This window comes from Amblyomma maculatum, chromosome 1 (assembly GCF_055883805.1).
Source record: "Amblyomma maculatum isolate TAMU_Amacu chromosome 1, ASM5588380v1, whole genome shotgun sequence".
Lineage (NCBI taxonomy): Eukaryota > Metazoa > Arthropoda > Arachnida > Ixodida > Ixodidae > Amblyomma > Amblyomma maculatum.
This window is the reverse complement of record NC_139344.1, coordinates 239,485,671-239,557,759: the sequence shown is the minus strand read 5'-3', so window position 1 is coordinate 239,557,759 and position 72,089 is coordinate 239,485,671. Positions and strand designations below refer to the sequence as shown.

The following is a 72,089-nucleotide window of genomic DNA, read 5'->3' as shown; positions in this document are numbered from 1 at the left end:
TTTCCTTTCTTTTTGATTATTATTTTAATAACCACCACTACCACCACCTTTTTTTTTTCTTTTTTTTTTTGCAATGAAGCAGATTCTTACTGAAGTCCAGCAAGGTCCGGTGGTGGGGCACAGAAATCCGGTCACCTACATCCGGCGGTTAATCTGGGTGCGGTCCGCATCTGAGCAGGAGCAGGTGTTCCTGACGGAGGGCATGTCGAGAGGGTAAGGTCCAATGCAGGTGTGCAGTGCCCCCCTCTCAGACAGGAGCGGGACGGAAAGGACAGCAGTCGTTGAAAACAGCACGGTACTATCAAGGAGATTATACTAATCCTCCTCGGTACAGTGCAGGTCATGACCAGGCTACTCTGCGGGGGCGAGGGTTCCACGAAAGCGCAACCTTAGAAGCAAGATATCTTCCCGGCGCGCAAGGCCGCCAGGTTGGTCAGTGATACACAGTGGGAGAAATGCTCACCTGACGCGCAGAAGCTTTTCTTTTCTTTTTTACAAGCAGTCTTGTCTCCGGAAGACCCGGGGTAAGTTGAAAGAGACGAGGAGGGTTCGCTTTGGGATTTGCTCTATCCCTAAGGCCTGTGTGGGCTGAACCACTGAACTTTATGGCAGGTTTGTTTTATATGTACCGTGACGAAGAATTTCTCGTTTGTTTTAGATGTGTCCCTACTTCGGAGCTTCGAACACACCGCAGGCTGCGGATGGCGCCTGAGGAATCTGTGATGATGCGAGTGTGGCTGCTAGAGGACAGAAGGAGCTGACAGAGGATCCATATGCCGTTCCGAAAGGCAGCTCCACCTGTGTCGACGGCCAGACGCAAAAGCTAATTACGAGCAGGTTGCTATTTCTCTCAATGCTTCTAGACAAGAGATAGCCGCGGTCACGCGACCTTCTCACACTAGCGTCGAATGCATACGACACATTTTGCCTAAGAAAATTTTCACTCGCAGGTGATGCTTTACCCGGAGCGCGCCAGCGAGATTGCCCAACCGCCATGGTAGTCGTGGCAAACAGGAATTGAGAGGCATTCGTCTTTCATATATTGCGGAAGAGCTATGGCTTCAGGGGTATCATGGCACTTGACGCACAGAGTTTGGTGTCACTGGTGAACCAGCTCGCCAAGCGTATCTAATTTCGCCTAGGCCTGGAGGTTATGAAGGGGTTGATTCTTGGGAGGCCCGTAACAACCTGCATGCATTGCTGCTTGGTTGACAAATTTCAAGCGTTCTCACTCTGGGCGTGTCATGAGATGGAACTCGGCCTGTCGTGCCTAGCAGACAGGATAGAACTGGCAGAGCAATCAAAGCTAATCAATAAGCATAAAGCATTTGACATAAGGTAGTACAATATGGAGAGAACTGAGCATGCTCTAAAGAACGGCAGTAGCCTAGAAACGATCAATACGAAGCTAGGCCCGCAGAAATAAGGTAGCTTTATGCTGTAAGAGACAAGACGGGCGACATAATTACCAATATGACTATGAATACGAATAAGATAATCAAAGTAGGCGAGCAGTTCTACATAAATCTATACCACATAGTCGAAGTAATTTTTCATGAGCGAGTTAATAGACTTGGGTTATTAACCATGAGCAGGTTAACAGATGAAGCAATTTTCCCAACGCCGGCTTCTTAGTCACGACCTAACAGTGGACGTATTTCTCGTTCCAAACAGAGCTCTGCTACGAAAATGCAGGACTTTATGCTTTGCGTAACTTTGCAACCACTGCAGAGGAAGATATTTATATCCCCATTAATCATATACCTGATGTCCCAGCTAACTTGAATCAAGGGTTAAAAAATTAAATATTTGAGATGGCCCAGGGAAATTATGCGTAATTTTTTTGTTTCGGAAATAATTCATTTTTTAATTAGGTTAATTTTTCTCATTTACCTAATATGGACTTTAGCCAATAAATGTTAGTTGCAAAGTTGGAGAGCATCTTCAGAAACCCCCATTCCCATTCATTGATGTAAAAAAATCTGCACGTGCATCTTTTTTCCGAACTCCAAAGAAAGCCCGAGAATTACAAAAACAACAATGTGACTAGCGCTTTAAACTTGAGAGAACAAAATCAGCAGCGGATATGGCTTCCAGCGGCAGGCCGATATGTCTGCGGTAGTTTCTTCGCCCGCGTGAACCAGTTGGTGCATGCGACAATAAATTTGCAGCGAGCGCGGTGAGCTGGCTGGGCGGTCTGCAGCCATCGCAAACTTATCAGCCTAACGTTGGAACCGGGCCATCGCGACGCAGCCACAGGTGATTTTGATTCACTCAATACATGGTTGAGAGCAGGTATAATCGAGGCGCGCGAATGCGCTAGTCACGTGATTTTTTTTTTTTTTTTTTGTAATTCGCGGGCCTTTTTTGGAGCTCGGGAAAGATACACGTGAGGCTTTCTTCATCGTAAATAGCATGAGGATTTCTGAAGGTGCTCTCCAACTTTGCAAATAACATTTATTGTTATTTTAAGCAAATAATAATAATAATAATAATAATAATAATAATAATAATAATAATAATAATAATAATAATAATAATAATAATAATAATAATAATAATAATAATTATTATTATTATTATTATTATTATTATTATTATTATTATTATTATTATTATTATTATTATTATTATTATTATTATTATTATTATTTTAAGCTAATTAGACAAACAACCTCATTGATTAATTAATTATTTTCGAAACAAAAAATTGTTTGTGAAGCAGGCCCTGTGACAAGTATTAATTGGTATGCAGCACATGCGTTCACATGGCACACTTGTTGCCCACATGGACTCGTATGCCGCATATATGAGTCCGTATGAATCACTGTTGTAGCACATACGAATTTACACGAGCAAAATATCAATTGACATATGATCTTTTTTGAAAGCAGTTATAGTTTCCTTTTCTAAATCAGCTTCCTGCTCTCAGCGGCTGAACAGACCACGTGTGTTGCGTTCTTCAGGAAGAGATCATCGCGTTAGGGAATTTTAGCCCAGCTGAGAAGTAGTAGCGTAGTAGTATACGGTTTACCAGACGCTCGCTTCGCACGAGCAGTACCGGGGCAGGAGGGGGGTGGGGAGCATGGTCAGGAGTGGTCGTTAAACAGCTATGCAGTCGCGCCTCGTTAATACGGCCCCAGAACTCGGATTATGGACAGTTTTTATAGGGACCGAAATTTTGCCATGTATTTACGCCTCGTTATTATAGAAACTCGCTGTCCGGACAACGGGCAAGACTAGAACCCACAGAGCTCGTTCGAGCACGTGTATTTCGAGTGCAGGACATCCGAAGAAATGCCGTGAAAAATTTTAAATGCCTCAGTGATGGCCCTTTCCTTTATTGGGTTGATGCATTGCAGTTTTTTACAGCGAGAGGCAGCCCATTTGATGCGCCTGGCTATTTTTGGTATAATGAGTGACAGTGAAGAAAACTGTCTGCAGACTGTCCCTCGTAGGAAGCCACTGTCAGACGCTGTTAGCCGTATGAGTGCTGATGCATATAACGGTCCGTGGGCATGTGAGCTGTCGTAGCAAGAGCTAGGCCATTTAGCCATGACACACCATCAAGCCACGGCTAAATGATCTCTATAGGGGCGTCAAGCTGCACCACACAGTTTCAAGCATGGATCTGTTATTACGGACAATTCGCTTTACGGACAGTTTTTCTCGGGAACCAAGCCCTGCCAATTAACGGGGCACGACTATTCATCTGCACTAATACGTCTCCGCCATGCTGACACCTCCATTATTTTAATTTAAATTCGTATTCCTCCACGAACATGTCTAACTAAATATGTGCCATAAGGCGTTGTTGCATGTTTTGCTTAGTAATGGTGATAAGAACAGCTTCACCTACGGCTGTGAATTATTTTTCTGTACCTTGGGAGAAACACCAACTTGAGAAAGATATAATTAACGCTGACAAGGCGACATTTTACAGAGCATGAATACCAACTCACACAGGAAGACGAATATGAGGCATGAGGAGGAGAAGTAGGGAAAGGGGGGGGGGGGGGGGCAGCGCTAGTATACGTCCATTAAGCGCAGCTAACTCGTCTGAATACACTCTGGCATGTCATCACGTGCAAGGTCCGTAGGGTACGTGGCGGCGCACGGTCGCGCTCTCAGTTACGCGATCTTTACATTAGAGGGGAGCGTGTAAATGCTCGATCACGGTGCACAAACCGTGGCACATGTCGCGCTAAGAGCGGTCGTGCATTCTTTTTTCTCGGGCGCCGCTATTGCACATAATCGCTGCCGCTCGAAATTGCGTTCCGGCTTCTTCCTGCTTCTTAATGCGATGTCGCACGCCAAAGGCTATTTTGGGAACCTCTTTTCGAGCCTGCAAAGCGAACGGCTCAACGGCGCATTCTGCGGGCGTATGATCTCATGATTAGCCTCCCCCCACTCCCCCGCACCAAGTGGTGTTGGAAAAGTAAAGCACGCTGAAAATGTTTGGAGAGGAACTAAAGATAGCAAAAGAAAAGTCGAGAGGTCGAGGAAACTCTCTGAACGTTCTTAAAGGGCATTGGAACAAACGGGATAACAGTGGTCGGGCGATGGTGCATGATTAGAGAAGGAAATAAGTAACGACTATGAAATAAGAGAAATGTCTAAAACCAAAAACAAAAAAGAAGTGGCTAAATGCGCGGTCGCACTAGGCGCTCGCGACATCACGTTGCGTGGCGGTGACACCTGCATTGCGGTGTCATTAGGAGCACTCTGTCGGACGGGTTCGGTGAAAGAGCAGCAAACGAGAGGCTGCTTTAAGGTTCCGCGTCGTTCGCTGTCGCGCGCTCGCGTCAGCTCTTCCGTTTTGAGCTGCCTTCCGCTGTCTATACCGCATTCTTTCTCTTTACTCGGATTCACGCGGAAATGCCCTTGACGCTCAAACATTTTTTATTTTATTTTTTTTTTTTGCTCTAAGAGAATAATGAAGGTTGAGGGAGAGAGAGAGGTTTGTGTTGCGTGCTTAGGTAGTTGCTTACGTGATGGTCTGTTGCTACAACACGTGTTGAGGTGACATTAAGCTTCAGCGGGGTAGCAACAATATCGATCGCTTGCCGGGAAAGAAAATAAAAGAAACAGAAAAGAAGAGCGGTCTCGGAGTCCTCGCTTACACTTGCCTATTCGTTTCCTTGCTTTGCCGGAGAACTGCAGTTTTGCATCCTGAAACTTTAGGGACCTTAAGCAACACTGCTAATGCACCATGGAACCGAGCTATCGTCACATTAGCCATTACAACAATACTATAGAAAGCAGCTAGCGGCCAAAATAGACTTAACACTGGCAGATGAGTCTACATCTGCATGCTATTCAAGGGTTGCTGTAATGCTGGTCTCAGCACATGCCTGCGGGAAAATGCAGAAAAACAGTTTCTTCTTCTACACTTTTTTTTTTTTTTTTTTTTTTTTTTTGTCAGAGAGAAGCGCAAATGCTTACCTGACAGTTGTCTTCAGCTTTTGAAAAGGGGCCGGTTGCCGTCATCGTGCAGATAGTATTACGGAAGAACCATGCATCAATTCGCCCTTGTTAACAAGCCACGCTTCATCAAGACAGTCATGCGTTCCCAGGCCTGGGACCAGAAACCTTATAGAATGAGTAGAACATAATGAAAAAAACTGCTGGCTGCCATAACGTATGGAGGTTTTCACCCCTATGGCCCAGCATTCAGAAAAGCCTGGAATCCGTCTATTAACAAAAGTAGGAATAGCTATCAGTGTATCCGCGTTGTGTGGCGAAGCCGCTGGAGCTACTGGTCTCATTTGTGGCCTATAGGTCATCTTCGCCACCATCCGTCGTATTCTTCCTTGCCTTCGCTCTTCCAAATGCTCGGCCGCCGCCTTGGCCGAGCAAGCATACAGATAGGAAGGCTCGTCGCCAACGGCAGCTATATGCAGCCGCACACAAGGTTGGGACTTTAGTTGGGAAGGAGCTAGCATGCTGCCTAGCGTGAAAAAGAGACGCGCTTTAACGCTATGGCTCCTAAAACGCTAAGAAATAGCCAACGAGGGGGTTTTTATCTGGGACAGCAGTGGCTGAGAGCGACGGCTCTGGAAGTCTGGGAAGCTGTTAGAAGGACGTCGTCTTTTAATATATCCTAACTGCACAAATTGCAGAAAAAGGTGGTATGTGTAATCGGTAATGCCGCTTTTGATATGCATACGTCGCCGTTTTTCAATTGACTCGGTTTAGCACCAGCCACTGACCTTTTACAAACCAACATAGACGCCGATATGAAGCGAACCGCAATCGCAACAATCCATTCTTTGATGACGTTGCGCATCTAACACGCAGTATCAAACTATATTTCGTGCACTTCGGTTAACTTTAAAACATACCACACCAAACAAACTAGTGGTATCAGATGCTTTGATTTGGAATTTCCGAATTATTAAACTGTTTGCGTTTGTCTTTGGATTAACCGAAGCTTTAATATGCATCATTATGTTACATTTCAAGTTTCTTTATTCTTGCATTACAGCTGTTTTTGATGAGTCATGTGCGCTATAATATTTGAAAATGCATTGTGTACACTAATTGCTTGAAGCGTATTTCCAAATACATTGTTGTCCCAGTGTATCGTATGCATTTCTGCAGGAGAATTTAGAATTTTTAACGCACTTTTTGATCATATTTTTGTCCTTCTACCGTTTAGGTTGTTGTATAAGTATTTGCTACTGCTTTTTCCTGCATATTTCGCAACTTCTTTTTTTTTTTTTTTTTTCAATCGCCACCAGATATGTCTCATCTTGCGTTACAACATATTCCCTGTCACAACTACGTGGCGAGGGTGCGCATAGCCCCAGTCCAGCCTTTAATCTTGCTTTTTGGCTACGTCTCCTTTCAACACTGTTCTGCTGCTGAAAAAAAAAAAAAAGTTGAACACAGTACGCAAATAGGAGCAAGCGAAGGCGATGGCACACCCAGGAGACAAATGTTCTGACCAACACTCCGATTCGGCCATCACGCCATATGGAACGTTATAGCATGTGCGACGCCTTTACTTCAGTGCATTATGAGCCTACACTTGTTCTCATTGACGACGTAGAGTTGAAAAAAAAAATAAAAGTTATTTCTCGTATACTGCAAGATGTGGCCGCCACGACCAGGATCAAACCTGCGTACTCCTTGTTCAGCAGCCTCATGCTTCGGTCGATTGCAAGACCACCTGACTCTGCCGATCGTAACAGATCCATATAGTTTGATGCGATGTCAAAACAGTTGAGAACGATCTTCTGCTTGAGAAGAAAATCATCATCATCATCATCATCAGCCTGACTATATCCACTGCAGGGCGAAGGCCTCTCCCATATTTCTCCACTTAACCCGGTGAGAAAAAAATATGCTGGCGCTGACGCCAGATGGATAAAAGGGCGCATGCGGAACGAGGACACAGAGAAGAATACAAGACAAGCTCCGTGTCTTCTCTGTGTCCTCGTTCCGTCTGCGCCCTTTTATCCATCATGAACAGCTTTCAACTAGCCCAACTTTCCATTCTGCTGATGCCAGAGCCGCATATCCCCATATACGGCTCCGGTTAATATATGGGGTCCAAAAGCCCGGACAGACTACATAATGGTCGGCAGCTCTATAAAAATGACGTTTAACTTGCCCAATCACCCAGTTTCTTAGAGATTTTCAGTTATATTATAATTTACTTGCATTTTTTATTGCTTTTAACGTTTTGCGTGAAGCTGGTGCACGCACGCCAAGGGTGGCGTGCGCAAAATTATGTCCAAAAACAACAGACAGCTAGCTGTGTGCGAGTCTAGAGATGGAGCTCATGAGGCATTTCTGATATATACACAAACCCCGCGAAATAAAGAAAACAGTTCGCGTGCACCTTCAAAGCTCTGGAGCTCGTGCAGCACTTGAGAGGGTAACACAAGAATTGCTAGGCAGCTGGTTACTGCAATGCTACAGGGGAAGCGGAAAAGGCCTCGACGGTATTGTCAACCCGCCGAAGTGGCTCAAGACGCGCGGCTGTTGAACCGGAGCACCTGGGCACGAACCCGACTGCGGCGGCCGCGTTTCGATGGAAGCGAAACGCAAAGGCGCCCGTGTGCTGTGCGATGTCAGTGCTCGTTAAAGATCCCCAGGTCACCAAATATTACCCGTAGCACTCCACCAAAAGCACCCCTTTCTCTCTTTCCGCTTTCACTCCCACCTTCCTCCCTTCCTTTACGATGCGGTTCAGGGGTCCACAGAGCAAGTTCGACAGATACTGCGCCTTACCTTTCGGATAAATCAATTTACATTTACGTTTCTTTATTGTCGACAAGAAAAATCAGCGTGATCACAGCCCTGTGTTTTGTCGTATTTTAAAATCTTGGCTTACGCTGATGATGTCGCCATTTTTTGATCGGACAGAGACAGTATTCAGTATGCCACAACTGTTCTACAACAATTTTGTGAGTGCACCGGGGCCGAGATAAACTGGGAAAAGAGTCATTGCTTTTGGCATGGTGACTGGGGAGCCACGTCGGACAATTTCTGTCGGCTCAATTGGTCATCTGTTCCAAAACGGTATCTTGGTGTGCCGCTTGATTCCTATCACGACCCAGAGCTATACTGGGCTGACCAAGCGTTGGTTGCAAAAGAAAAGGCTGACGCGTGGCAAGGAAGGCAATTGTCGATGTTTTCACGAGCCACAATCTGCAATCTCTTTCTTGTATCTAAGATCTGGTATGTAATGAATGCGTTGGGTGCCATGAGGATCAATGTACAAAAAATTCATCATGTTTTGGCTGTGTTCATTTGGGCTTCAACATGGGAGAGAACAAGTCGACCCAATCTTCCTTCCGGCCAAGAAGGGAGCACTAGGGCTTGTGCATTTATTTCTGCGCCAGGTTGTATCGCGCTTTATTTATCTACGCGACCAAAACGATCAATTTCTCCGGACAGTGACTCAATTCAGGCTCAGCAGACTCCTTCCAGGGTTCGTGGTGTCATCATGTCAAAATATGGGCGGTGCCGTGACTGGTTATCTGCGTGAAGTTATGCTTGCCTATAGGTTGTTTAACGTGTGTTTCTCTCATGAGTATCTGTGCAACGTCACCAAGAAGAAACTCTATAGAGACCTCACTTACATCATGCTTCCCCAACATTGTACCGTTTACCATACCGTGGAGGCCCCGGACAAGACGTCCTTAAAAGAGTTAAAGAATGCCGGTAATATCTTCAGTCAAAACATTTTTATTTAAATTGCACATTAACACGCTACTCGTTAAGACATGGCTTCATAACAAAGGCATTTTCATATCCTGGACTACCAATTGTTTTTAATTCAAAAAACCTGAAACAATTGAGCATGCTTTTTTTTTATTATTATTGCTGGCACCCAATATTTCACTGGGATGCTCTGCAACGCACGCTAAAGAAACAGTTACCACTCGATCCATATGGTATAAGGTTCTTGCCGATAGATGCCTCACAGGGTATACCATACGATTTGATTATGCTTTTGGGCCTGCACGTAATATGGAAAACAAGGATGCAATTTGAGCATGCTGACCTTGTTGTGCGTCCTGTTCGCGAGCATTTTGTTGAAAGTGTCGCTTCACTAAGAGAGTGTTACCGAGCTCTCCCTGATCCAGCAGAATGGATTACCTTGCTTGATGTCTTGGGGTCGCTGAAACAATTTTAATCCGTGCTTGCCGAAGCCTGGCTTGGGCGTTTTATGCACTGTATCCCTGCCTTTTCTTTCAAATGTCGAGGTCGGCAATAAAGAAAAAAACAAATAGTTTGGGCAAAAGCGCACGAAGCGGAATGCGCAGAAGTGACTGTGCTCGATGCGCTGCTTTCGAATGCTGCAGTGGCACATTTGGGGCTCATTTCTTTTTTTTTTTTCTTTTTTTTTTTTATTACGCAAGCTTGCCATAATGCATACCATCGCGCCTTTCCGATGGAGGCTAGTCGGTGCAGGAACGTTAGGCCATATCAACTAGTCGTGCATTTATGGTCGAGAAAACTCTTACCCAACTAAATCAATTCAAATTCTGGGTTTTCGTAAACTACATTTGTCGCTCTTGTACTTCCGATCCAGTGCGTTTAAAGCACAGAGTATTTAGTTTTTATGAAAATAATTTCTCTGATACTTCAACTAGCGCTATACGCAATAAGTTGCGGCCCTTGTTTTGTCTTCTCTACATGGCGATCGGTGTTTCGAGAGAGCCCTCTCTGTAAGACAAGTATGTCCTATACGCTGAGCAGAATCAGAACCGTGACGACTCCAAACCAGCCAAAGGCGTTGCTTATCTGGATACCACGCCATGTTTAATAAAAGCAGATTGGAAGCATGCATCTAGAATGAAAATTTCGATGCCCAGATACTTTCTCAGTGGTATACCGTAAGAACTACGGTGTTATTTTTTTTCCGCGGATATAAACGTTATATGTTTTATTTTCCTCGCGAGGGGATACATGCCCAGCAAGGGGATGACTAGTCATGACAGTGCGTCTTACTCGAAGATTTCGAAACCACCAGCAGATTTGAGGAAGACGCCGTTATTTGCGAGGGCGTCACAAGCCATGCTACCCAGCGGCATCGTTGAGTACGTTCACTGGCCTCGGTGGATAATCGGCCCCAAGGCACAATATTGCGCTCTGTTTGGCGCACCTCCGTCAGATGGAGACCTAAAAGGAGGAGACAGCAGCGAGCAATTATTGTTGCGCGTGGAGAACGATTTTAGAAACGTGCGGACAGGGAAGGGAAGCGAAGATACGAATTATGTTTTTAGTTGCCCCAGAGTCCCCATTCACCGAATTGCTGGCGACTGTTTGTCTTCCACGCACTTCCATGTACCGTACGAAGCGAGATAGCTGCGTCGTATTGGCAGGCCCTCTTCTAACTAAAGTGTGCAGTCCACCTCATGCTATCTAGGACTTCCTACTAGCAACGGACAGTCCCAGAAAACACTTTCCGAACTTGTTCACCTTTTGTGTTTTGTAAAAAAAAAAAGAAAAAAGAAAAAAAAATGACAAAGCTTTCCCTGTGCTTTCTTGCTATCGCTCCCCTCTGTACTTCCCCTCCCTATCCTCTATCTATCCCCTTCTCTTTCCCTCCGGGCGCAGCTCGGGTGCTTCAGATTTTAGATAGCAGTTCCCCGGAAGGCAAGCTTGTTTTCCTTCCTTTTTGATAATTATTGCCAATAAACCACCACCACCACCACCCCACTTTCGCGCCATAGGTGTGCTGTTTGTGTCCGTACAGGTGCAGACAAAAGTAAACGGAGCATGTTGTTGCCTTATAATATTTTTCACACGTTTTCTAATTCAAACCGGCAGCTGCGGTATATATGCAGATTGGTAGTGGACGCTAGTGAGCTTTGTTGTGTACAAACAACGTTTCTTCATGTTCGGCAGGGGAGACAGCATTGTAATTAGAAGGCAGAATTGCGTGCTCCGTTCACTAACATCCGCACCTGAACGTTGCATTTACCCGCATACAATGTAGGTCTTTGTAGAAAAAAAAAAAAAAAAGAATTATGAACTGGGTTGGTTGTAGTTTGCATATATTTTGCAGTAAACATGAAAAAAAGAGTTAAATATTTCAAACCTCATTAAAAAGTCCTCACAAGTGAAGACGAAGCAAATCTGCGTCTAAATTTTCTTTTCCTGCAAACGTTTATATAATATGGTGGCAGAAATGAACGGATCTATTTACCTGCATCTCCTGCGATGATCGCCTTAAACTTCTGCATTATAGAAAAACCGGTTTTACTTTATTAACCAAGGCCAGGAAACTGTCCCAGCCTGCACAGACTACACAAACAGAGGTTACTTCTGGAATAATTCAGGTACCTGAGTGGTAGGTGCACGGCCTTGACGGCAGGAAATGATCTCTACGGTTCGCACTTCCTGCGTATTGACAAAACTCTTGCAACTGGAACAATGGGCCTGCTACCTCTTACATCTCAGAAGACTTGCTCCGCAGCATGTATGACGTTACATCACGAGAGACCATGAGTGCAAGGTCAAAACAAGAGTCAGTCGAAGGTTGTAGCTTGGTGCGTCAAGTGCTCAGCATCTTACCCATTCCAGCGCCTCAAGTGAAAAACTGCCCGTTATCTCCGCACCATCCATCAAGATCACATGACACGGCGTTTTTCTCGTGCAATGCACCCAGAAGCCACGCGTAGAAAGAAGGTAAGGGTTTCTTTATCCTTGGGTTAAGAATGTTGTCGGGCCGTTGCCACCGGCTAACTGCGCTCGCTGCTCCGGACAGTAGAACTGTGCTCTGTACTGCGCGTTTGAAGACCTGCCCCCAGCGACCACATTCTGTCTCCGTGCGCGAAACAAGCATGCTCAGGTGCGCAGCAGAGGTCGTGACCCCCTGGAATGCAAGAGTGGTGAGTCTCCCCTTCGCATTATCGAGGGGGAACCCACCGGTCACTCTTCTTGTCACCGTTTTGCGACGCCAGTCAGTCGTTTGTCTGCGCTTTCGACGAAGCGGCCACTAGCGAGTGGGAGCTAACGAGCAGTGACTGACGAGACGCCCGGTTACTTTTAGGTTTCGTTAATTCCTTTCTTTTTTTTTTTTTTCGGCTGACCGTGGCGGCGCTCGCACGGTGCGTTCCATCCCCTACTCCCCCGCCCCTTTACAGCTGCGGCGGGGCTTCTCCGGTGGGACCGGGGGCCCGCGACAAAGTCTCGTCTTCCTGCTGTCGGCCGGGGGAGAAAGCGCGGCCGTCCAAAAGTGCTGCGCCGCCGGCCGCGGATTCCGGCGGTGTTCTCTCAGACTGGCTTTCTTCGGCAGCCGGGAAAAAGTGGCCTCTTTAAGGAGCCGGCCCGCCAAGCAGGGGAAGGGGGGGGGGGGGGGGGGGGGGCGTGACGTAGCCGGAAAGGGGCCTTCCTCCTTCGCGCCGGCTCGCTTTCGGCGGGCGGCCCATTCGCGCTGCGCTGGCGGCCAACGTCGCGTACGCCGACGGTAGCGCGCGGCGCCGGGCTCGCCCTCAAGGATAGCCACGACGTCAGAGATCAGCACTCGCGCGCCGTCGGGTCTGCCGGCCCACGGGACGACATGCGTCAGCCACGCGGCCTGCGCTGAGCACAGGTGAGAAGTCGAGGCCGCGCCGATGGCCTCAACTCTTTGCTGCGCCACCCATCATCGATGATCGGCACCGGGGCTCCCTCGCGGCGCGTTTCTCCCGTTTCCGTTTCTCTTGCCTCTAACATTTAGTTGACTGGTTTCGCCTGACTACTAAAGTCCTGCCTGCCTGCTAGCCTTCGAGCGATTAGACCGCTATAAAATGGAGCTGCCTCCTAAATAGCACTTCCTCATTCACGCAACTATGCCAGCCGCACCGATGCTGACCCCACGCTAACGCGGTTCTGGACCACAGGTACGCCGCGTGGCGCCAAGTCTTTCGTTTTCGACTGACCCGTTCGGTTTAGCAGGTACTTTTCTGTAGTTATCCCCACTTGCTTGGGATGGAGGCCAGTGCGAATGAGACGTGCATTCTGTGCTTTGCCGTGCCGCACTTTGCGCGCGGCTTCGAATGAGGACATGCCCAGTGAGATATCGCGCCTTCACTTCCGGAGAAAGCGGAGCTCACGAAGAGAGAAAGTGCTGCGCGTGGACGGGGCCGCCACCGCCGCGCTGCCGCCGGCGCACTCAACCGCTCGCTGTCAAAAATGAATGTTATTGACTATAGCATCCCCTGCATGCTGTATAGCGACACGTGTGTTTGTGAAGCGGTCTGGCAGGGATGTGACCCTTGTATGACAGTAGTTCCCCGCTGTAAACCGGTACTAATAACTGCAATCGCGCTGGTGATCGCGCGTGTGTAACGTGCGCAGAAGGATTTTCGTCCAGTTCCTAATGGTGGCTCTCTCGTTCTCAGTGCAAACGAGGCTTTGAGCACGTTTGTGCTGTGTGCGAGAACGCGCCTGCTCGAAACTGCATGTGCACTAGAAATACATAAGGCTCTTCCAGTGCTTTTATAGAGGTTCTGGCACTCACCTGGTGATATTGGCGTCATGAATGTTCATTGTGGCCCAGTTTTCGCAATGGCATCAAATCAGCACTGCACATTACTTAAAAAAAAAAAACAAAAAAAAAACAATGTGTCACGAAAAGCAGTTGCTTCGACCGATAGTGCAGTGGTCTCGTTCACCTTTAGCAAGGATACCTTTTTTCAGGCAGAGCGAAGCGCTTTTGACGCGAAATGGAGGGGAGGGGGAGGCCTTGCGCAGCAGAAAGCAACGAACTGAAAGCAAAGTGACCCGCGCAGAGAAACGGCAACCGCAGTGAAATGTTATTCATTTGCTTTTGAACATCGGTGTGCATTGTTTTTGTAGTTTTTTTTTTCTCGCGACTTTTGAGTATCTCTTCCGATCCCGCGACCAGCGAGGAAGAAAATGAAAGGGCGAATGTTGTCTTCAGAGACGAGCGCTTATATCGACGGCCTCGGAGTCTCCCCGAATAGCGACTGCGAAAACGCCTCCCGTGGAGAGCTTCTGAAACGATTGACACGCGCACCTAGCTCACCTTCACGCTGGCTGCACCCTCGCGAGGCGCCGCACGTGGCTTCCAAGAAAAGATGTCCAGAAACGGTCGGACCGGTCCAGCGTAACCATTGCGCGTCTTACGACATTCACTGACGGGCGTGCGTGTCTGCTCGCCGCCTTCTGTCATTCACTTCCGTTTTGTTTCGTTTTCCGATCCCTCTCTCCCTGTTTACTTTTTTTTACGGCTGTCTCTAGACGGCTGGATAGCTGCTCCCGGCGCATGAAAGCCTTACGTAGTCACGAGTGAACGAGTTACGTGAGTTCCGGGTTCGCTTGAGAGTACAAAACAGAACGCAAGTACCTGCAGTCCAAAAATAATAGCAGTAATAATGGCAAAAGGCCGCGAGCTTTCTCTCTGACGGACGAGCGACCAGTGTCCGCGGCGGTTCGTTCGGGCGGATATTTATGGCATGGTAATGCCGCGAACAGCCCGAACAGACGCCCTCTCGGCGGCGTTGCCGCCTTCTTCGGAAATGTCGGTCAAGCCACAGCCGATTGCTTGTCGCCAACCACTTTTCCGGCTTTCCCTGCGGGGCCGCCTTCCAAATGACCTGTAGTTGTTCTGTCGGCGAAAGTTCGTTCGCCCCGACGCGTTTGTAACACGGGATGATGATACTGGGGGAGTTCCGCCGATCAGGCAGTGGCAGAAGCGTCAGACGGTTATGCTTCTCGGGCGATTCCAAGAGGACACAGTGTTGATCGAGACCATTTAAAACTCATCTGTGTGTGACAATGTGTGCGTCAAAGTGTGCGACACCGATTTTATTTTTTTTTCATTCATTTTTTCTCTTCCCTCCCACTCTTTGTCGCCCTCATCCTTCAGCCCTCATGCTAGGCTCACCACCAGGCAGGCATCTCCTGTTACCAATAAAATATATATCTCTCTCTAAGAGATACGAAGTTTCGGCTTGAAGGGCCTCCTTTCATCGTGAGCAGTACGAAACTGCAAAATCGTTTTATGAGAATATCTTTTGGTTTCGTTTCAACCTTAAAATGAAAGTAAATCTACCTTCACTTGATTGTTTGCTGGAGCGTGCCTTTCCTGTGAGTGAAAGATGACGATAAGGCTGAAGCATATACGACTTATAACTCGTCGGCTAAGAATTCTACCGATGCTTTTTCATGCGGTGAAAGAATGGAACCCTCGTAAAAATACCTCTCCATTTTGGCGGCATTGTAAGCTATGTTATTTTAACCGAGAGACGTGTCGATAAATGAACGACACAGGTCTTGAAGTTCTGACGTCACGCGCGACTAAGCAGGCAACGCGTGGCGGCATTAACGCTGCACCATCTTTTCTTTTTTTTATATATCGTTCTCTTACTTCTGTCATACTATCCTTAAAACAACATTCCAAAAAAGAAAGTCCGTTTAATCCATAATGTGTCATGCTTAATGGTGATGTGAGCGACAGCCGACCTGCTCGTCAGAAAATTGTCCCCGCTTGTAGTCCCCATTTTTATATTTACGCTATTTTTACCCTTGACCAGGCTTCGCTTGTTGGTGCGCTGTGAGTGTTCCTTATCTTCAAAAGACAGTCGTATCTAAGTATGACTTCACGCGGCAGACCATGCTCGATTTTACGTCTACAGGCTCAGGTGTTTGCATTGATGTAAAAAGCGGCCTCTAGCATTTGCATGTTTGTTCTACAAAAGGTAAATATGGTTTAACTGAGGTAAGCGACACGTAGCACAGACTCAAAGTTGTTTGAAAACGTCCTCGCATGTTCGATTCGTTGACATTCGAGTGCGTCTTAAAGGTCGCCTGGTTGATTGCTGCCAATGGCCATTGCATGAGTGCTAGCCATTCAAAAACCTATCTTGTGCACCACGACATACTGTCCGCGAAGTTTGCTATTATCAATTGCTTCTTCATGATCAAAACTGCCCGCAAGCGTCTTTGTCACTTTGTGACGCAAGATGGGGCGTTATTTCTTTCGGATGATCGAAGCCATGTGGGACTGCTTCTGTTTTCTGCCAAATGGCCGTAGTTACTTTCGGAATCTTATATCGAACGTTTCTTTTCAGATTTATATTGAATGCGGCCAAGAACGGTGATGATATTGTTCTCCGCCGATCATGCTTGTTGCTGCCGACGACGCTAAACTGTTCATTTCTCAGTGGACGCGAGTCAGCCCATTCAGTTCTTCTGTGTCACGCCAGTCTACTCGCCTGATGCTATGGCGTTATCATCATCACGTAACAATACGAAGTTGTTAATTTGTATCCTGCATTTTTCCACAGCACTGGAGTAATGACACAGCTGCAAGCGCGCGGCGTGTTCATTTGCCGAAATATAATTGAGATGGACAATTCACTCCCTCGGTTGGAGAGCAACCGGAGTGTTACTGCATGGTGACGGTTCTCCTAACACGCGAAGTGGCCTGCGTGCTCTTGGAGGCTGAGGTAGTTATTTTTTGCTCCTCACAGTATAGCTGCAGCGAGCTTGGACTTTACCGCAAAAGTGGGCTGAACACCTGTGCATTATCTCCATTTGCAGCGTCTCAACATTTTTTTTTTTCTTGCGGGGCCCATAACAGAAGCAGCATACGTTTTGGGCGAGTAAGCACTTCATCATTTTTTGGAATTTCAGTGAATGCAACAGACAGGACACGAAAAGTAGCACGCACACAGCCGCCGTGTATGCCCGCTGTGACGCTTTTTACCTCGCCTGTGTTGCACCATTAGCGCAGCAAGTGACCGTGTGGTAAAGTGGTAGCCGTGGTTGTTGCATGATCTCTCTAGCTCTGCTCGACTGTTTGCTTCAGGGTACCATTTTTCTACACGTTTTTCAACTGCACTTGATGCAAAAAATGCATTCATTTTTTGTTTCGTTTTCAAATGACAGCGCGTTGATGGTTTCATTGTTGTTCGATCTTTTAGCTGCTTCTTTTCTTTTTTTCTTTTTTTATGCTGGCTCTGTCGCGCATGTCTGTCCCGAGCTTTCTGTGGTAAGCTACATATATAAGTTGCCAAAAATGAGGGTATTGCACTGTCATCTTGGTGTGTTAGAACTCGGTAAGAAAGTGAAAGTGGAGACAGCAAATTTCAGTGTCATGTTTCTTCTTTGCAACGACGCGCAACAAAATCATATGCGAGTGCATAGATCACCATGCTGGATTCAGCTATGACCGCTGAATAACTTATAATAGAATTTCTTCTCTCACATGCTTCGGTTGCGATTTCAAAGCTGAGTGATGGCTATGTCGTCAAATGTCATTTAAGGTTACGTTGCCCCCTCCCTCCTCCATTTATTTTCGATAGCGAATGCCTCACGTATAGCTTTTTTTTTTTCTTTTTTAAGGCTTTAAACAAAGCCCGCGAAATATATATATAAAAAAAAAAAAAGACCATGTGGCTGGCGCGTTCGCGCGCCCCGATTGTGCTGCTCTCAACCGAGGTTTCAGTGAACGAAATCAGCTGTGGCCGTGGCTCCACGGCTCCGTTGCAGCGGCAGGCCGATATGTCTGCGATGGTTTCTTCGTCCGCTTCAGGCAGTCGGCGCCATAGACTTAATACAGCCGAGACTAGAGAGAAAGTGAGAGCGGCATTCCCATGTAAACCCTCTCCACTTCTTTGCTAATGGTGCTGGCAGCTATGATGGTACTTCGCGCATACGCGTACAGCTGCATACAGCAGACTTTCAGCAAACGCAGATACGAAACTATCGCAAGTACGCTTTTGTCGTCCTTTATATCACTTGAATGTTACAACTGTAAGAAAATAAAATGTGAAAGCATTTTTTTTTTTTATGATCTTTAATGCTTTATAGGTCTACTGTATGGAGTTTTTTTTTTTGTGTGTGTGTGTGCGAGTAAAGTAAAAATAAATAATAGGAGTACCATCATGGCGCTACATGAGTACAGCAGAACCTCCTCGTCGTGCTTTACCCCCCCCCCCCCCCCCCCCCCCTGGTCGGAGCACGTGCCAGTGCAAGTTGCAGTGAGCTCACCGCGTTCGCTGCAACCATCGCCAAGATATCAGCCTACCGCTGGAACTGGGCTGTCGAGTCACGGCCGCAGCTAATTTTTTTCACTCAATCCACGATTGAGGGAACCACAATCGTAGCGGACGAATGCGTCAGTCGCGCATTCGTTTGTATTGTATTGTATTTCGCGGGCTTTTTTTTAAAGCTTGGGAAAATGATGCACGTGAGGCTTTCTATATCGGAAGTGAATCGAAGAGGGGTTCCAGAAGGTGCTCTCCATCTTTGCAAACCACATTTATTGTCTAAAGGCAATAGTTAATAAGTCAGAAAAAATATGTTAATTACTAATTAGTCAATTGCAAAATTAAAAAAAAAAACTGTGGTGCGCCAGATTGCTGGCAGCTGCATACAAGTGGTTTCTCTGGCCTGCCTCAAATGTTTTATTTTTTATCCCTTGGCTAAAGTTAGTTTGGACAGGCTGCATATTTACTGACGTGTTACGCATTATTTCAAAGAAGAAAAAAACGCGCAACCATAAGTTTGGTTCCTGTATTCCTTTATATAATTTGGGTACTTGACCCATTTCAATACTGCAAAACTACCTGTGTCAGCTTTCTGTCCCGAGGGTACAAGAGAAGCGTCGTACTAGATACTTCCGCCCCAGGCTTTATGCAGTGCATTTACCTTCCCAGTGGTGGCTTAGCAAAACTGCGCTTTACCACGCTACCAGGACGCAGCCAAGCAAAGCAAAAGGGTGCAGGAAGAGCGCGCGGAAATATTCTAGCTCCAGAAGCCTCCAGTGCCCCGCCGCGGTGGCTCAGTGGTTAGTGCACTCTACAATACTCAACAGGAAGGAGCGGGCTCGACCCCAACCGTGGCGGCCGCGTTTCGATGGAGGCACGTTAAGAAACGCCAGGTGGCCCAAATTGTCCGGAGCCCTCCACTAAGGCGTCGCTCATAGCTTCAGTTGCTGTAGCACGTTAAACCCCATAAACCATTAACCATACAAGCCTCCAGTGCTGCTCCTGAAAGCGATTTTCGCTTTAGAGAGAAGCTGACTTTCAGAGTTCTGCAAAGGGCTCATAATGTATAACTAAAGCTACGTCAAACTCAGCGGAAACAAGCTGTAATTGTAAATTGTGAGGAAATAAATTGTGAGGAAATCAACGGTTGCACAAGATTTACAGCACGGCATAGCCTTGGCTATTTTTCTTCCTTTGCTTTATTTATATTCCTGCTTGCGATTGCTGCCGCAACCCATGCCTCGCCTGCGTCGATGGACTATTAACAGATCGCTTTCGACCATTTAGTTGTAGTTTAAATAGTTCGGAGTTTAAAGCAGCTTGTACTTCAAGGCACGAAAGGTCTCCATAATGCTTTCGTTCGGTTGTCCCCGCTTGTCGTCCATGATTCAGGTATCAGGATTCTTGGGCGAAGACGTGCTAAATCTTGTTCATTTAGCGGTTCACTGGGTGATGCATGAAAGCTCCCACCTTGAAGCATCTGTTCTTCAGGCAGGCCAACTAGTCGAGTAGACCAGTTGTGCTCCTTTTTGATGTATCACGAAACACTTGTAATTGTCATTCATCATATCAAACATTTCAAATGCTTTGAATTACAAATTGCCCATGTTAATTAATACTGTAACTGACAATACATTTCTGTTATAACCTGGATATCAATCGAATTTGTCTTCGCAAATGAGGCAGCTCTGTTTTGTCGTTAAATGCGGTCTACAAAAAGGCTGTTGACGTGCCGACATAGCTTAACTGTGGATTGCGGTATACGCTAAATGTGTTCTCTTTTCGCTAATTTCATATATTTTTACATGACCTAGCATGAAGAGAAGTGCTGATTGCACCGGGTACCTTTCAGATTTCTCTGCGCTGGAGAGATTGAAAATGAGAGAGCGAGCTAGGTATCTGCGGAAGTTTCCATTTACATTGCAAGGCCGCGACATATACGTACGACGCATGATGTACTCTTTTCGTCGTGTGGCTTGATGTCTATCTCGGGTCGCCAGACGTGAATACCTCATCGGAGCACAAGGCCACAATATGCTCACGGTCAGGGATGGAAACTCGACGGCGCAATCCGTACACCTTGATTGCATCTAGAAGGTGGAGGCAGACTGGTGATAGCAATCGTCTGGCCGGACAGGATGTATACGTATGACGTCATACCGCACAGCACTAACCTGAGTTTATTTTAATTGCTGTTTTGCGAGCGACAAATATCGTCATCCCAAAACACAAGGTCAAAGTGTTTAAAAGTGACGACTGCTGGGTTCCCAGTTAAATTGTTGGTTGTGTATGGTAAATGAAGTGTTACATACCTCAGATGCGGCGTGCAGTGTTGTACCAAGAGGTACAGAACAGGAGGTATACTGGACGCATCACGCCGAAGCTTCATCCTTCGTCATTGACTTTCTGCTGGCTGGTATGCCACCATCTGTGCAAAAAATACCAGCCCTTTGAAAAAAAAAAAAAAAAACATCTTTATTTTGTTTCCAGATTAAGTTTATATGCATGGACTGCACTGATAAAAAAATAAATAGGGGACACTTGGATAAGAGAGGTAACACAGAGGAGGGATAGCAGGGAGGTTAAGCAGAAGACTCGGGGGTTAATTAAGTTCCACCTTAAGGATATGACGCGGCAGCCGCCTGCGGTCCTCCATAACTACACACATACTCATCAGCACACAGTCGTAAAATGCCACTTTCCGTGAAAGATCACACAACATACCTAAATACACCCACTTCAAAGGCCTTACCAATGCGCCTTACATACCCTAGTCGGATGCGTGTCTCCCTCGCTAATCGCTATCCTATGCTATCTCTTTCGAATACACGCCTCGAAAGTTTCTGGAATTTTTCTTAAAGGGGATTCAATTACCTTATCATGTAAATCCTTTGAGCCATGCAATGACTTTTAATTCGCGTTTCATGACATGTCTGAATCGTTTCCATTTCACATGTAACGTGACGTCACGCTTAACGTGAGCGTCTGAGGTAGTGAAAATTACCGCATGAGGTTATGCTGTTGCGACATCACCCCTCGTTCAATTAAGATTTCACGCCCCTGGCGAACGATGCCAACGCTAGCTTTTCTGCGACACGAGATAATTAACGCTATCATGTTAGAAGTATGATGTGCATAAGAAATCCAGAACGCCACTAGGAAGAACCCCAGAAACGCACCGTTTGTTTGATGTTTTAGTTATTATCGCTTACTGCTAGAGAAGTGTGCAGCGCTTTGCACCGTTCGACAAACGAGCTCAGACAGCTCTTATTTCTAGCCTGTATACTTTCGCGAAAGAGAAATTGCACTTTAGTGAGGCCCCTGTGCGTGAAGGTGAAGTTGTAACGATATCTCGAGCGCATTGCAAGCACGATTGCTCGACGCTTGTCATTAGGCACGCTTACCTTTCCCGAGTACCGAAGGAGGATTGACCTCAGAAATGAACTAAAAGTAAAGGTAACCAAAAAAATCTACATGGCGCTGTGGTCTAATGCAGTAACAAGCGAAGCTGACCCGTTTGCCTCTCTCTGGGTTCAAAACCTACTGGCGCGGTTTTATGGGTTTTTTTTTTTTTTTAAGGTTTTTTTAAGCGGTTGCTCGAAGTCGGCTACTGAGTAAGTCAGGTGAAATCCAAGGATGCGGATTGTAATGTTTCTACACTCAAATGCCGTAACTTCAGAAGAGTGGTGCGAAATTCTAGGCATTGAATGGGTGATTAAATTTGTTTGTGCGGACGACAGGTGACCTTGGGAATGGCGTTGGCTCTTTGTTTTTCATTTCATTTATTAATACTGTCAGCCACCATAAGGGGCTGTAACAGGAGTGGAAAATACAAAACGAAAAATGAGCAATATAGAACACGATGAAAATCAATAGTCAATCAAAAATTGTCTCTGAATGCACACACAAACAAAACAAAAATGAATTACACAGAAATCGGAACAACAGCCATCCTACACAACAGCAATAGAACCTCATCACCCTGTGGTAGTGCCATAGATGAAATTTTCTAAATGGCGTACAAATTCAGATAATGATGATGATCGAACAGCAGAATCTGGAAGAGAGTTCCAGTCCTTACAAGTTCGATGGAAATAACTAAACTTGAAGCAATTATTTTTTATAGCCGGCAATGGAATGAACCTACTATGACGATGCCTTGATGTCTCATTAGTTTTGATCTCAAAGTAGTCTGATTTATTAATTTTTAGATAATTATTGATAATGAGGTAAAGAGTTTTTAGTCTTTCATACCTGGTTCTGCTTTCTAACATTGGTAGTTGGGCTTGTTGGCAGAGGTCTGTTGAAGAATGGTTACGGCGGTATTTATTATATATAAACCTTGCAGCGAGCCGCTGAATCCTATCTAGCTTGTGAATGTTAGTTGCTGTGTGAGGATCCCATACTACTTTGGCATATTCAATAATTGGTCTGACTAGGGTTTTGTAAGCCAGGCACTTTACATCCGGGGTAGCACTGTGCATTGTGCGCCGCAGGTACCATAGTGTTTTAAAAGCTTTGGAGATGACATTTTCAATGTGGAGAGAGAGAGAAATCCCACGACGCTAATTCATTGACAGAAAAGCGTACAAATCATGAACAGAACTCGATTAGAGTGCGTGGTAGAGCCCGCAGTAGTCCATCAAAGCTGATACACGGCGGATCTCTATCGGAGAGTCTTGAACGCTCACTTGGACTCAGAGGGTTTCTATCCGTTGTTCTGAACAGAGAGCACGTTTGTCAGATGCACACGCGGGAACCACAGTTAGCTACGAAGCGCTTCATTCCATTTCTAGCTTCTTTTCTCGTTTCATCCCTCAGCCAGTCTCTCTATCCGGGAGTCCGTGGTCCGAATGCCGAACTGCTCCCCTTGCAGTCGTAATGCACCAGCGCCCTGGGCACAGGCGACTCCTGGCCGTCGTGAGAACAGAGTGTACTTTTGTGCTCGGCTGCTGTTGCGTTAACGGTGACAAAGAGCCGGAGCGCGATCGAAACGACGACCGGCCGAGTAGCGGCGGCGCTGGAAAAGCGAACTTTCGCTTTCTTGTCACGGTTTCTCGACGGGCGACGTGGCCGTTCGCCCCGCTATGCCCAGCGGAGGAAGTGCTCGCTACCTGGGCCGCGGATGGCCGGATCTATTAGGCTCGAGGCAGTGGCCTCCCTCGCTGCACACGGGCACCTAAGGAGCACACGGCACGGCGCGCTCGCCAGAGGCGAAGCCCATCGCAACGTGCTACCCGCGTCCGCCGTGTGCTGAGGCCGTTCGAACTCGTGTGCAGCAGTGCGGGTTACCATCGATGTGTGATGCGTTGCATGTGGTCAGGGAGCCGTCGAAAGCCGCCACTTTTGCCTTTTCATTTCCTTCTTCTAGCACGACCAATAATTTCTGATCTCTATAGCCGGCGTCGTTTGAAAGTTTGCAGTCGCCTATAAAAAATATTGCTTGGAAAAAAAAAAGTTAAATAAAGACAAGAAGTTTCCCTTGCCCAGCTTGAAGCGCCAGACTGCTTGAATGAGCACTGCAGGACAGAACATTTGCTCTCCAGATCAGCAGGAAGTGAGGCACCCAGGACACTCCGTCTTGATGACGAATACGTGTTGGGTTTACAGTGCAACTAGGCTCTTTCAGAAGCCGCCCTTACAGGGCAGAACGACCTTGGCGCTGAGAGGTTTTCTCACCCGCAGCACTAAGTGCGGTTCCCTCTTTGCAGTTTACGTAATACCTGGTTTCGTCCGCACCAATTAGGCTGCTGTACGACGAAGTGTTTTCTTTTCTTTTTTTTTTTCACTTGAGTAGCGAAGGTAAATAGCCACGTCATTACACGACGCACACGTTTCGCAAACAACGCTGAGGAAAAGTGAAGCCTTCTCTTCTTTTATTCAAAATGCAGGAGCAGGAAGGAAAGAAAATGTCCATTTTTGCATCAGCAGGCACACTCGCTGTCCGTCATTATTCGCAAGAAAGGCGTGATGAAATTCCTGCGCGCATCCACCCTGCACTCATTACGCAGAGCGATTCTCCCCCCTCGAGCAAAAAAAGAAAAAATTAAAACAAAAATGCCACCTAGAATGCCTAACACGCGCTTGCATTGTTAAGCTGTGTGTTCGCGCCTGCTCTTCAGGCGCATATGCCTGTTCCTTCCTCTCCTAGCAACTAGAATTCTGACGAGCGAGCAGTTTTACGCCGCACGTGCCCTTGCGTCAGTGCTTTCTTTTCTCTTTTCGTCACCTGGAGTCTCAAGAATGTGAGAGGCAGAACTAAAAACGCGCGGGTTCTCCTGTACGCGGATCATCCTCGGCGTCCGACCTTGTGCCACAAAGGGCTAATCATCGCGCTGGTCTTAATGACGCCGCGGGGTGCGACCCACAGACAAGGGTACATGCCTCGCCGCCAGGGGAAGACCTCACCCGTGCCGGCGGCCACGCATGGAGCCCAACCCTCACCGGTGGCGCATGAACGCGCTCTTACGCACGCCTCCCTCGACGCACGCGTAGGCCTACTCGAGGAAAAAACGTCAAGGTTGTCGCCGCTCTTCCATTTTTCTGACTCCGGATGAGCCGCAGGCGGAAGACCGCGCGACACATCCATCCCGGCATGAAGGGGTAGAAAGAAGAAAATAGTAGGCAAAAGAGGCAAGATTCTTTCGCCAGATTGTCGCGTTCCCTAAAACATGTTGTCGCGCTTGGAGCTCAGCGAGTCGTGACGCTGTGCAGGTACCTGCTCTGCATAACGAGCTCGTTGTTAAGCTCACGCAACATGCAAATGAGCGGCGTCGGGTAGACAATGACGTGAATCACTGCCGCTGCCGTAAACCCCGAGCGCAAAACTGACACGCACGTAACCGGTGGCGTCGTACGAGTTCGCTAGGTCTCCGCTTTCGCTTCCTCTTCCTCCAATTGTGTACCTCGACATGCCAAACCAGCGGCGGCCACTGTATGATCTTTATAAAGAAGCATCCGTTGTCTGCCGCTTAGGCACGTTTCTATAGTGCTCTTTCACCGCGCGGTGTATGGTTACATGATCAAATACTTATGCTCTGCGGGCTAACAGGGTGTGTGAAATTAACAAGATCCCCCCCCCTCCAGAGTCTGAAAAAAGAAGAAAAAGAGAAATGATACAAATAGCCAAGGTATACCTTAATTTTCACCATACAGCCCGCGGTCTGTAGATGTTTAAGAGTTGAAATTTTTTGCTTCAGGGACTATCTGTATAGGTGCGGACTATACTGCAATTTTCTTTTTAGTTATATTTGCGCTGCGTGCACACATACATTTTTTAGGCACAGGTTGCACAACTACCAGAGCCTGCGGGCTATACATGTCTCGGTTGCGGGCGCACTCAAATATGATAGTTTTTTTTTTTTTTATTCGGGAAAAATTAAGGCCTGTGGACTTATACCGGGTGCGGACTGTGTGCCGAAAATCGCGGCGGCTTTCAAGGACAAATAATTTGATGATGGCGATAAGCGGGAGAACAAATTACCTATCCCAGGAATCCCACCTTGCTAGGATCTGCTTTGCTTTGATTAAAGAGACTCTGGAATGACTGCTTTAAGAAGTAAAATACTGTGTTGCACTTCATTAACGACAACCGCTTCCAATAAAGGTGTTGATACTCACCTTACCACCATGTGTGGAAACTTGTACGAGCTGGTGGTTTTCATGGCCGCATAAACACAGCGCGGAACACAAAAGCGAAGAAGGCAAAACCGCCACCACAAAACTTAGACTTATTAAATGTAAAGAGTGCGCACTTAGACGCCTTCAAGGCCACTTTGTAATACAAGTAGCGTAAAAGTGTAAGCGGCTTATGTTTTAATAAAAACTTTGCTTGGGCCGCGCTCGTTGCCATAGCAACTGCGCCAGCTGTTTTTGAGCCACCGGAGCAGAGAGTGGGACGACGGCATACACAAAAGGGACCCATGTAGCAGGACCCCCACTTCTACCGCCTCTGGCGCGATCATTGCGTATACGGTACTTCTAACGAACCTGTGGGGCCAGATTTCTCCTCTTTTGTACACAATCGCTCTTTCTGCAGCATTGCGGATGGTGTGATCTCATTTCGCTTCCCATTGAGGGCTATGGAACGAAAAATGGTAGGGGTAACATTAAGAGATAGAAAGCGTGCAGAGTGGGTCAGAGAAATAACTCAAGTTACCGACATTCTAGTGGAAATTAAGAAGAAGAAATGGACATGGGCAGGACACGTAGTGCGAAGAAAGGATAACCGATGGTTGCTGAGGGTAACAAACTGGATTCCAAGAGAAGAAAAGTGCAGCAGGGGGCGGCAGAAAGTTAGGTGGGCGGATGAGATTAAGAATTCGCAGGGGTCAAGTGGATGCAGCTAGCACAGAACCGGGTTAAGTGGAGAAATATGGGAGAGGCCTTCGCCCTGCAGTGGGTATAGTCAGGCTGATGATGATGATGATCATCATCATCATCCAATTGCTAGTCAGGTTAGAGGCTAGTTTGCGAAGGGAATTCGAACCGACGACATTTGTATACCTCCATTTATACGTCGTTAATTGTATGTACAGGTCATAGGCGTTCACCGAGGAGTAAGACGAACAATGCCACTTTCCTTTCTTCAAAATCAATCCTTTTTATTTCGAGGAAGGCACACTTAGCCGAAAATCTGCGCCTGTCGCTCAATGCTAAACCAGGAAACAAAACCATTAGGGCAATCTTTATATTTTTATTTTTGGTTTAAAGAGGGGGGGGGGGATGGCACTGACGCCCGTCCTGAACTAAAGGATTCGGTGAGCAAAATTCGTGCCATTTGTGCAGGTTCACGAGAAAACGGTGTAGAGGGAGATTTCAGTTCCGCAAACCCTTATTCACCGCCTTCACTGATTTCTTTCGTTACGGTCCCTTCTCCGCATTAATAACTAACTATTTGAGCCGTTGTTCCTTGTCCCATAACTCGCTCACTTTCTTTCACCTCGAGTGTCAGAGCGGTGGCCTGCAGTCATTTGAACGCATGCGGGGTGCGGTGTCCAGTGCTGCCTCCCGGGTGCCTACCAGTGATGAAGTGGGTATACAAGCTTTCCCCTGGGCTGGCGCTCGGCCATTGCGCCATAAAAATACATCATCATCATCATCATCATTGCTTTCGTTGTTACGCAACTGCATTGTGGCTTTTAGTATACGCTAATGCGTTGTAGAAGTTGGGCAAAAAATAAGCGTCGAATTCAAGAATATCCCCTTAGATATGATAGGGTTCGGGTTAGCCGACTGTCTCGCATAAATAGGCAGGCCATTAATAAACCGCTACATATGCGTTGTTGGGCACACGGTGTGGTTGTGCATGAACAACTCGGGAGTATGACGTTCTTTAGCGCAGCTTGCAGCATCTATACTCAACGCGAGGCCGGCGATTGCTACGATATGACAACGGCAATAATCACAAGATATCCATGACACGAGTATTTTTCTCAGACTTTTATTTGACAACCTTATTATTCCACGTAGCACGCAAATGGGTGTGCATGGACTATCTTGCTGCGGCTTATAAAAAAATAAATGATAAGCTTCGCCTGAAGTAAGAGATATACTCTCTTGGTGTGCTTAGCTCGGATCAAGCCGCGGTCAAGAATGAAATGCGGATTTCAAGTGATTACCAGACCATACAGCGGGCCGACAACCACTACATGCTTGCAACAGCATTTGGTTTTGTTTCTTTTTTTCTTTTACGCGCAGTATGAGTGCGCTCGCATGGTGACCGAAGGGTTTGAAAGCTCTGTATACTCTCTCTTTCTCTCTCCATGAAGTATTCGGAACCGCGTCTGTGCGCATCTAATTTCTTTACCTGTTTGTTTCCACTGCAAGGTATACCGACACCCGTAGTCACAAGAAGTCGGACCGTGCACCCAAGTAGATTCTGGAGCTAGTCCCCGCTGCCAGGGTTAGCGCAGACTTGGGGCTATCAGATAAACGGCCGCATCGCCAGTACGGTACAGTGTGTTTAGTTTCGGTCTCCCAGCGAGTGCTCGTGCCGTGAATCGCTCGCCTCGCTCATTTCTCGATTATGGAGGCGAATTTGTGGCACGCTATGTGACACGAAAAAACGAGGCGTTCGTTTACGCGGGGCCTTCGCGCACGCGCGAGATAGCCGCCGCTGTGGCACTGCATGCCGACGAAGGTCGCACAGCCGAAGAACCCGGCTACTCTCTCTTTGTTTATCGTTTCCAGTGAAAGGGGCCCTCGTTCGTGCCGGTGAATCGCGAACAGCATCTGCCGGGAAGGCAGGTCGAGCGAGGAGAATGAGTCGCAGTGCAAACATAAGCCCTGGTAACAGCGCCGTCACCATTACGCCTAGGGGCGCCTGAAAGATCTTATCTGAGATCTGGAAGATAACCTCGGGCGTAAAAGAGCGATAGTCTCGCTTCTCGTTTGACGATAAAGGACGCGTTACATGCGCACAGCAGTAACGCGGAGCATACGCTGGCACGAGTGGCTACGCTTTCTTTGGCTGCGTTTGCCTCCGTCTCCATGTTGTGAGCGAAAAGCGGCGCAGAATATCCGCTACGCCCTCTTGGGGCTTCGTCTGCGTGGATTTGTCCGTTGGCGTGCACGTTTGTGTGCCAGTATTTCGCTCCTCTCGTCATGTTCGGTTATTAAGCTAATAAGGCGGCTCTAGATTGTCCTTGCTGCTGTGTCTTGTGCTATAGGCGCCCCCACCAAAACCAAATATATAGCTTCCGGAGGCTGATATTTGTCTCCCGGTTGCACAAATTTATTGACCAAATATTGTCCGGTTTCATTCACAAAATATTAATATGAGCCCAAGCTCATGCGATATCGTGCGAAAATCGCGCATTTTTGTTTTCTTTAGTAGCAGGAAAAAAGTGGGCACGTTTTGCGACATAATAAATTCGAGTAGGCGCATTTTGTGGCGTGTTTTAAAAGTAACGCGGCATGGTGAATAAAATATAGCCTTAGCTTGGTTCAAGATCATACTACAGGGAACAAAAATGGGGGAAGTGGCATCTACCGCTCCTTGTTTCTCTTCGACAAAAAAAGATAGCAGCACTGTCATTTTGTAATCGAGAGTATGCAGGTGTACGCATTAAAAGATTTATTAGCGGCGTAGCACAGAAGATGCAGAAGCGTACGCGCCCACGAGTCCAGACATGCCTGGAAGCTTACTGAGTGAAACTGAACCTCGTTTACATGCACACGTACACAACTAGAGATTAGCTTCATCGTCGTGTAGTGATAGGATGGGCAAATTAAAGCACCTGACTGGTGATACAGATAGTCGCCACGGGACATGTGGTTTTGTCCAGCGCCCGTATCCTGTAATGACGGCAACTCACGGGGTAGCAGTAGCGTCGCATGTAGGTAGTTACCAGAGGGTGACCTACGAACGTATGGAATGAAAAATTCTGGGTAAAATTGCTTAGATTTCTCACCGACTGCCGATAGCAACGGCGGCAAACGAAACGTCTGCCCTGCCGTCTACTACCTTCTCTATTCTGCCCCGCCGTGGGGGTGCAGTGATTACGGCGCTCGACTACTGTGTCCAAGGATGTGGGATCGAATCTCAGCTGCGGCGGTCGCTTTTCGATGGAGGCGACAAGCAAGACGCCCGTGTGCTGTGCGATATCGGTGCACGTTTAAGAATCCCAGGGGGTCAAATTTTCCGGAGCCATCCACTACGGCGTCTCTCAGCCTGAGTCACTTTGGTACGTTAAACCCCGTGAACCAAATCAAAGTTTCTCTATTTTGCTTTCAAGCTCATTTGGGTAACATAGGTAAGCTATCATCCCTCCTACGCGGTCATGCACCCAGTGTACGCTGCGCCTAACCACGTACCGTCTTTGCCGAAAGTAGCCAGGCTGCGTGTTCCGCTTCTCAGTACGGTAGCAGAGAATTCGTACCACTTCTGAAGTTGTAAATCTATGCAAAGTAAAGGCGAGCTGCTGTCCTCACTTCTTAACAAGTCGTGGTCTCCTGGGAATCCCTGTTGGTTTTAGAATACAAGCGAGAACGAAACATGAAGCCTGGTTACTTTTGGCAAAAATCTGTGCAGCTTTTAGACGCAGATTCTCTTTACTGTTGTCCAGGTGAGGCATGCAGCGCGCATGCACAAGTGTTTCCGCGAATCTGAGGTGCGCGGTCAGACGCTTATTTATTTATTTATTTATTTATTTATTTATTTATTTATTTATTTATTTATTTATTTATTTATTTATTTATTTATTTATTTATTTATCGTGCGCGCGCATCTCTGTTAAGCCTGTCGTGATGCACGTGCTGCGTTCTAGTGTTTCTTCAATTTGGTCGTTTCCCAGGCATCTTTGTTCGTCTTGGCATTGGCCCCATCAGTAATGTCGGATCTCCTATCTGTAGCCACTCATACGGCAAAGTTAAGTTCAGGGACTGCATGAACTGCCTGCTTTGCTATTCAGCGAAATAGAAAGGGCGGTGATAATTAAATGCCGCCATTTTGGGCTTGCTGAAATTACTGAGTGCTTTCTTCGCTGACGTTTACCTGCCCGAAGAGAGCAACCTTTCATTGGCGGTTCTTGAATGGTAGCGCGCTTAAAAAAAAAAAAAAAAAAAGAAAAAAAAAGAAAAAAAAAAGAAAACGTTTTGCTCTTTCTAGAGTCTGTGTGACATCAGTGACGGGGGCGGCTATATCAAGCGGGCGTCTGCAACTGATGCTGTTGGCACGCAAAAAAGAAAACGCCCGCCTCTCAGGTAATATGTGTGCACGTAAATTGCCTCCAGTCAGAGCAATGAAAGTAATCCGGCACTGCGGTCAGAGCGAGCATTTCGCAGCAATGGGGGGTGAACGGCCCTATGCCGCTGACGTCTGATTCCCAAGGCCGCGGTGGGGCCCCTCGGTTGAGTGACCGTGAGTGTGTTTGCCTTCGATCTGCGGCTGCCGCGAGCCGCGGCCTTCCGCCTATTCCGGTCAGGGCTGCCGCGGGCCGGGAACCTCGCCGGCGCGGCTCGGCACCTTTCTCTTCAGCGCGCCCGTCGCCCGTCAGCAGCACGTGTGTCCCCCTTCCGAGCGCACGACCCGAGACACGGCTTCTCGGCCGCCGGCGCGGTGTCCACCACTGAATGGCGCATAAATGGGCCTCGCGTGGTCCGCCTTTGTTGTACCGAAACGTTGCCGTCGGCCGCCTTCATACCCGCTTCGCGAAATGACTCGGCACCGAGCAGGCGCACGAACGACTTGCGCTTATGCTGACTTCCGGTTTGCGCTGTTTCACTCTCAGATCATATAGGATGAGACGCCAGCGCGAAATGTGCGTCGATATAGTTTTGCGAGAAAGGGACTAATAAATGTATATAAACATGCCAGCATTGTATGATTGTATAGCTGTAAACTTCAAGAAGTGGACAACAGTGCTTTCGATAATTGAACGAAAGCTGTGTTCTGTAACGATGCAATCCCGGCGTCGGCGGCCGCTTTTCGATGGAGGCGAAAAGCAAGGCGCCCGTGTGCTGTGCGATGTCAGTGGACGTTAAAGAACCCCAGGTGGTCGAAATTTCCGGAGTCCTCCACCACGACGTCTCTCATAGCCTGAGTCGCTTTGGGACGTTAAATCCCACAAACCAACCAACCATAGTTAAAGCGTTTTCAATTTCAAGGCTCGAAAGATGAAAATTTTTAACTCCCTTACTGCTTAGTAGTAATGCAAAAACAAAATGACACATTGTTCCGTTTTTAGAATGTTAGTATAAGCAATTACTGTTATTCTCTCGCTGCAGTAAGCAAGTCGCTCTGAAACCAGAAGACCTATACTTCTTTCTAGAAAAATTGAGCGGAATTAGAAAGGCGGGATATATTTTTATTGATGCCTTCTCTAAGGTGCAATTCGTGATATGCTAGCGGCTTCACCGTTGTAATATGTGATTGGGCTATCGTGACTGGCCATGGCTCTAGTGTCAGGCAACGGTTCCAAGCAAGACAAGATTCGTTGGCGCTGCCCCTTTGAATTAGAGTCGTTGCGCTTCAGCACATCAGACGCCGCCTGCGCATTGCACCACCTGCGTATTGCACCACCGGCGCAGCAACTTCCGCTCATGAACGCCTCGCATTCCCTTGACGTGAATCGCACATACGGGCGTGTGCTAGCTCTGCTGGGAGTCACTGCCGGTCTCAGGCTTGCGGTGAGCAGTGACTGCAGGGCCCCTGCAGTGGGCAACTGCTTATGTGCAGTGCTTCAAAGCATCCGACTGAAAATAAGGCAGCATGCGATAAGCGTCTTGGTACTGCCTGATCGGTACGCGGCTGCATTGTTTCGAGGAGCAAGGTCTAAAGGTCGGTTCCTCTTTTTCGGACTGCCTTAACAATGCTTAGAATATGCTGGGGCCGAATTACACTATACGAAACAACACAAAAGTTGTCACAAATCTGCCACAAACCGATCGCTTAGCCCCGCTCCTATTGGTCGATTCTGTCCAGCGGAGCTGTCAGCCTATAGGAGCAGGGGCTGATTGGCAGGTTTGTGACAGCTTTTTGTGATGGGATCAGTGTAATTCGGCCCCTGGTGCACGTTAAAGGTCCACAGATTGGTAGAAATTATCCTGCAGCCTTCCACTGCGTCGTCCCTCCCAGTCCACGTGCTGCTTCTAAACATCAAACTATCATAACATACCTTTTAGGCAGCTGCATCGGCTAATTAATAAAATTAGAGCGAGAAAAAACTGATTACATCCTTATGCTTAGGCCGGACTAGAAGCTAGAGCGGAACGATGCGAAGTGCATCCAGCAGCTGTTCACTGCCGTCCATGTCTTCTGACTGCCACCGTCCTTCATCGTGCTCAGTGAAAACTATTTTATTCCTTCCAGTTATTCTTGAGAATGAAAATCCTGGACGAACCATTGTGCCATCATTTCGTTTTCATAGATGCGGTGCATATCTTAGACTATGTATCAAATTCACCCCAAAACATCGGGCAACTAGATCCTTAACGAGAAACTAAAGCTATACGCTTGAGCAGAAAATTGGCAATATGGAACTGGAACAGAAATTCTGCGCGTCACATCAGCGCAGCCTTATAACTAAAGTTTTGAGAACTACTTGAACGGTGTGATTATGAACTCGGTTTTAATTGAGAAATGGAAACTTTTAAACAAATTGGCCCTCCTATTTGCAACGTCCTTTCTTATGGTGTAGTAAGCAATCGAGTCGCGATTCCTGACTGATCGATGGATGCTGGTCCATCGAGCGCCTGTGATTGTTCGACGGACTTATCGCGGGAGCTACCGCGAGTCCACACAGCCCCTCGGCTCTTTGAGGGTTACGCAATCTTGGCAACAAAAGTACCTTCTACGCACTGCGAAAGCCCCCTCTTTCCTTATTATTTTGTACTTGCTGAGTTGACATTGAGCTTTGCCCTTGGCGCCTTTCAGGCGTCACTATGGCACGTTATGACAGGCAAAGGCGAGGACGCGTCGCGTTTCGAGTTGTTCCTGAGCGCTTGCCACTGGCAAAGGAAGCGCTCTGTTTGTGCCACCGCCATTCGCAGCTCGCGTCAAAACATGCACTCCCACGGATGCCTCTCCCGACACTAAACAAAGGAACAAGACGGCGCTAGGCTACAAATCACATACATACGCAAACATGTCTTCATGTTTGTCGCGCTAGCGCCATAAGAACTCCCGACGCGCCAAGGTTGAGCTTGCTCGGTACTCAAAGCCACGAGCAAAGTTACTTTTGCCACGAGTACCAAAAAAAAAAAAAGAGAAAAAAGGAAACATCCCATACGCTGGCACCAACGTTGCTGCCACTAAGATGCCTGCAGACAGTTAGTGACGTCAATGCAGGGCAGATTTATGAACGTAAATTGCCTCGAGAGCAAGCCCAGCGGCTATTGACACTGCCATGGCTGTGTCAGATCCAGTCATACCAGTACGGCCGGAGAGCGAAGGGAGTTTTCTTAGAAGCTGCTTTCCGAAAAGATCTCTATTTGGACGACCAGTTTAGACAGTTTGGTTCGCGGATAGGGTATGATGTGAGAATATCAAGGCAGAAAGCTAGCTCAACTAACTTAGCATATCCAGTGAATGTACAAGCTCAAAGAATAGATTGACTCGGAGCGCCCGAATTACATTACTAAGTAGACTGCAATGTATAATGTACTGTGGACGCGTAAAGAAGAGTTCATGGAGCCATATTTTGTGTGTTGTGGCAGTAAAAAATGAAATGTTGTTTATGTTTTCGCCGCCGTTAAAGGGGAAATTGTATACTAAAGTTTTACTTAGGAATGACTGCACTGGTGCCTGAAGAAATTAGGAAAATCAAAGAAAGTACGGAGTACTTCGAAAACAGGCATACGTAATGCGCTGTGCCACCTCATTTTTGCTAGTTTGGAGCGTCCCTTAATCCGGCGGTGCTGTAAAACTAAAGTGGTGACCTCGCTTCAACCGGCCTGACACATACTGGTTACTTGCGCACACGACAAGAAAGTGAGGGCGAAAAATGTTTTGGCACTGCTGCTTTTGCCCTGCCTTCACTCGCTTGTGCGCCCCCTTCACACACACAAGCACGCACGCACGCACGCACGCACACACACACACACACACACACACACACACACACACACACACACACACACACACACACACACACACACACACACACACACACACACACACACACACACACACACGCACGCACACGCACACGCACACGCACACGCACACGCACACGCACACGCACACGCACACGCACACACACACACATGCATACACACACTCTCTCTCTTATGAACATTGGGGGGCCACTGGGATGAGAGACCTTGCCACGCAACACGATGTGCAGCTCCGATGTGGGCTAAATGGTATCCAACCCGTGTACGGCGGCACCTCTTCCACCTAACTCCCTCTCGTTCCTTCGAAGGACATGGTCTGAGTGCCCATGGGCTATGAAAAAAGCGAATGACCAGCTCACCTTGAGGCTAAGTCGTAAGCACTGGTCGAGCTACCATTTCAACTGAACGGTAACATCTAGGAGACGTCAAATATTAATGTAAGCAGCAAGTGCAGGTGCGCAGAACTTTAAGCTAGAAACATTCTTTCAGGACAAGTAGCCTTATGCTCATTCGCACCCGTTCCCCGCCATTTCCTCTTAACTTCCAGAGAAAAAAAAAAGAGACAAAAAAATTGCCATGAGCTGTAGCAGCGCATTGGTATTTGTATAATGCAAGTCAAAGTAGCGCCTAGAAAGCGACTTTTTTGTTGTTGTTGCTGCTTTGTGGGCTTTGCTTCTTCGTGTTTCGGCATCCTTGCCTGTAAAAATAAAGCGAGGTGACAGAGAGGGTTGAGTGGTGTTTCGAGTTGCTGACTCTGCATTGCATAAATACAAATATACGCCAGAGACGAATCTATCAGCCACGGAAGGACCCCGTTTGTGCCAGCGTAATACTTCCCGGTGCCAGCTGTGAACTCTTGCGTGTATTTCGCTTCCACTCGCCTCGAGAAAAAGGGGAAAAGCAAGAGAGATGACGCACTTGCACTGCCCAAAGTTCACCGACAGGAAAGCAGAGATGCAGGAATGACGCTCTTGTTTCTTTCTTCTTGAATATATTTTCTCAACCTCTTTACCCTCACCGCATCTTTTCTCGGATGTTGGTGCCGTCACAGATACGCCCGCTCTGGGCGAAGCCATGCCTGGGCACGGCGAGGGGCCAGTTGTTCCCCTGCCGCTTCGATGAAGGAGGGGTTTGTGGAACCCACGGAGGCACGCTCTTGGTTGCCTCCGTCGGAGCACCGTTCAAGGACGGGTTACCAGATCGAGTCGTGCCCAAGGCGATTCGAGGCAGTCTATAGGCGGCCGCCCTCTCTGCAGACTAAATAATGAACCGATTGCCCAAACACACACAGGCGTGCAAGAAATACGGAGTGGAATTATCGACGACCTCGTCCCGGTTGCCACCGGCTGCACACCTCTTTTGTTTTCTGTTTCTCGTCTTGCTCGCCTCCCTTCTTTCTTACTGGCGGTGGTGCTGTGCCCTACGATGACGTATGTCAGTAGGAGGACGACGCCTCAAGGGAGCGGGTTCATGACAGAGACCGCGGCGCAGCAGCGGGCCGCGTTCTCCGCTCCTGCCGCCACCGCCTTCGTTCGTGGCTTCGCAGTCGCCGCCGACCAGGCAGCCTCCGTTTTCTCCATGCTCGTTTCAGGAGGAGAGGTTTCCCAACGTCGCGCAGCAGCAGCTGCTGCTCAGGTGAGCGATGACAGTTTTCTGGGACGCGACATGACTGACACGGTCGGTGTGCGAGGCTAGGCGCTCACGGTTGGAAGCGTATAAGCAAGGAAAAAACTGTAGTTGGTTTCCCGAGTAATTATTTTACTCTATAATTCATTTATAGCCATCATTTGGGACGTTAAGCCTGATAAGCAGCGAGTAATGTCAGTGCTGAGATATGCCAAAACAGCAAAAGTTCGGGGGCTGGAAGATGCCTCACGTGATACGGCACCTTCGGACACCGAGACCATGGTGTTAGAACACACCATAACGAAGATGTCGCAATACACAGTGTCACACTGGCTGCTCGAGTTCCCAGCTTTGCGCTCAGCCGCAAGTACGGTTCAGTGTGTATGTAGGCTGCTGACATGAAGTCGTATCCATTGGATTTTGCAGACAGTGATTTGATCTCGGCGAGGTCCACCTTGAAGTCTTTTTGGCTGTATGCAACCCGTGAAGCGATGGGAGTTTGTGGCGATGGCTCCCATCGCTACAAACGAGCCCTGCGCCGGCATCGTTGTAAACTGGTTTCTAAATCGCTGTTATATGCGCGCCCTTATGTAATCAGGATAACGTAAATGCATTTCTATGCGCCAACTGTTCTATGACAGATGGTTTCTGTTTGTGACTTAAGCGCTTTTACGTTGCATATTAGCATATAGAAATGCAGCTCTTCTCGACGAGGTTCCTCTCTTGGACAAATGTAAACTTACTTTTGCAAAGCAGATGCAGTTTCCGCTTATCAAGTGTTGCCAATGGGTCATGCAGGCAGTCCTGTGTTCTCCAGTCTCGTCCGTTCGTTTATTCTGCTGTCGTCGAGTCGGGGCATGTGTACCAGATTGCTTACCGACTGCTCGGAAGGCGAGGGCTCTCGAGTAGATGCTTGCGACGGCAGGCGGGTCAGCGAACCCGTTTGACGCCGGTAGTTCCTTATTACGGGCAGCCTTCCTGCCAGTGAAGACTGTCGGGTCGTATCCTCATCCGAGATCAGCGCCTCTATTTTCCTTTCTAATAAGCCTGGTCCCACCCTGCAGCTCGGCTGCTATTTTCGACTCCATTAATTCTAGCGCTGACGCTCAATTCTTGAGTGTTATCCTTTCGCCAGCCGGCATTGCCAGCTCGTACGCGGAGCAATGCACGTACACACGCTGGGCTCGGGTACAGGTGCATAGTTACGAAGACTAAGCATACTTGAATTTACACTTTCGGCGATAAGGGAAGGGTGTGCCGCGAATAGTTCGAGTGTCTCGCTTTCTTTAGGTTGCCGTAGCTACTGTGCCATATTTGCCCTGAGTGATGTCTCACAAACAATGGGGATGACCTGAAATTTATTGCCCAGCTCCATGTTCTGGCGAAAGAATTGGATTTCAAAATCCGGTTGAGCACTAGTGACGTTCTTACAGAAAAGAAAGGGTTGCCATCTGTTTTCAGTTGAAAGAGCGTGTAAGCGTTGTTACCTCTGAAATCCGGGGCTCAAAACAGGTGTTTGCGCGCGGAGTTTACTTATGAAATCTGCTGGTGATGGGGACACGTGTATTGCATTTGTTGTTTGTTTGTTTTTTTTTCTAGCTTATAAATGCTCCGTTTTCCGTGGAAGAGTGGTCTAGCTCTATTTCATTACAAAGCTGTGCCTTATCGACAGCGGCGGATTTATGGATCGCTCTTGGACAGGGCGGGGTGGGGGCGGGAGCTTTATTTCAACCACACATGTAATTTTCAGATTTTTGCCCCCCCCCCCCCCAAAAAAAAAAAAAAAAAAAAAGAAGCGGGCTTCAGCATGGTTTTTATATGTGACATTTTCGGTTGGAAAATTGCAGGTACCTCATCCCCCCCCCCCCCCCCCCCCCACCCCACTCCTGCCCCCTTGAATCCTTGAATTATTTGTTTATTTATTTATTTACAGATACTGCTAATCCCATTCGGGATTGTTGCAGGTGGGCATATGTTAGTACAGAGAAGTGTGTATAGAGCATATAAGGAACACAGTGACATGATTATATGCCTATCGATAGACCCCTGCCTATCGATACAGACCAGCTTCTGCTAGCTCCCCGTGCCCATCCAGGGTAATCAGCGGCGCTGTAGAGGAGAGTGATTGCTTATATTTATGCAACTCGCGTGTCACGGCCCCACAGCATTGTAACTGCCTCAGCGCCATGCACTGCGGCTGTAGCTTTGGCGCCTTCAGATCTCCGGAGGACTATAGCTGTTCTACTCTCGGGCACTCTGGGTCTCCAATGGAGCATTAAGTGGCCTACTGCACGGTTTGACATCAAACACGTTCGCCTGGAGAATTGTAGCCGAGGGTGCACAGCATCGCTCAAAATCTTCTGGATTGCTCTCGTGTCGTATATCGCAGTCCTCACGGCACACCTGTATATAAACAACGCATGAGCCTCCGAGCGATTACCCGTAAAGAAATCGTGTTTTTCATGTTAAACCGACTCTCATGATAACAATCTCGTGAAGAAATTTATGGCATCAATTGAAAATATATATCTGCATTTTAATGCGTTTATATAGAGAGACGCGAACGGCGGATAATGAGCAGGATTAGCGCACTTTTCTCGCCATATAAACAACAATAAAAAAGAAAAAAAAAGAAATGTAAGAAACAAGTGCCACCAGAGGCGCTGAGAATGCAAGCTTTCGATGCATCTCCTAATCATCGTCAATAATTGCGTGGATAAGCGAATATTTTCTCACTTCTTGAGCTACAATTTCTGCCGTGCGCAGACCGCACTATTGTTTCTACAACACGCCGTCTGCGCACGCGCTGGTCTATATGTCGCGCTCTTCAATCCTCATCTTCTTAGGGATATGCTTTGCAAGGTCATCAATTTTTCACAGACCTGTAGGAAGCGGTGCGAAAGCGACTTCACGGCCAACAGGAAACTCTGTTCCTGTGGCCCATGGAGCAAGTGCATTGAAAAGAAGAAGGACTATATATTAAAAAAAAAAAAAAGTGCGTCTTGTGCACCCAACTTCGAGTAAATAAACTATGAACGAAAAGGGTAGATAATTCTTTACTTACCATTGCAGTAGACGGACGATGCGCTGTGACTAAGACATCAAATATTATTTTTCTCATACATGCAAGTCGCCAGATGCGCGCTCAGGTTTCCTTCAGGCGTCTTTCCCATGGCATTAGTAACGCGCTAGCTCAAACTACCCCTTCAAAACTTGCATCCCTCAAGAAAATAGTCATTAAAGACAAAGGTCTATAAGTGTATTCGTTTACTAAAACAGTATTAACATTCATTACATTAATGCGACATATACCCGTGACCGCTGCTTTGCTGCAGCGTACGCTGCACGATTATATAACCACCTATGTGAAGAAATGAGAGGCTCAATAATAGCTCGTATATGAATAATTTATTGTCCAGTGATAACTTCATTTTAACTGCTTTAGACCATATAGGGTGTCCAATAGCCGTCAGCATTTCTTTCAAGTGGTGGTTTCGAGCTCAGTGGGACCATCATAGCATGTGGTCAGAGAAGTGGACATTTCCCTGCCACATGTCAGATGGATAATCGTGATTTTTCGAACCTGCGAGACTTTAAGCGGCCGACGCCGACAGCATCGGGCAATTTCTTTTCGACACAGGGTCCTAAGGATCTCACGTTAAAACAAGTTTACAACTGCCGGCCTTTAACCCCCGCCGACAGCAACAAAACCGTCAAGGCTGTCCACGTTATTTAGTGTCGAACATTACATTACTGACCGGGATGACTAAACGCTAACCGGAAAGACCAACAACGAATATACGAGTAGAAATCTCCTCGTGCAGACGATCATTTCGACGCTAGTCACCAACCTGGAGTGTAATCAACCTCGCTGTCTTTCTGCTTCCTCTCTCTCTCTCTCTGCTTTCCTGTTCGCTCAGTAGTACCAATCTAAATGAACGGAACCTGCGGGCTGTGGTTTGATGGCAGTGTGAACGAACACACGCAAGTGCTCGAAGCCGTGCGTATAACGCACAGTGGGCGGGGTTTGCTTTTCGACCCGTTCTGGGATTGGCGCTTTGCTCTCGTGGCTAGCACGATTGTCTCTGGCCAACTTGGCGATGTGGCGGACGTCAACGCGTAACTTGCATGGCCCCAGTCAGTCTCCGAAAAGCGCGCCTCGGTTCGTTCTCCGATGGAGCTTCCCTCGTCTGGTGTTTCTCTCCAGTTTTCACTACGGCCGGAGCCCGCGCGACGGAGTGCCCCTTGAGCGGCGGCCCCTTGGCGGGGCAGCGGCGCGGGCAGTGCCGAAGCCTTTGGGTCCCAGTGTCCTCCTTGCGGCTTCACGAGCCCGACCGAAAGCGAGAGGCAGCCAGGTCGGATGGGGGCTTCCAGGCTCCGATCTGGGTCACAGGAGTGTTCCTTTCCTGTTCGGCAGCTGGCGGCGGCGCTCGCACGCACAGCACGCGTGCGGCCCCCTCCTCCTACCTCTTGCAGCCTTTTGTTTCCTCGTCGGTTTTCTTCGCAAGGCACGGTCGGGCCACCATGTAAGCGCACCACACGGTGGGCCGTCCAGATGCGCATTTCCTTCCAATTTCCTGTCGCCGCCATGCCGCGATGCGCCGGTAGCGACATGGGCTATTTTCGGGCGCCTCCTGGCCCGCTTTCTCTCCCGGCCCTCGGGTGGCTTGCTTATTTTTCACTCGTTGTTTATAAACTCCATGCCACCGTGAGAACATACCGTTTCGGCGGCGAAGACACGGCGTAGGGGACTCCGGCGGAACACTTAAGTGTTCGTGCCTTGTTGCGGGTCACGCTCGTCGTCGATGGCGCGCACTGCGAACGTCTCCTTTTTGGACGCCGATCGTGCACGACAAAACGCCGCCGAGGAAAATGGGATCCTCCGCAGGAGGCTCCCTCTTCCGAGCAGCGCGCTGATGGAAGAAGAAGAAAAAAATTACGCCAACTCGTGTACGAGGAAAGAGGAAGGTGCGGAGCGCGCCACAACACGCAACAACCCCTACCGCTTTGTGCGACGCTGGGAACGATCGCGCTCGTCGTTACGCTGGACTCAGAACGGCCCTCGTAGGAACTGGGCGAGCTGCCGCGTCTAAATGAGACCCCACCGCGTACGCTGTGCCGATGGCTTGTCCGTTCTGCCCGAAGTCACGGAGTTCATTAAGTCGCAGGGACGCTGCTCGTATGCAAACAAATGAGCGCATTAGGAGCCGCACAGTCGTGGTAAACTAGTGGGGAGAACAATAAAACGCCATAGGTAAATTAAAACATAAGAAACTGGACGCCTGGAATAGATTTATCTAATGGCACCTCTTATTTGATGGTGTTCTGCCTCGGGACCTTTCCTCGCGACATCATATGCCAGGTAAAGCCGCGACTGGTGACCACTGCAAATTGCGCGCAATGAGCGGACTGTGCGACGGTGTTCTTGCATCCGTCTACGCGTGACCAGTCGGCGAAGGTGGGATGAGAGTGTTCGAAATGGCATTATGAGCCTTGCCTGGCGCCATGTTTAAAACGTGAGGACATTGTAAAAATGATGGGCTGCTGTAAGTATGGTACCGTACATGAAGAGCTTACTTTGTTTATAAGTAATGAAAAACGCTTCACTGTAAACGGTCTTTGAAACGTCGACAATTTCAGATCGACCTGATAAATTGACCTCCTTCTTGCTCTCATGTGTCCGCCTTGGCAACTTTCCCGGGCACAGGCATCATGCCAGCTTCCTTTAGAAGTCTTTTCGTGAAAGGAACAGACCCTCATGTCTAAATCGAGTTCGTCGATGGCGCAGAGCAAGCGATTAAGGGTACGCGTGTTTCGTTATGAGTTGGAAAAAAAGAAAATGCAGCTATTCCATTCCGACGTAGAGGCGTGCGCGTCTAAAAACGTCTTTCGTGAATCGCTTTTTTCCTCCGCTCACTCCAACGAGTCTCCCGATTGCTAAACTGTCTCATCAAGCTGGCATACTATTGAATAGAATGACGTAACGGGCCATGCACCATGGGAGACGCCTGGAGAGCCACCAAGGCCGCTGTGCAGAGTCATCCATGCGTGTACACGGTGGAAGTCACGGGGCGTTCTGAATTAGCGGGACAAGACTTCTGATTTCGAAAGAGGCGTGTTTCTTTTTTTGTGCATGTGCTTGTAACAAAGCCTGGCTACGGTGTAGCTCCACGGCACAGGCGCGCAATGTATCCATGCTCATTAAGTTTGCTTCTGCTGTGAGCACGTGTTTACACAACGCACCCTCGAGCACGCGGTTTTCTGCACATGCGGTTTTCTGCCCACGCTGCTCTGCTTCCGCGCATTGAAGAAAAAAAAATCAAAGCCTATCCGTCAGACACAAACTGGGTTTTGGCTGAGGGAACTGAATCATTGTAAAAAAAAAAAAAAAATAAAAAAAAAATATTTCTGCGAATACTCCTTTTTATGCTACATAAATATAGGTCTATGCGAGTTGAAAAGGGGGCGGGGGGAGTTGCATGTCGCGAGGAACAAACGACAAGACAAAGGCAAGAGAACAACATGTGTTGTGGTCAAGCTTGCCTCTGCCTGTTATGTCTGCGGTTTTGTTCCTTCTGATGTACCACCAACTGGCCTACAACCGGTGTTTCACTGTCCGATCGGTAGTGTTTGCCTTGAAATCGAGAGTCCGCAAGCAGAGTGGCCTACCGTTGGGAAGACCCTCGTCGGGAAGTTTCGTGGTTCTCGCAGAGGTGGTCGTTCTTTCATTTTTCCGGTGATACTTGAGAGGTTCGCGAATAGAGAGTCGGTAGCGTTGCGAGGGAGCTGAATGTCGAAAGCTATGTGACGCCGATATCTTGAGTTTTGCATACGAACGGTGGGACTGATGCCAAAATGAAAAATATGCAGTCGCGAAGGAGAAGGCCGGTGAACATCAGCAACATTTTGCGAATGTGAAGCTAACCAGCGGGTTATATGGGTCGTGATAGCATTTCAAGGTGAGCACACAGACACAAAGCCTTCACGCGTCAGCATGTGAGATGAAATACCAGATTTATGATGGGCAAGTTCAAGAAAAGTTTCATGAAACCGCGGTACTATCCTCTCGCGTGAACTAAAGAAACACTCCGGCTTGCCGAAATTTGAGGCGAGACGACGGGCAGCTCGTTGATTATAACAGATCAAGGAACTGTGCCATGGACGAAACCTCGAAACGGTTAGCCAGGAAGCAGTTCGTTACATACCCTCATCTTTGTGATGCGATACTTCTTTTGAAAGCTACGAATTTGTCGGAGCTATGTCATGCTGCGGACGAGTTTCGAAACCACAGTTACTGCCTCGCGTATAGGTAAAAACGCCGGCCTATAGCTATAAACTTACACGGAAAGAATTCAGAATACGAGTGTGCTACGAGAATTAATACTGCTTGATGAAGTAGACTATAGGAACACGAACATCTCTATGCTCCCATTATGAGCATGCATGCCAATTGGAGTGACTGTTTGGCTGATTTTATATATTTACAAGATTTACGGTGAAAGCTACCCCTCTTACTGTCTCCACCCGGTATCGTATATCATACGTGGAAAACGGCTTTTAAGTACCGCTTGTTATTCGCCTTTAAAAACTCCTGTAAGCCTAATGCCTTCATAATGCGTTCAGTTTCTCGTGTCAGTTTGTGTCTCCAAGGCTTTCATTTGCATTTAAAGGAAGCAGAGGGTAAGATCCGAAATCAGAACGTTGCGTGTGCTTGTTGAAGCGCACAAGTTGCCGAGCCCGCAAAGTCCATAATTATATCAGTGTCCTCGGCTGTGGCTTCTCACGCGGCCTTCCTTACCTTAAGTACACTTCGAGGCTACTCGAGCGTCAATACAAGCGTCTGCGTTACCGTTAATTTGTGCATGCATCAATGAGACTGAGCACCGTCATTTGGGGGCCAGGATGCAGTACATTAACACCTTTGCGTGCACTGGCGTCCATAGCGTCAGTGAGGGTCGTCTTTGAGGACGTGTTTTGAGGACGTGCTTGGAATCGGGAGAGGAGTGCTTTCCTGGTAGGAAGACCTTGGCTGCCGGCAAACAAGCTGCCCGATTTGGTCGGCAACTGAGTGCGTAAATCACAACGACGCGGAAACTGGGCAGAACACCGACGTACGGTAAATAAATGGCAAAATATTGAACGCATGTCTAGCCTTCGGAGAAGGAGGACAGTTAGGCTTCTGGCTGCTTCATCATTGGACAGAAAAACTTGACCTGTTCCTGCTCAGCCAGGTCATGGCGTCGTGGTTGAAACATCTTGATAAGGGCTGATGAGGATTCTTTGACTTTACAGAGGCTTACACCTCCGGGATCTGCATGCGTGACCGAATACATAGCTGAAGAGAAAACCATGGAACCTGAACAGTTTTGAGTAAAGCTCTAAATGAACAGTCCTGCGCCGTTTGATAGGTTCATCAGCTCTGGCAATGCGTACGTGCAGGGCGCCGCACGTCAGGAGAGCCAAAGAGGTGTTTCTACTCAGGAAGCTCGATAAACTGCAAGGCACGAAATCGGCAAAGCTCCGATAGCGACTTCATCACTCGGATTCGCTCAGCGTTAAAAATGATTTGATCCGGTGATCGACTATTGGGCTAGTTGGTACATGACTACTAGATACACGGCGAAAATTTTACAAGACGAGCAAAGAATGGACTCGGACAATGCGCTGCAACTGAAATTTATTGTGCGAACTCGCCTCTTATAGCAAGGTGAAAGTATGGGAGCTAAGATCAGCACAAAAAAACAATTGGCATGACTCTGTGACGATAACCTTGTGGAATCAGTGCACACGCTTGTCCGTGCATTGAAGAATGGACACGGACAGCGCCTTGTCCGTGTAAATTCTTTCTTAGTCGTGTACGTTTTGCGCCGTGTATAGACTATTCATCCGGTGCTTGAACACAACGAGGCGTACTTGCATGTTTTGTACTTGCGTGCCACCTTCCCTTTTCTATTTTCGAGGGATGACGCCCTGTTCGAAAATCCAAGCTTCGAAAATACCGAGTGATGCTTTTATTTTTTTACCTACCTTATATTACCGAATTGGGTTTTATGGCGCTTAAGCAACTAAGGCCATCGTGCGTCAAAAACAGGCGCATGATGCACCAAATACCAATCGGAAATTTGTATTTTAAAAACTATACGAGAGATATCTCTATGCGGTCAGTGCTGTAAGTTTAACAGCAAGCGGACATCATCGGCGCGGTCTGCAGCCCTCGTGGGTCTGCGATGTCGATTTTTCTAGAAAAACTTGAATCAGTGATAGCAGCCTTGACATCTGAAAAAAGCAACTGTGTTATAATTGTGGGAGACTTTAATATAGATCTATCTGGAGAAGCTAATAACTACACCTTGTTATTGCAGTCGTATAATATATGCAATCTTATAACAGAGCCCACTCGTATAACCGGTAGTTCAAGTATATAATTGACCATGCGCTTAGTAACATCACTTGCAACAGATGGGCTGGAACTTATCTAGATCGAATGACTGATCACATACCCACCCATACTTGTTTTTATTAAAATCCAAGGAAAATTAAGTCCGAAAACCAATTGCCGTGAACCGCAGAAAAAGATTGACTATCGATTACTCTGTGAGCTCCTACAACAAACTCCTTAGATACCTACGATAGTGGCGTAAACAATGAATACACAAACATCTTCGCCGTTATCGAGGATGTAGTTTTGCAGAGTACGAAACGGAAGGCCTCGGTTAAATATAATGCACCCATATGCCCCTGGATGACTAACGAAATTTTGGGCGTACTAAAGAAGAAGGAAAAATGGCATGAAAAATGAAAACGTGTTAAAACTAACTTACTATCTAAAGCAATTTAAGCGCTTAAGGAACCTGTCAGTATCTCTAGTTTGAGAAATGAAGCGACAGTACTATTCATCTCTTATTAAAAAACGCTCATGGCAGCACAAATAAAATCTGGAACATTGTTACATGCGCACTGGGGCTGCGTTCAGACGAACGTGTACTTCCCAATTTTATTGATCAAGCAGCATTAGGTGAGTTTAATGAATATTTTGTAAATATTGGACCCAAACTTGCGGCCCAACTACCACCAGTCACTGAATACATGCAGTCAATGAAATCGGTTGTGAATACTTTTGTTATTGAGGATATTACAGTGGATGAAATAATAGCAGCAGTTAAATAGTTAAAAAGCAACAAGGCAGCAGAGCTTGATCAAATTCCGGTAAAGGTGATTAAGGACAATATAGAAATATTAGCAGACCCTCTCCTTCATCTGTTTAATCACTCTCTTGAATGCGAAGTTTATCCTTCTGAACTAATGTTAGCAAAAGTTGTTGTAATTTTTAAAGACTGAGATCGCTCCAATCTATCAAATTATAGGCCGACGTCAATTATTACTGTAATCAACACAGTTTTTTAAAAGATTCTCTGTGAGCACATAAATAAATTACTATCCAAATACAACATCCTGAGCCCCCACCAACACAGTTTCCGACGTCATAAATCTACCTCCACCGCTGTTCTCACTCTTACACAAATATTAAATACGGCTCTCCACCAGAATAAAATTGATGTCGTGGTGTATCCCGATATAAAAAAGGCCTTCGATGCAATTAATCACTAGATATTACTGAGCAAGATTAACAACTATGGGTTCAGGGGTAAAATTCTGAACTTATTTCATAGCCATCTCAGTGACCGTCAACATCATACAGTATTTAAAAAAAAAAAAAAAAAAAAAAAAAAAAAACCTCTGCGTCTCAAACTGTTTTAAGTGGCGTGCCATAGGGTTCATTTCTTGGGCCCGTACTCTTCTCAATTTACATAAATGATTTCCCTGCAATCTCAAAGTACACTGAACCTTTATTGTAGGCCGACGACACGGCCCTTGTGTTTACTGGAGAGAATTTGAGTGAAATTCAAGATAAAATCTCTACTGAGTTAGCAAATGTTTTTATGTGCTTCACATCCAATCAACTGACCTTAAATCTTAATAAGACGAAGTACACAATTTTTTCATTCCAGGAAAACAACAATTGAATGTTGAAGAACTGAATATATCATACGTGGAATAAAACTATCAAGTTCTATCCTACAAGTATTTAGGTGCATTTTTTGAATGTGACATGCATTGGAAAACACACATTAAGCATCTTTGTTCGAAGCCGGCATACGGATGTTTTATTTTACTTAGGACTCGTGAATGTTTCGAATACCCCGTCCTACGCATTGTTAATTTTCCTTTATTCAAATTCACCTCAGTTGCTGCATTGAGTCATGGGAAACACCTTTACTATTAGCTTACCTGGAACCTGTTTTTCATCAACAAAAAAAAAAAAAACGCATTAAGAATTATTTCCGTTTTAAGGCGCTCTCAATGTAGCATATAACTGTACTAGTCTCTTCATGTTCTACCACTAAATGCACTGTACGAATTCAAAATTGCTCAGATCATTCCCAGAACCACAGAAACTAATGTTCCACTTCCCATCACTTTGTTTAAAATTCCATTACTAAGCACAAGAGCTGCCACATACTAAAATTTTAATCTACTTCCTTTTCAGAACATGTACGGAAAAATGCTCGTAGAAGTTAACGGCGCTCTTATTTGGAATTCTTTGCCACTAAATATAAAACAAGCCCCTAATTTTACTCCTGCCTTAAAGAGGTTCTTTTTTTTTTTTCAAAAATACTGTGAATGATAAGTGACTTATATTAATGTTTGCATAAACTATGCATGTTATGAATTATTGTGTATATATGGATTGTATATCTCGTTTCATTTCTTCGCGCGTTGCATTTATTTTGTATCCTATGTTGATTATGGACCCGTTACTAGCCAATGGATATAGGTCCGTCAATATTTGTTTGTATTTCGCAAAATATGAATGAATAAATAAATAAATTAATAATAAATGAATCAATGAATGAATGCAAGTCATAGGGCTTGAAGATTAGAGGATTAATTAACTAAAATGAATAATCAACTTCTTTATTTTTTATTTTAAGGGACAATATTTGGTCACAAAATTGAAAGCCGTCAACATTATAGCAGAGCTTCGTTGTTGTTTTTTTAACCTTTTTTTGAAAGTTTCCCAATATGCAGTGTGGTACGAAACATGGAATATCAAAAATGAGCATTTGAAATCTCGTTGAGTTTACTTTTTCGTGCCGCTTATTCATCTAATGACATCGTTACGAGTGGTAATGTCCCGGAAACGATGTAAACTTCTTTAAGACTATCAAATAAACAAACGACATCTGTAATTAATGCGTAATAATTGCGATAGATGTCATGTTATGAATGTCAAATGTCAGAAAGTTAACTCAACGAGCTTTCAAATGCGCATTTTTGACGGTCGATAATTCGAACCGCCCTACCGATTAAGAGAAATTGAAAACGGAGCTCAGCTCTGCTGTTGACTGTCTGCCATTTCGCTTTGTAATGTTGCTTCTTAATATCAAAATAAATATGTTGATCAGGTAACTATGGGTAATTATTCCCTTAATTATTAAGCTCTTTCTTGTACATGACGTTTTGACCTTGCTGTAAAACCCACGTGCGCAAATAGATCTCTCGTGATTTTTAAAATACAAGTTTAAACACAGTCATAAAAAAATCCTCTTGTATAAAAGAAAAGCAAATGCGAAGACTCGCTGCGCGAAGAATATTTTCATCTATTTAGTTTCGTATTTTTTCGCCCTAAGAGCGCAATGACAAACTATACATGCATAAATTTAACATGAAACGTTCACTGACACTATGTCGACGCTAATGAGAAAAAATAAGGGAGAACGCGATAAACGACGACGACTTGTACAGCAAAACAACTCTGTCTTGGAGTGCGAAAACAGAATTATTATTTTTTTTTAACGGTCCCGTATAAGCAGCGCATGTATGACGTAGACATGCGCGACACCGCAAAGGCAGCCATGCAAATACCGGATTTTTTTATCGGGGGTTTATCATGCGTTGCATCTTTGTATAATTAATGAACTTCTTCAGACTCTTGTAATCGCTTTATATAGCGTAATAAAAACAAGAAACGTGAAGGTGTCAAAGAACCAAAACATTAAATTCGTGTACTCTGTAATCGTTATACCTGGAACTTGGGCACCAAAAGGGGCGCCTCTTGCGTCAGTAGTGCCGAACTCGAAGTTGGTTTGAGTGCGTTTCTCTGCGCGCGATAGATAAGCTGCTTAACCTTCAGAAAGGGATGTTGAAACACGAAGTAGTAGTTCGATACATTCGGGGAACGCGATGCCGCAGCAAGAAAACATGCTGTCTGGTCCGCCTAGCTGCGTGTTTGCAAGGCACGATTGAGCCCATTGCCGCTGGAGGCCACTCGACTCTGCCGCTCAGAATGCCTTGAGCTGGCGGCGAGCACGGTAGCCTACACCTACGGCTTGACTAGCGAGCAACCTTACCCCATGATTGAAGTGAAGAGTGAACGAAGACGGAGTCGCTTATTCTAGACCTCGAGCGAACGTGCACACGCCTCTTTCTACGTCTCCTGAGATGCCTGTCGGCCGCGACGCAGCAGGTGAAATGGTCGCTAATGATTATTGCTTTCCCGAGGCAAGTTTATTTCACGAGGAAAAGGTGCATCCGTCTTGTTAAGGATGAAGGCTAGACCTATAAAAGAAGAACAAGACTCGGCTATAAGTTGGTCATCTAGAATTGAAGGAAACGTTTAACTCAAGGCCGTTTTCATATTAAATGGGAGTACTGTCAGGAGGACTCTATTCATGCCTAGTCAAACTACCTTTCACGACCGTAGTTTTCGCCGGGCAGTTAAATACCAGTACGAGCGAGCTTCAAGGTTTCATTACGCTAGAGTATTTATCGCGCAATGGGAAGGGATAATTGTTCGAAAATTCAACGAGCAGGAATGAGGCTTGACAGGGCCTAACATTTTCCACTAATAACGCGCAGTGTACCGCGGAATGTCTCGCTCTAGCGACTTGCGAATCCTAAAGCTGCGACTCACCACTTGCGCTTCGTAGCGCCGACAGTTGCCTGACTACAGCACCGTCTCCCTACATTTTTGCTGCAATGTCCAGACATTTCGCGCGCATTTCCTTGGGCGAAAATTTGCCTTTCTCCATTCAGCGCCCACTTCAGCGTTGGGCACGAACCGTGGACCACGCGTTCAAAAGAGAAAGACGGAGAGTGCGTGAGGAGGCAGCTATTCCAAGGTCCCGCCGACCGTCACGGGGAGGATATCCTTTTAGCCAGTATACGCTTCGATTCTGAAGTCTGACAGCTGAATGGTCGGGAGCAACCTTGCGTTCTCGGGCTCAGCGCGACGCTCCAATCGGCAAGCAAAGTGCCGTTACAGCGTGCTGTCACGGCGTTCGCCTCACGCCGCGAGAGGCCCGTGTACGCGCTAGCCTCAAACGCATTTTTGCTAGCAAGATAGTGGCGCCATAGTTATGTTTGTTCTGGATTGATAACATGCCGGGGCAGATTTCGATTAACCTTGTCTTTTTTTCTTATTTAGGCACGAAAAGGTTGTAGCGCCAAGTTAGCGCGTCGCCGAAGAACACGGAAGCGAACCAAATGGAGAGCACGAATGCTAACCTAAACGAAGATTCGTGGGTCACCCACTGCCTACATACATGTCGCGCTGCTGACGGAGCAGCGCATGCTTCAACAAGTGCCTGCCTTCACTCCGCACTGTTTTCATGGCTCAAAAATGCCCCATCTTTGAGTGGACACCTCTAACGCGTCGGCAGAGGAGAGGCGTACCGAAGCAGAAATGAGACGCCCCTGAGCGCGGTACGCCTTTCCTCCAGTTCATTTCATGCTTACATCTACTTCCCCACCGTGGTGGTGCAGTGGTTAGGGCGCTCAACTACTGTGTCCAAGGATGCGGTATTGAATTCCGGTCACGGCGCCCGCTTTTCGATGGAGGCGAAAAGCACCCGTGTGATGTCAGTGCACGTTAAAGAACCCCACGAGGTCAAAATTTCTGGTGCCCTACACTACGGCGTCCCTCATAGCTTTAGTCGCTTTGGGACTTTAAACCGCACAAACCAAACCATACATATACTCTCGACGACGAGATCGACTGTGACGACACGTTCGAAAAAAACGTCAGACGTGGTGAAGGAGAAGAGAATGTATTTGAAGTTTGGCCGCGGGACCGGCCTCCGTCAGAAGGACCGGCCTTCTTCCGACGAAGGCCGTGGTCCCGAGGCCGAAACGTCAAATACATTCTCTTTTCCTTCACCACGTCTGACTTTTTTCCGAACGCATGTATATATATATATATATATATATATATATATATATATATATATATATATATATATATATGTGTGTGTGTGTGTGTGTGTGTGTGTGTGTGTGTGTGTGTGTGTGTGTGTCACCGCTATAAAATAGTCTTCATTTTCCCAGACATAATCATCCTTCAACTAACGCTCCTTTTTCAGTTTTTAATTTTTGTTTCGTTTTTTGTGACTCGAGTTCTTTTTGTCCGTTCGCTTGGAACCACTTCTAGCCCATTAAAGGCCCCGTTTTCCGTAAAATCCGGGGTCGCCATTTCGGATGATCTTTCACACAGTATAGGAGCCTGCAACTGTATGCTAAATAATATGCGTGAAATAGCAGAGGCAAACTATATACACTGGTGATTAAAAGAATATCAGAGTGTGCGCACGCGAACTCGGATCTACAGCAGCGGCGTTGTCGGCGAACAATCGCGGGCATTTCTCTGGCAGTTGAGGGCTGACATGACTTGACAGGCATTGATTCAACGTAGGGTTGTCCGACGTCACGCGACCACATGACGTGGCTGACTTGGCAGAAGCTGTCAACTCGGGCCTCCCCTTTCTGATGGAAAGATTAGACCAGAATTAGCCATCCAAGATCCTCGCATTCTGATTTAGACACGCTAAAGTGCTAGGCCAAGCAGGCACGTTCGTACGCACGGCTTCCTTGAGCGGAGCTTCATATCTGCATGTGTCTGGTGGCCATTCGGATACGAACGTATATGCTAAATAGTAAGTTTGAAATATTAAGGGGGAAAATTAAGGGATTGGTAATTAGGCCAGCAGCACAGACCATGCGCGAGAACAAGGATCCGCAAAGAGAGTTGGAAAACGAAAGCCATTAAAGTTATCGCGTCATTTCTTTTTCTACAATACTTTCGGCAATGCCGTAATATCTATTTGGTTTGACTAGGTGCCTATAGCTTTGGCAACCGTAACGTCTTCTTAACCCTTTCTTGTTTCTGAGCGCGTTTTAACAGCAGCTGAAAGAGACCACGGCAACCATTTTTGGTATTGAATGAAATTATTTGCTACCTATAGGTGGCCTTTATTTTTGCGCCGGAATGACGCGGCAAGCTCAAATCCAGCCAGCGCTAGCGTGCAGACAGCGCACGTAGTTAACTGCCAGACTGCTTGTGAACAGTCTCATCGTGCGATAGGTATATAGACAAGAAGAAATGAGAAAAGCTATCCCGCTGAGCACGGTTGGGCTGGGAAAAGACTTTGCGATCGTGGCTGCAATGTGCCTGTAACTAGTAATTCGCATGCTGCGAACGAAGTCAACGGGGGACGTGCTCTAGTAAGCGCTCAAGGTCGACGTCCTGCAAATGAATCCGCTTTCGTTACGTTCGAGCGCACGCCATCCTGGCTCACTGAACGTCAAGCACTTTCGATCTCTATGTCGGCATCCAATCGGTTTCCTGCGCGACGAAGCTTTTTTTTTTTTTTTTTGCTTTTCCAATCACCTGTTCCGCGTACGCGGAGCATGCTGCCGCTACATCTCGCTGCGCACCGGTCTATCATTTCAGCCCGAAGTTTTTTTTTTTTTTCTGTCATCTTTTTTTATTATTACTGCTGCAAGTTACGTCGGGCATGAAGCTGTGTTTGATTATATTATTGCGAAAAAGTTATACTGAAACGCGTCTGCCAGTACTAAATCGAGACTGTTCGTAAAAACCGCGCAAAATCTCCGTGTTCACTTAAAAATAAGCGCACATAAGCAAGTAATATGAATAGAATCTGAACATCGATGTCCAGACGCGTGCATGATAGTTTCGTTTTGGCTTTGATGTTCTGTTCTGCTGTGTTTCTATCTGACATCTCGTTCGCGCACAATGTACTACAACATTCCAAAAGATGATGTTTCTGTCTACAGGAAACTGTCGTTCCAAGTAGACAATTGAGTTATCTTCTCGTGGAAGCGGCACAGTTTTTTTTAATACAATGAGCGCAGAATAGCTAAGTTATTTTTTTTTTCTATTCGACACATGTAGGGTTTATCGAAATAATTTGTTGATTGAAATATTGGAAGAGTTAAGAAATGCAATGTTACGATTCGAACACCCGTGGTCAAGGTAGATATTCAATATATTGAAATCGCTTCCGCAACTTCAAATCCTTCATTTTCTGTATTCGATTATACAGGGATACATCTGAACACTCCGTGTGATCGCATTCCTTCCCGACTGCATCAAAAGCAACATTGTATTTTTCGTAAGTAACGTTCGCAATTACAACAAGTCTTTCGAAAATAAAGCTCACTTTTCATCAGTTTATGTTTACCTTTCACATTTCAAAAACATCACAGGTGTAGTCAATCGCCTTCCAGAGCAATCCAGAAAGAAACAAATCAATTACCTTTTTTTGTGGCATTTATTTTCTAGCTTTGGCAATATTTGTTTCGAGAAATCAATGGAATGGCTGTATTGTTCGTTTCGGTATAGACCCCCCTCCTTAATTTTCCCTCGCTAGGTGAGCCTCAATGACTGCGTACTTGCTTTGCGTAGAGGTAATATGGCTCTAGCAATAGCAAACAAACATGCGTGTTTTTTTTTTTGTTTGTAGTTTTTTTTTTTGCCTCGCGGAGAAAATTTCTTTTGAGCATATCGCAGGTCTTTTTTGTTTGTTTGTTTGTTTGTTTGTTTGTTGTTGTTGTAGTTATACCGCGTTATGCTCTTCTCTCGCGTAACTGTGAATATATGCTGGGAATTCCAAGTGGGTGGCTAACACGTTCGAAATATACTTTATATTCGGCAGTGTTTTTTCCCCTTAAGAAAGAGATCTAATCGTGGAGGTTTTGGAAGCAAAATATCCCTGCGGCCGGCATTCTTAAACATCCAGCTTTCATGATGCAGCATATGTGTTCTAATGCTCAACAGTTGCATTCGTGCAGCGCTAATATACAGTATTTCCATCGTCGTCGTGACTGAGCAGTTTCGAATGCCTTTGTGCACGGCGCATCCCGTACAATACGAACCGAAAGTCTTATTATAGTTTTCGCCTGTGCTCGCGGGTGTGTACAAACTCCTCACTTCATTCCAGAAATGGTTTTTCCCAACTTATTTGCCTAAGCAAGTTTGACGTGCTGGTCGTTTGAGATGCAGGAGTCATGCGGGAAGATAACTCGCTGCGAAAGCTAACGACAAAACAGTGAAAAAGACTTGACTTTGCTATTTATACGTTGTGTGCCGCTCAGTAGTTGCGTGCATATTTAGCCACTCAAGAGTTATCGCAATTATTTAATATGAATTACGCATGGTTTTCATATCATATCTTGTTTGTAATTTTTATTATCTGCAGTGTAGGGAAAAGTAGAGCTGCGAAAACTGGAAGTTCGCAACATTTATTCAATGTTTTCATTATTTGGACGCTGAAGAGTTAAAAAAAAGCTAGTAAACTTCAATGACAGGAGCAATATTATTTTTTTTTTTTAGTTTGAAAGCAGGATCAATTAAAATTCAAGCCCTGTACCAGGTGCAACTCAATGTTACTGCAGCGTACAGATAGACAAGCATTTAACGTTAAATGTTATTTTCAAGTACCCACACAGCGCATACGCAATACGGTCACGACATTTTGGAGCTCGAGCGACGCGAACGCAAGTGTTCCTTCACCACTACTGTGACTTGCCAGATAAAAGGAGGCAAGCCTTCTCAAAAAGTGGTTCGTGCTTAACGGCTACGGTGGCCAACGCACGCCAAGAGACCCCAATCATCCGTCGTGTAAGCTGCACGCTTACTGTGATTGTGACTGAAATACGTTTTCACTTCGGGTACTCGCTCATACCAGGTGGCCGCATTACGAAAGCATCGGCGATAAAAATAAGCATCTGGTCATGGCCACATGGTTCACGGCCGTAGAGCTTTAATGAGCGGCTCATTGGAATTCCCAGCACTGACGCGCGGTGAGGGCCTGAGCCGACCGGCGAGCATGGACGCGGGCCACCGGTCGCTGCCACCGTCGCGCCGCGAAAAGAAGCGGCCGCCGCTGGCGGCGCTGGACGGAGGTGCTCCGGAGTGGCTGGACGTGATCCCGTGCGGGCAGCTGGGCGCCGTCAGGGACGTCTTCAAGGCGGCCGCTGCGGACGACAAGTCAGCCGTGCCGTCCTGCTACGAATCGTGCGACTCGACCAGCCTCTCGAGCTTCGACAATGGCTCCGAGGGTGGCGCCGGCAGCGCTAAGGAGCCGCGCTCCAAGGACGCCTTCTCGGGTCGCTACTCGTTCAAGTCCAGGGCCGACGATCGCACCGACAGTGGGGGCTGTCAGATCACGCGCCTGTGCATGAACCGGGACGGCTCTGTCCGCTCCACGGGCTTCGTGCCCAGGGTGACGGACGCTGGCGAAGAAGAGCCGCCCGAGATCCTCGTCACTGCAGACGTGAGCCGGTGCTCCGACGACGAGGTGAGGACTAGCTAGCGCTCTCTGCATCGCGCTAACTGCGTTCGGTACTTCCTGTAACGGATCTCTTTACAAACGCTGCAGCGGTGGGAGATGGCAGCCTTGGCAGCGCATTTCGTCACTTCAGCTGACTCGTACGCTTTATGAGGTCGATGATGTGAGTGCCGCGATCGAGCCCGCTCCCGATTCTGATTCTTTTATCTATGCTTTAAGGGCACGTCGCACAAAGAATTTGGCCATGTTCACTACTTTACTGCATTGCGTTGATCCAATTTCAGTGTAATTTGTCGCACGTGGTCCTTATTATTGCTAATTATTGCTACTCTTACCCCTTCCTCATCTTCTGGACTACTGTATGCGGGGGAGAAAAAAAAATGACAAAAAAAAAAAAAAACCCGAGCATATGCCCGTGTAGCAATGCAGCTCCACGGACGTAAGCTTTAGTTTATTTTATTTTTTTAGCGGTCACAAACCGTAACGAGGCGTGCACAAAGGTGAGCTTGCGCTGCTTAACTATGTGCCTCACTGATCAGAAATGGCAGCGCCAGCTGTTTCTGAGCTAGGGAGCATTCCTTCTTTATTTCAGTATCGAGATATCCAAACCACCATGCTGAAAGTTGGCCACACACATATAGTTGTATTTGTGTTCCAAGCTATGAGCCCCACATCTAATAGATTCCGAAGTAATACGCGAAGAATCGAACCTCTGAATATTTTAGTAAAATATTTGCTTTTATCGAGTGTGCCGTACTGACTTATATAGACAGCGACATTATGACGGATTACTTATAGGCGGAACTTCTGAAGCACTACAGGCCGACGTCATTGCTTTAGATTTAATTGTTCTTCGGGGGTGGCGGGTGATGCTAGAGTTTAGGTTTACGTTGTCTTTTGCCTAGCGCATTCCAAACTAGATTTCATGTCCAGGGCTTATCGAATAGAATAACCGACCAACTAATCTCAGGGTAGAGCTGTAAACACGACATCGGGAGTACGTCTGAAATAAGAATTATTCCAAGTTTGTAACCAGGCCTCCCCGTTGTGCAAATTTTACGCCCGCACACTAGAATTATGTTATCACCGGGGTTACATGGGAACCCTGTGGGAGGCCCTCTTCGTGGAACTTTCCAGAGTGTGTTCATGTCTGTGTGTTCACATGTCGCTGCCCCTTGTAGGGGGTGGGAACTTTGTCAGGGGGACTGCCGCTGTTTTTCTCACCTCCTCCATCAACTTGTATGTGATGAAAATAAAGATCATTGTTAAAGAGCATCCCGGCTGCATGAAACTGCTTGTCACTGCATAAGCCGCTCACTGTCAGTTAACTGAGTCTGGTCAGTAGATGCCGGACTTCGAAAACTCGGACGAATATCGACGAGCTCAACGAGGAAACCACTGAGTCTGCCCGCCAAGCTTTTACCAAAGAGGGGTGGGCCTCACGTCAACTCTTGCGTGTTGCGTTACTTTATTCTTGTTGCATCGGGGAAGTCGTAGATTGCTCATCATTGCAACACTATATAATTCCTCGGCTATTATACGTGCCGCGGCCGAATATGAAAGGAAAGAAATTAGCGAGGTTGCAACGACGTTCCTAAGCAGGTTTCTTTCTGGTATATTGCTTTGCTTTTTTTTTTTCCTTTTTGCTGTTCACTACAGTAATCGTGTAATTAATGCATTCGTCATCGTCAGCGAATCCTTCGTCTCTGGCCCGATCTTAGCGCGAGATCTTCACGCAGACTGCAAAGAGCTCAACAACCGTTATAAGGCAATAACAGGGTGAGTCCGCGCCCACTTTCCCCTCAGGAAGGAATTTTGAGATGACCTTTTCAGGACCTATTAATATGCAGGACGATTTCGATCTGGTGAGCGCATGTCAGGAAATGGGTGACCACGGGAAAGAACGACGGCGGATGAAAGGCGACCAATACCATTCCGAAGATGCAGCTTAGCTTTTTTTTCCTTGTCCGAGCCTTCCGTCGGCCTTGGCTTGGACGCTGCAGAGAGTGAGGTGAGGGAGAAGGGGAGGCGTGGTTACGCAATGGCCCCTTGCGCTTCGCGCGTAGTTTCCATAGGAGCCGTCCGGAGCAGCGGTAGCTGCAACCACAGTCCATCACCAGCGTGTATGCGAGCAATGGTTGGCCGTGCTTTATGATGCCGTCTTAATCGCCGGCCACGCGAGCTTCTTTCCTCCGGCTGATCCTTGGCAAAAAAAAAAAAAAAATCGCAGAACGGCAGCGGCTGCGCCATCGGCCGCGGCTCCCCGTACGCGTCGCTGCCGAGGGATTTCCTGCGGGTGCCCAGGAGCCGCAAGGGTCGCTTGGTGCTCTCGGGCCCGAAGAAGACCGGCCGCAAGAAGGGCTCCGAAGTGTTCGAAGTGCGCCGCGTGCCCTCGGACTCGGCGGACTCCGGAATCTACACAAGCTTCGGCAAGGAGATACGCAGCTACAACCTGCCCCAGGAGCCTGAGACTCCCGCCGGCCGCAACATGCCGACTCCAGAACCGGAGGTGGCCGAAAGCTCGCTGGCAACGGTGACCACTCCGTGAGTAAATCGACACGCTCTGCTCAGGTCGCTTGTACCGGTGCTATTTTTTTTTATTTATTAGTACTACGATCTTTTTCATGAACTTATAACAATAGTTGAAAACAGTAAGCATAAATTCAAGCTGTTAAAAAAAATGTGTAAATTAAAAACAAAGTAAGAGAAGCAACGAAAATGCAAAAAAAAATACAAAGCACAAATGCAGCGAGGATACAATATAGTGTCAAGTATGTCAGGAAAATTAAAGGTGGGTTTCAAACATTTCTAGTGAAGTTTGTGATACTGCGGCATAAGTTAGGTTATTCCAGTCTGTAATTGTTCTGGGGAAATAAGAATAGTTATGAGAGTTAACTCTTGCGTTCAGAGGTGCCAGTGTAAAATCGTGTCGTTGTCTTGTGTTATACCCAGAAGAGTACGATACAATGTTGGAGGCTCTAAACTCGGTGCAGTTCCTTTGAGAGACTGGAAGCAAACCGCTTTGGTTGAGAAGATGACTGTGACTGATAGACGTACGGCCATATAAGTTATAAATAAACCAGATGGCTTTCTTTTGGACTCTATATAATTTGACAGTGTTTATAAAGAAAACAATATTGCTTTCTGGCCAGCAGTGTAATGCGGTTGTGCCAATGCAGTTTGCTGCTCTACTAGTTCATGCAGCGGCTGATATGCTGTTTAGTTCCAACAGTGCCACTGGCCATGATTTCGCCCACTCACTAATGTGGCAATGGCTAAAGCTTAGAAATACGGTTTAAACTCGCCGTTTTCGTCTTGCAGTACTTGTTTTGTTCAGTCTATGGGTCGTTGTTCATATTACCGCTGTTCGTATACACGTGCTATATGCACGCATGGCGGTTCGCCACGCCGATGTAAACATACGGTCAGTAAGGGAAAATTTCACAGAGTGTGTGACGCTTCTCAGGGACGTCTTCCGTAGTCAGTAGCAGCCAACCCAGTGGGTGAATATTATGGTCATATTTGTTACGATGAAAAGGTTTTAACCAAAACTTGACTAGCGATTTTTGCTCCTATGAGGACTCTGTTGACCGGCAATAGGTTCAAAAGCCGCAGTCAGTCGCGCCACCAGCTATCCGCGTAGGCGTGAGTTCAAACCATGCTTGGTAAGCAGTTTTTTTGTTTGTGTGTGTGGCGTGTAAAACCCCATTCAGGCGAAAATTTGCATTTTATTCGGAGCTGGAAGTTTCACCCTCAATTTCGTCTTCCGCTTGGAATCGCAGAGGATGGGTTTTGAAACGTGCTTAAAAATCCGGCATCCAAGGGTAAGACCGATAGCGGGTGATTGTGATGCGTTTACGCAATAGCATACACAACTCGTTCGGTCGAAAAGGTGCCGCCGTTGGCTTGACCCAGAATCGAGAGGAAAAAAAAAAAAAAACGTGTTGGAAAAATCCCGCACGTTATTTCGTAGGTATCAAAATTGGGACTTCTTTTAGCAGAGTTCAGGTTGGTGTCATACTATTTTGCTCCCCATTTCGCATCACCCTTGTAGTCAAGTTCAAGAATAGCCCCCCCCCCCTCATACTAAACAAACCACAGGTGTTTTACAGTTTGCCAAACCGTGTGCCAGTATCTGAATGCCAAAAATTGGCGGAGTGGAAAGGCGCTGTTAAAGGCTCTATCGCTCCTACTCTTAAGGCGAAACTTATATGCGCCCTTCTAAATTTTTAGCAGCTAGTGTAGATTTTGCGCGTAAACAGCTCCCGGTAGTGACACAACTACTACAACGCCAAGTATGAACGCGTTGCAGGAAGACATTGGCCGCAGTGTACGCGCATTGTATTCTTCCTGTGAATGCTTTTCTTTTGTTGCCCATGCTGCCGTCTAGTATTACGCGTTAAGCGTGTTCCCCCTTTCCCCCTTTCATATAGATGAGGATGGCCTCTTTGATGATGACTCACGCGAAGATGTCATCACTCTTTTCTGCGCCACTGGCCAGCCGGCCTTCGCGCGAAGTTGAAAACACTCCTTTTGAAATATAGTTAAAAAAAAAAAAAAGACGATATAGTCAGAGAAACCCATGCAGTGCTTTTTTTCCGCCAATGATTCGTCTTACTCACTTGACTGTCCCAATGCGTAAGCCTCTCCGCAGTCTTTGATGTTGCTATGGGCACAGATCGCGAAAAAGAAGGAAAATGTATGAGACACATGGCAGTATGTCGCAAGTGGGGAGCGTTCTTGAATATGCAACTGACGTGTAATATTTGAGAGGCAAACAGTGGTTCCGTAATTTCCGCGAACCTCAAGATGTGTTGTAAGAAAGGCGGTCCATTTCACAATTCTGACGTTTAAACATCGTTGCAGCGTAATACACGTCTGAGACCGAGAACGAGAGGACTCAAACGCAGCTTTAAAGTCTGTCCCTTTCGTGTGTTGCGCTACAACGATGTTTAAATGTCAGAACAAGCAACGCAGCTACCTTTTCATTATTAATTATTGATAACTGCAACTGCATCATGCACGCAGATTGAGCCTATGCGTTGATGAGGCGCTGCTTCATACGTTCCGCTGGCGGGCAAGTTAGACGTTGCTTACTTCATAGACACTTATAGCGTGGATGGAGTCCTAACACGAAATTCACAAGTGCAGGCTATAAATGTATGTGTACAAATGTATGTTTATATATCTGATGGTTATACTTGAAACCGTTTGTGGCGCGCTATTAATTGGGCGCATCGTACAGCTGTCGAGAGCGACACGTAACGACATAATTTACGCAAGCTGTCTGTTGTGCAGGCCGTCTGCAGCTGGCATATCCGCCATCATTTTTCGTACCGACAAATTGCGGACGAATGCATTTTTCAACGGAAGGTTGTTCATCAGCGCAATTTTTCCTGTATCATAAGATTGCATCGCAACAATCAGTATATCTGCGGATCCCCCCCTCAGAACTTTTGCAGTTTCTGTTGCTTACGAAAAAAAAAAAAAAAAAACATATGAAAATGGTTTTTATGGCTGCCTTAACTATACTCACGGTTAACGCAACGAAAACGTTATATGCAAGATTTGACCATTCCGATCAATATGTCCATAACAATATAAGGAGGAAATTAGGGGGGTTACTCGGATTTAGCGGTGACCTAATTCCTGGACCAGGGCTTCAATTAGAATAAATTGGAAACCGGAATTAACCGAGATCAAATTGACGAAACATCACGAAGCCACCTGTAAAGATATTCGACACGTCTATTAACGAGGAAACAGATAATGCGCAGTAGTCGAATTCGTGTCAAGCTGCTCATTGATGTTTTGTCGAGTATCTGAACAAACTGAAAGGGCATGGCAGTTGCGCAAGCAGTGATCTTTCATCGTTGTACTATTACTTTCTACGTGGCGCCCCTGCATTGCCTGTTTCCCTTCTTCTCTAGCGCGGCCACGATGACCGAGGCGGCGGCCGACGAAGGCACGGCTGGCTCGGCCCAAGTGGAGATGGAGCGGCGCCGACGACAACGCAACACCGAGTTGGCCACCATCTTCATTTTCATACCCGTGCTCATCGCCTGGGTTCTGATCGTGCCATTGGTGTTGTTTTCCTACTCTTTCGAGAACCCGTACAGCAAGCACTTCGAAGTGGCGCTGTGGATATGCATTCCGCTGTCCACGATCGTGCTCAGCGCCACCTGCCTTGTGAGCAACGTCTACTGGTACTACGACCGGGAGGCCGGCCGCTGGCGGTACCTCATCCACTGCGGGAAGGGACCCGCGGGATTCTACTGGGGGGACGTGCTCACTGAGCCCGGAAACGGCAAGCAGCACACCGGAGGCGTCGAAATCGTTTAGCGGATGAAGCTGCCGATGAGCCCACCTTCACGGATCCGTCCGGAAGGACTCTGATTTCACATCGCAGCAGTATCTGCACCGCGGGACTCAGTTCATTTCTGGTACGAGTCGTTGGGCCAGAATCCTCCTACCGGCTCTTTTCGGCGAGTACACCGGACAAATGTTGACCGCACAGATGCACGAGCACTGACCTCCAACTAAATTCAGTTAACACCGCACGCGTACATACTTTATGTATGCACAATGGCGATGACGATATGGCCATAACGACATGTTCACAAACTAAAAAGGGATAAAATAAACAAAGTGCTTGGCTCCATCACTATAGGAGCCGAAATTTAGTAGTAAGTCAGCGCTCGTGCCTCTGTCACCTTTGTATCTGCATTGTCTATTCTGCACTGAGAAGCTGAATGCATCAGTAGACATAACGGTGGGCGACTTACAGATGCGGATGGTATGGAAGACGCTTGTTCGTCTTCTACACCATCTGCGCCTCCAAGTCGCGCTGTGGTTTCGCCATGATGTGCACCAACTGACCCAGACTCTCATTCTGTAGCGCTTACTTTTTACGTGCCACTCATTGCATCGAATGGCAGATTCTAGAGATGCATATAGAAGACGAGTTGTGTGGCGGGCCTCGTTCGCAGTCGCCATGACCCGAAAGAGGCGCGATGATCACCAGACCTCTTTGCTCCCTCGCACCTCGGTGGGCGCAGCATTGACACATTCTAACGACTGCGGTTTTCACTCAGCCATTTCAGAAACGAACAACTGGAAAGTTGCGCATCATATCGTGTTACTTCCATATGTGCTACCACTGTTTAGATACAAGGTGCGTCAACAGGCGATCTGGAGTTGACCATTGGGCCAACTCCACGACGACTATTGACTGCGACTGCTGTGAAAAACTGCGTGTCGCTCGAATCGAGAACTCAAACCTTTGCTGTCCATCCAGTCAGCATGCCTCATTCATCACATGAGGCTACTGTTCGACATTCCAAATTGCTTATGCGTTCAAGCACCAAATGCGGTGTTTAAAGCGGTGTGGTGTTACAAAGGAGCAACCTACTTCTGAACGCTTCGCGCAGCTCAAAGTTGCCTAAACTTCAAAGCGAAGCCGGAAATGAGCAAGTTAGGGAACCGAAAGAAGTTAACCATTTCTTGCTATAGTAGTGCAATTACATTTCATACTTAAACGACAGTTTCGGTGCGTGTAGAGCTGTAAAATTATTGTATTTCTCTCTTGTCACGTCATTTCGCGATTACCGAAGGGTACCTCTCGCACATCGACCACTGCAATGGCGCTACGTGTAAGCCATAGTCATTTTGCCGAATTTTAAATCTAAATATATAAGCTCAAAAGAAGGTATTTGGTATAGATGTAATGCAGCTAAGGTTGAAGTACAAATAAAAATTGTTTCGAAAGTACTCACACACCATGGGTTTTATAAGTAAACAACGTACACACGTTTGTTGTGTGCCTCTTTTTTAATTTTTTTTTTTTCAAGCATATTCGTTCGTTGAAAATTGCAAGTTGTGGAGAACAGTTACGCATTGCGTAGCTTGCTCGACCGAATGTACAACTACTACATAGATATTTACTCAGGGTGCCATTTCAAACATTGTATCCAGCACAGTGACCATAGCGCGCGTGCGCGAAGAACTTGGTGCGCATCGCCATTTGCCCCCCTCGCACTGATGGATGCCCGGCGCTGTATTGCACACAGTGCGTAGTCCACAGCAACGCTTTGCGTTGCAAAGCGAAGTCTGTGCTTATTTATATGCGCACGCCGACTTAAGCGCGCATGCGTATTTTTTCTGATTACGTGATGCGACGTGTTGTTTATTTCTGTTTGTCTGATGTGGTATTATTCATTTTGCAACGGGTGGCTTCTCGTTATACGTGTACTCTTAGAGCAGGCATGATGGACTATGCGCATGCGCGAGCTGGCTTGGCTTTGTGCTCCAACCAATACTGTCTGCGCGCCAAGGCCTGTATGGCTTCAGTCGGCCGTCGTCGGAGCATGGCGAACGGCTACGCTCGACGGAGTCGCATCGAGCGTAGTCTGGCAGCTGGTGTCATGTCTGATGAAGAGCGTCTGTGTGCGATTTATTCTGTGTGTGTGAGCGTTCCTGAGGTATCCTACGTTGTATGTTTTCCACGTAGCCACCTAAAAGTATGGAGTGTGCGTGCGTTACAGGAGGTGAACTAAGGTGCAACTATTTTTGCATCTGTGGTGTCGTGTGCATGTCAGTTTGCAAGTGCATTCTTGTACGACTGCCGTTCGGAAGACGTTACCGGGCTCTTTATTCGTGCCACTCCAGGACGCTGTGTACTCAATAAAATGTCAAAGAAGGGCCCTTGTACAGCGTGGTGCCTTGATCTTCCAAAACCCTGAATATATATATATACCGCATCAAAATTCTTGTGCGATATTTTCGTACTTTTAGTACCTGTATATGTATTCAGTCGATGGGCATGGTTACTCAGCCATTTTTGTTTCCCTCGTAAATTGAATAAAAAAAATAAATTGTTTCTCCGGTACATTATGGCTGGCGATGTCCTGCCTATCGTAGAGGCCTGCGTTGTATTTGTACCAAATGTGTAACCGATCACACTGGGGCAGGGCGGCTTCAGGAATTACGTGTATACCTATACATGCTCTACTAGCTTGTGGTATACAATGAATTTTGAAAGTTATCCATCAGGAAGAAGTGAATTCGTTGTTATATTCCAATGTTGCTAAAGCTCCCGCACTGACGCCGCGCATGTTATCTTCTCGTCTAGTGATGTACAGCCCTTGCCGTTAAACAAGAAGCCACTGCATGCATGCTTGGTTGCAGCTGACGCCAGGCCATGCTGCTCATCTTTGTTGAGCTTCTGGTGCTCTCCGAGGTCCAAGATTTGAAGAGAACAGTTCTGGCCATTGTTTGGAACTTTCTAACACTTTACGAACTGTAAATCAGAGCTTGAATTTGCCTCTAGTCACGCACGCAGCAGTCTTATTATTTGTTTTTCCTAGGCTGTTCGCTACGGGCAACGTTCTTATAGGCACTCAGGTCAAGGATCTCTTATGAACTATATGAACTATAGTATCTAGGGAGGTTTTTCTTTAGTTGAAGCCCAAGAATGACTCAAAGGATGCCAGATAAACTGGCTGAGAGGAAAGTTTTGATGACACGCGCGTAAATATATGGACTCATTTCGCAGGATGATGAAAACAGATAAAAAAAAAAAGAGGTGGATTCGGGAGTGAGCATTGTCATCGCAGTACAATCGGCACAGCTGAAAAGTGTTGTTTTTGCCCCTTCCCGCATATCTTACGCATCGCTGTAACTGCGCCTTAAAAAAAAAAAAAAAAAAAAAAAAAAAAAAAAAAAAAAAAAAAAACCGACTATCCGTCGCTCCGATGCGACATTGTCAGCTTTGTCAGTTGAACGCGTTGGCTTATGGCTTATACCTTCCCGTCGTGCCAATCGCTCTTTACACGAGGGAAGCGCGGGACACACTGTCGTGACGCTGGGGCTACGTCGACCCGGCCTTCACTTGGTAGCGTGCAGAGACTCGGGGTTGAAGTAGGATTGAATCTTCGAAGTTGGTGAAATATGTACAAGCAGGTTTAATGGCACTTTGAGAAAACTTATTTACAATATTTACATGAAAAAGAAGGGTACATCAGCAAAATGACAAGCGTTATGAGTTCATAGCGAGAAGCGACTGGATGAGCCGTTTACCCAGGGCTCAGAGCGACATTTCGTGCTCTGCAGCGTCCTTAAAACCCCCTATGTCCAGCCCCTCTCTGAAGATGCTGACCAACCAAATCCAGGGCACGCCCCTCAGGTATCGGCATCCAATCGAACACATCACTGCACTGATGGTCTGAAGCACTGACTGGTCCGGCATTCATTCGTTGGGCGTGATCACTTGTTGGCGGGAAAAGCTTGGGAACGGCGAGGAGAGGAGGTACATTTCTATTCTTCAGCAAAGAAACCACAGGCTGGTTCTGACAAGTGGTTTTACTTCTCAGAAACCAGAGTGCACGTGGCGCCGCATCCGCTCCCAGCATTGTCCGTTTTCGACAATTGCAAATCTTTCCTGCATTCCTGGGAAATCACTTAATGGCTGTATGCGTCATGCTCCTTTCTTGTCCTGCACGTCAGCGGACATGTCACTCTGTCGTCTCCTTTGGAAAGTAGACATTCCTCACTGGACGATAGGGCTTCTCGACTGGAAGGGTGAACAAAAGAAAGAAAGCACTTCCTGCATTTTCCCGCAGGGGGACGTTTCTTTGTGTTTTTCCAGACGTTCTCTTGACAGGGTCAATTTTGCATTTGCAGGTTGTCCACAAAGCAAAACAGGCTTACAAATCAGGATTCCTGGAAACAGGCTCACTTAGAGCCATTGGACCATCACCACATATTCACAGCACTTATCCATGCCCACAGGCGAACAATAGAGCGCGCAAATGCGGATGCTTGGTCGTAACAGCCTCCTCCCCCGCCAGAAGAGTCACGGAGGGCAGCAGTCGCCGCTGCTGCATGAAGAGACGACTTAATGGCCTGCACGTGAACGCTTGAAGCTCGCTGTTGCTTGTCGCGTTGTCTTGATTGTTGTAGGCCAAATTGCTCGAGCTGTCTGAAACTCAACCACATGTCTAAACAAGCACTCGGCTCCCGTCTGAAGAGACCAGGTTAAAAGAAAACTGCCATTGTTGTTCGAGAAAAGCCCACTCTCAAGACGTTCAGGACCCACGTATGCCTAGAAAACCAAACATGCTGCTTTACATAGTCACACATATACAAGCGCACGGAAAAAAAAAAAAAAACCTGATTATCAATTTCGATACATGGTGAGGAACATCTCGGACCGCTTAGAAAGAGCGGCTAAGCGCGTCCGCATTCCCATTTAACTTCCCCTTTTTGTATCTTATTTCAAAATTGTACTGCTGTAAAATCAAGCTCCACCTAAGAAGGCGACTGTTCTTCGATGTCGCAGTTTGCAGCCAAGCCAGGGGACAATGGTCCGTCTCTACGGTGAATTTGGCCCCTCCAAGATAGCACTGCAATTTTTGAATGGCCCATACAATGCAAGCGCACTCTTTCTCTGACGCGCAATAAGCCCTCTCTCTAGAACTCAGTTTTCTGCTCAGGTAGAGCACTGGGTGCTCATCACCGTCGTCATCTCTCTGGCAGAGAACAGCACCTAGCCCTCGATCACTGGCATCACACTGGACCGTGAATTCTCGGTCATAGTCTGGAGCTCGCAATACCGGACGGCTAATCAGCACAGCCTTCAGGTTTACGAAGGAGGCTTCCTTTTGTTCGTCCCAGACTACATTTGTCGGTTCTGTCTTGCGGAGAGCGTCGGTCAGAGGGCTGGCCAAAGCTGAATAGTTAGGGATGTAGTGATTGTAGTACCCAGTCAGACCTAGGAATGCTCGAATTTCCGTCTTCGTGCTCGGCCGCGGATAGTCTGCTACCGCAGAAATCTTAATCTCGCTGGGTTTCCTGAAACCCTGACCTACATTGTTACCCAAGTAGTCCACGGTCGCCCTTGCCAGGCAACATTTCTCGGCCTTTACGGTTAGTCCAGCTTGACGCAAAAGGCTCAGTACAGCTCTTAGATGTACCATATGGTCCGCCCATGAGTCGGAAAAAACCGCAATGTCGTCTAAATAAGGCACCGCGAATGTTTCACACCCCTTTAAAACGCTATCCATGAGTCGGGAAAAACAAAATGGAGCATTTTTGAGCCCGAAACTCATCATTGTTGGCTGGTAGCTGCCCGTCGGAGTGACCAAAGCCGCGTATCTGCTGGCGCGTTCAGTGAGCGGTACTTGCCAGTAACCTCGAGTAAGGTCCAGCGTAGTCACATATGCCGCTCTACTGACCTGTTCTACTCTCTCCTCAATATTCGAAATAGGATACACTTGATCCCTGGTGAGAGAATTTAGCTTTCGGTAGTCTACCACAGGCCTAGGGTCTTTACCTGGAGCTTCTACTAAGATCATAGGCGAAGCATAATCGCTTTCCGAGGGTTTTATTACTCCCAATTCCAGCATGCGAGTTACTTCCCTATCCAGAATTTCTCTTTGCCTTGGAGAAAATCGGTAGCACCTTGATCGCACTGGCACGTCTGAAGTCAGCTCAATATCGTGCTCAGTCAAATCAGTTCTGCCTGGCCTGTCCACGAAGCAGGCCTCAAACTCTGTTATTATCTCGCCCAGATCGGACAGCTGGGATTTCTTTAGTTCTCCTCTCTGCTCCGTCTTTTTGAGAAGCTCCTGAGCGTTGCTTCCTTTTCCGCTGAGGCAAATCAAGTTGTCCCCCATCTCCTCGGGAAGGTTTAACGTTAGATTTACCACGGCTTCCCTCTGCACATAAGGCTTCATAAGATTGCAATGATAAATGCGCACTTCTTTACGCCTATCGGGGATTTTCACTGCGTAGTTAGTGTCAGAAAGCTCTGCAACGACTTTAGCAGGTCCTTCCCACTGTACTTCGAGCTTATTCTTGGGATCATTGGCTTGCTCCATAGCTAAGTCCTCTCGGGTTACACTTAGAAGTCTCGTGAGATTACTAGACACCGGCGGCAAGAGGTTACTCTCTAGAACGTCCTCATTCCGTGTCTTATCAAGCTCACTTTCTAGTTGACTTATCTGAGATGCCTCGCTCTCAAAGTTTTCTGACCCGCTATCTTCCGCCTCGACCACTGTTTTAACTGCCATTTCTTCCGCTGTGGATTTTTCTGGAATGAGCAGTGTAGCTAGTTCTCGCGCCTTTGAACGTGTTAAGGCTTGCACAACTCTGTCTCCGAAAAGGATGCCCCTCTTTCGCAGTAGCATGTCCGATTTGTTAGAGAACAAATACGGATAGCACTTAGGAAGCTTTCCTGAAACGGCAGCCTCGGTTGTTAACTTGCCGAAAGGGCCCTCGATGACCACGTTCGCGATTGGCAAGCACACACTCTGTTCCTCCACTACCTGGCGGATCCATGCACACTGTCCTGTATAGTCGGAAGGCGACACATACGCCGGATGGACAACATCCATCGTTGCGGCCGAATCGCGCAGTACCTTGCAAGGCTTCCCGTTGACTACTAGGTCATGCATGTAAGGTTCCAAAAGCTGCATATTTTCATCGCAGTCACTGACATACGAGAAAACAAACTTTTCTTTCCGGCAGTTGACGGCAATGTGACCCTGCTCATTACACCTAAAGCATGTGAGCGGCTTCCTAGCCCCAAGCTTGATCTTTGTGTTCTGCGCGTTGGTCACTTCCCCACTTTTCTCACTGCCGTCCTTTCTAGGGCGTTTGCCTGAAGAAGCCTTCCTTTCTTCGTTTGCAAATCTAGCAAAGTGCCTTTTCTGACGGTTACTTACACTCAACTTGGGATTGCGGAGCCTATCCACTGCTGGGTTGCTGAATTGTCGGCGCGAAGCGTACTCCTCAATGACTTCGGCAGCTTCAGTTGCCGACTTAATGTCGCCTCGGTCCTGTAACCAATTTCTTTCTTTTTCTGGGAGGCAGCTATAAAACTGCTCCAAAAGAATTCGCTCGACTACAGCGTCCCTATCACTGTAGGAATCAGTGCTCTTTAGCCATTCGCCCAAATTAACTCTTAAATAGTACAGGAATTCAGGGTAACTCTCGTCCCTGGACTTAGTAGCGTTCCGAAAACGTTGTCTGAACGCCTCGGCGCTAAGCCTATACTTTCTCAGAAGGCAAGCTTTGACCTTCTCGTAGTTGTCCGCGTCCTCCTTGCTTAGCCGCGCGACAACCTCCGCTGCCTCGCAGGGCAGAACCGTCAATAATCTCTGAGACCAAGTGTCTCGCTGGAAGGACAGTTTTTCGCAGGTTCGCTCAAAGTTAGCCAGATACAGACCGATATCCCCTGTTATCACATATGGCTGCATGTACTTTGACATCTTGAAATCTGCCTCCTTGTTGAGACGAGGTACCGCTAGCTGGGGACAATTGCCCGACCTCTTGCTCAACTCTAAGTCTAATTTCCGGAGCTCAATTTCTTGGTCCAGCTTTTTTGCTTCTCTTTCAATTTCACGCTTCTTTTCCTCTTTTTCCCGCTCTTTCTGCTGTCTGAGCTGTTCCTTTTTTTGACCGATGAGGTTCCATGCTTCACTGAGCTCCTCATCATCGGCTCCCAAATCTGTGATTGCCTTTATAATCAAAGGTTTTCGTGCCAAACCTCTTGTATCAATTCCCAATTCCTCACACAATTGCAACAGTTCCGGTTTCTGCAGCTTTTGTAGGTCCATGATCGCTCCGAGTGTCGGCTACTTCCAAAACAACAGTGCAAACTACCAAACCTAAAGGCGTTTCAACACTTTTTACCAGTTCTAAAATCTAACCCTGTTCTAGAACCTGGTCCACATCAGAAGAAAAGCCAAGCACTCACCCACACATGCGATCGATGTTCCGAGCTGCTCTCTTGTTGGCCGATTGTTGCGCCTGCTTGCTGCTTGAGATGCCACCTCTGATCACAAGATGTGGCTTGTAGATTCTGATCCACCTCGAATCACCAGATGTTGTAGCTTGTAGATCCAGATCCCACCTCCAGTCATCAGATGTTTTGGCTTGTAGATTCAGATCCCAACGCTGGTCACCAGTTGTCGTGACGCTGGGGCTACGTCGACCCGGCCTTCACTTGGTAGCGTGCAGAGACTCGGGGTTGAAGTAGGATTGAATCTTCGAAGTTGGTGAAATATGTACAAGCAGGTTTAATGGCACTTTGAGAAAACTTATTTACAATATTTACATGAAAAAGAAGGGTACATCAGCAAAATGACAAGCGTTATGAGTTCATAGCGAGAAGCGACTGGATGAGCCGTTTACCCAGGGCTCAGAGCGACATTTCGTGCTCTGCAGCGTCCTTAAAACCCCCTATGTCCAGCCCCTCTCTGAAGATGCTGACCAACCAAATCCAGGGCACGCCCCTCAGGTATCGGCATCCAATCGAACACATCACTGCACTGATGGTCTGAAGCACTGACTGGTCCGGCATTCATTCGTTGGGCGTGATCACTTGTTGGCGGGAAAAGCTTGGGAACGGCGAGGAGAGGAGGTACATTTCTATTCTTCAGCAAAGAAACCACAGGCTGGTTCTGACAAGTGGTTTTACTTCTCAGAAACCAGAGTGCACGTGGCGCCGCATCCGCTCCCAGCATTGTCCGTTTTCGACAATTGCAAATCTTTCCTGCATTCCTGGGAAATCACTTAATGGCTGTATGCGTCATGCTCCTTTCTTGTCCTGCACGTCAGCGGACATGTCACTCTGTCGTCTCCTTTGGAAAGTAGACATTCCTCACTGGACGATAGGGCTTCTCGACTGGAAGGGTGAACAAAAGAAAGAAAGCACTTCCTGCATTTTCCCGCAGGGGGACGTTTCTTTGTGTTTTTCCAGACGTTCTCTTGACAGGGTCAATTT

At 47.0% G+C, this 72,089-nt stretch overlaps 1 protein-coding gene across 3 annotated transcripts; it reads left to right on the top strand.

Annotated features, from left to right (window-relative positions):
- The first annotated feature begins 12,211 nt into the window (after positions 1–12,211).
- Positions 12,212–64,147, top strand: LOC146206017 (uncharacterized). 3 transcript variants are annotated; one of them, XM_084590653.1, is made up of 4 exons: positions 12,212–12,356; positions 55,803–56,311; positions 58,533–58,846; positions 62,233–64,147. In XM_084590653.1, exons 2-4 carry the CDS (start codon positions 55,841–55,843, stop codon positions 62,642–62,644), a joined length of 1,197 nt encoding a protein of 398 aa, XP_084446779.1. In that variant the 5' UTR covers positions 12,212–12,356; positions 55,803–55,840; the 3' UTR covers positions 62,645–64,147. The 3 variants fall into 3 exon arrangements, with proteins under 3 accessions (XP_084446779.1, XP_084446778.1, XP_084446780.1); XM_084590652.1 differs by lacking the exon at positions 12,212–12,356 and adding an exon at positions 12,898–13,060; XM_084590654.1 differs by lacking the exon at positions 12,212–12,356 and adding an exon at positions 36,491–36,659.
- The last annotated feature ends 7,942 nt before the right edge of the window (positions 64,148–72,089 follow it).

Bases quoted from the DNA above. Each gene is read 5' to 3' on its own strand.
- LOC146206017 (XM_084590653.1), top strand. From the start codon at position 55,841: ATGGACGCGGGCCACCGGTCGCTGCCACCGTCGCGCCGCGAAAAGAAG. The intron at 56,312-58,532 runs GTGAGGACTAGC...AAAAAATCGCAG, and splicing joins GCCGGTGCTCCGACGACGAG to AACGGCAGCGGCTGCGCCAT. The intron at 58,847-62,232 runs GTGAGTAAATCG...CTTCTTCTCTAG, and splicing joins CTGGCAACGGTGACCACTCC to CGCGGCCACGATGACCGAGG.